Source organism: Hippichthys cyanospilos, chromosome 16, assembly GCF_059441005.1.
Source record: "Hippichthys cyanospilos isolate Australia breed blue-spotted pipefish chromosome 16, RoL_Hcya_1.0, whole genome shotgun sequence".
Lineage (NCBI taxonomy): Eukaryota > Metazoa > Chordata > Actinopteri > Syngnathiformes > Syngnathidae > Hippichthys > Hippichthys cyanospilos.
Genome location: NC_142384.1, coordinates 13493720 through 13548299, shown reverse-complemented (window position 1 = coordinate 13548299; position 54580 = coordinate 13493720). Strand labels below are relative to the sequence as shown.

The following is a 54580-nucleotide window of genomic DNA, read 5'->3' as shown; positions in this document are numbered from 1 at the left end:
GGCATAAATTAAAATGTATATATTTTTTTTCATTTAAAAAACGCTATGACTGGTCCGACTTAAAAAGGAAGATGGATTGTAAGAGTAATAGAAACGTAAACTTGCAATAGAAAACTTTATGATCATAAATGAAAATAAATAAATAAATAAATAAATAAATAAATAAATAAATAAATAAATAGCATTACCTGAGCCCCGAGCAACTGTGATATCAATATAATGTATCATAAAATATAAGTCAAAAGCAACTGGCAAAATGGCCACCTGAATGTTGTGTTTAGACTAGTGGGGGTGCATAGAACATATTATTGTCAAGAAAATGTTTGACATTATTTCCTTAATGAATTCAAAACATTTTCCAAATGTACAGAGTGATTTATTAGAGGGATACTCTACTTATTTATCCAGATGTAAAATGGTCATATTTTCTAACGTAAATTTGTTGACAAAATCTTTATTTTGTACAATTCGTACTTACAAAACAAATGTTGCCACTTGCTGTCAACTGAAAGTGGCATCACCTGTGCTGAAGACTCAGGTAAAAAACAATCATAGCTCAGCTTGTGAACGCCATACAACCAATCGGCGAGCTGTGATTGGTTGTTAAATTTGCACACAAATCATGTCATTCAAATGAAACCCTGCTCTGACTCAATGAATTGACTGAAGTAAAATGCTTTTATCATTGAGCAAAAGGAGTAAAGAGGCAAAACCAGAGCATCTTTAATGATAGTTTGGTCATATCTAGTAACTTACAATGCACATATCGTTCCAAAAATGAGCACGGAATGATCAAGCAAGCTCACACCTCACAATGTGTGTTACACAGTACCTTTAATTTTACAGTCGCACAGACAGAACGGGTCCAATGTTTAAAAATGTCTCTTCGCCGCACCTTGAGTCCAACAACAAGTATGTGTTACTGCGAAATCTTTTCTCCAAATTAACTGCACATTGAAAATTACATATGAAGGGAAAACAGGGGAAACAGCACGTACTGTAAATATCCTTTCTGTTTAAAAAAAAAAAAGAGAAAAAAATGCACAGCTGCTTAGTTGCTTTCTTTTGCTCTCAGACGGATTTCAGGGGATTGTCTGTGTTTATTGTATGATGAGCATTTCACAGATTATACTCAAGACTAGAGACTACAGTACACTCACTATAAATTTCACTTTGGCCAACTTCAAAATCAAACGAGGAAAAGAGGAGAACAGTCAACAAAAACACATATTTAATTGTAACAAGCAAGACGTTTTTAAAGGGGAAGTCAACCTTATTCTTCGCCATATGTGCTTTATGCCAGTGGTCCTCAAAGTGGGGTCCGCTGCAGGGGTTCCGTGAAATAATTCGGGTGTTTTGGAACTGATTTAGTTTATCTTTTAACAGTTACAGATGTGTGCCTTGTTTGGCTTAGTCTTTGTTTTTTGGCGCCGCCTCTGGCCACTATTGATAGTGCATTTTGTGGGAGTACTGTCTTCCTCGATGGACTCCAAAAAGTTTGAGAACCCCTGCTTTAAGCAATTAATCCATTAGTCTGAATGCAATATTATGATTAGAATTGTGTTTTTGTAAAATAAATTACGCAGCAAAAGCCACCAATTTTCATTGCACTCAGGAGGGTGGCCATTTTGCCAAGTGTTGTCATTTGTAAATGCCATCCCCATTGCTCAGGTAAAGATCAATCATGGCTCATCTTTCTATTGTCACATGACCAAACTCAGAAAAAGATGAGATGTGTTTGTTTGTCACCTAAGCCCTTGGCAACTGTGATGTGATTTTCAGGTGACAGCCAGTCACAAAATGGCCGCTCCCCTGAGATAGACAAAAACAAGCACATTTTGCAACTGAATTCATATTTTACAAAGGCAACATTGATCAAAATGCCATGTTATGACTAATGAAGGCTTTACCAAGACATTTTATCTTGTTATACAACATTCGCAATGGGAGCCCCAGATACCTGCATTGTTATATAATCATGTGACCCTGAAGACTGTAAAATAATGATAGCGTCTTCATTTGCGGCGCTTTTCGGCATCAAGGGGTTCGGGTGGTGACGTAAGCGTTCCCAGTGAGTACCTGGACGGGTATATATAGAATGTCACATGGTGACTCATTTCGCAGATTAGCCACTTGTCTTTTTTCTTCACAATCTGATGGAACTATGAAGCAGGGAAAAGCGCATTTAGGACGACTGGGTAGCGTGACGCTGTTTAAACGCAAGATATCACAGCTCTTCTTATTTTTTTAAATATTTCATACAGAATATTCCATTGGGAATATTAAGAATATAGTAAAATGTTTTGAAATAGTTTTCCCATTCAACTTCTATAAGAACCAACATCGTGCTGCAACTCATAGCATACTCATTACAATATTTTTGAAATGATCATATTTAAATTTGTGTGGGATAGAAACTTGGCACGCTTGGCGACACTAAAAGTTTTGTTATGCCGGTGGACTATATTACCGATGTTTTTAAAGCATATTTTCCCTTTTTGTGCTCCCACACTGGAGCAGTCAATTCCCCTCTCGCATTGTGGTTCTCATTGCTTCTTCCTCCCACTACACTGGCCCGAGGAGGGTGTAAACAACACGCGCTGTGCTCTTCTAGCAGCTCTGTTTCACCTGTGCAGGAGGAATTTTAGTCACACGATTGCTGTATGCATCCAAACAAGGTGGATTCGAACTCCAGTACCACTGATGCAGAGGCCTGTTCTCAACCTTTTTTCAATCATGTATGTACGGTACTGTGAAGAATGTTTTTTTGTCAAACTATTTTTTGGATGAAAAATTTTAAAAAGTATTTAAACTGAGTGCTGTCCCATCCCGGCCTGATTTATTACAGTAAACTTTGGAGCTTATTTTTTAGTGGTTTCTTTAGGTGTATTTTATCCAGGAACTCTTAAAAGACTGTTTGTATGAAATTGTCTGTTTTATTTCTGGCTTAACTGCTGGAAAATAACATTAGGCCATTCACAAGAATATGCATCTGTTTACAACTTAACAAAATAAAGGCATATGTTTTGCAAAAGAGTCACTAGAACACAATTTATCAATAAGTTGCTTGATGTTGCAATTAATTTGCTCCTAAATTAAAAAAAAAAGCCCTGTTTCTGGCACAGCAATAAATTAGTTTTGCTAATACCTGCAGAAACACTGTTAAAATGTGTGTTGTTAAAATGTGACCTCTGCGTCCCTTGTTTTGCTATTTAAACGTGTCTATACCTAACGTACTCTACTGAAGGCTCGAATACAACGAATGCAATGGCGCTATCTAGCGGCCATATTGCTCATCGCCGTCGATTGTTGTCAAAGCTTTTGTACATTTTCTGTACAATTGAATTACATAAATAAATAATGATATAGTACTGAAATATATTAAATGTCACAATTTTGTGCTAACCGATGTAGCAAAATCGGACAAAAGTCAGACATAATTAACCAGGGGTGATTCTAGTGTCAGAGGTTTATTACTGAAAAAAAAATGGTGTTGATTGGAATCCAATAAATTAACCTGACTGTAATATTAACATACTGTTACACAGGGCTGTCCCATTCCAATTCAAACATAAAACAGAAATTGTGTTGTTTGGCATCAGCTGATGATGAATATTTGAGGGTTGGGGGGCATTATTTAATTTTGTCGTTATAATTTTACATTCCAACAAAGTAATGTATGTGAACCCACTTCTCTCAAAAGAAATAAATAAAATAAAATAAAAATCTGTTTCAAGACAAAGCAAGTGAACCACAACACCATAAGTGAAATCTTTCAATTTGCATGCCAGGTTATCCAATTCACATCATTTTCTAGTCACTCCACTTCAAGTAAAAGAATGTGGTGGACGACCGAGGTTCCTCTGTTTCAATCATCCTTCTGTCAGCATATTTCACTATGCGGGGCCTTACTGTAAATGTTTTGCATAGATCCTGTTTGCTAGAAAAATAATTACAGAGAAGTGCTGCTTCCCTCTTTCACTGATGTCATACTTCGAAACAAACCCACTGGATTTTTATATATAATGCTTGATCGAAAAAAGTTACTGTGTTAAAGTTAAACAGACTTTCCAACAAGGAAATACCATCAGTGGTTTCGTTCCATGATGTAATATCTAGATGATTTCATTATGATTTTTATCAAAAGCCCCTTGGGCCTTGATATTATTTATATCTGTACTGCAATTGATTCCACCACTGTCATGTCAAAATTACAGAAAGCACCAATGCTATGAAAAAAACAAAACTGAATATAACCGCATGCATATCAGTTAATATGGATGTAATATGACAAAAGCAAATGAAAACTTCATACAAACCAGATGTTAAACTTGTTGTTTCCACATGTCTTTGCCTTTCAAAAGGGGGAGAATGTCTTCGAGAAAACCGCAGAATTAAAGCATTCTCATACAATACGAGTTGGTTTCTTCACATAATATTTTGATGGTCGGAATAGAAACTAATCAAAACAAATGATTAGAGAACTCATTAAGGGTGGAAATCTTTGACTGTCTCGTTCATTTTCAATTAAAAAAATGAAGATATTAAAGTGGCTTTAAAAAATCATAATAATACGTTTTGAATTGTAAAGAGACAGCCTTTACCCACAGCATGTTGTGGTCTCACCTGAGACTCTAACTCATCCACTAGAATGGAAGACGGAAGCCTTGTTATATGTACATATAAGTGACTTAATTGACCGTTTCTTGTAATTAAGCAAAATATCAAAGCATTTACCCCCATCATTTTTCTATAGTTCGTAGAAAGCCCATATTGTCGAGATATAAGCAATTATTAACATTTAATGCATAATGGACCTGTTTTCTGAATGAGTTGGAAATGTCGGATTGCACTTGAATGCACCACATTGTTAGCCGCTAGTGCTTACGCTGGAGAATCGTGATGTATTGTGCAACGGCTGCTGTTTCTTAGCATCCTCAATCAGCTCAAGAATATGATTTATGGAAGAGACTGTGATGGCAACAAAAATTGAATCGCAAGGAGGAGCAAAGCAGGCTGGTAGAAACCACGGCTGTGAAGGCCAAATTAAAAAATAAAGCGTAATCTTTGGTGTGGAAGTTGGCCTTCAAAGGTCGCCGTTGACGTACAACGTGATGGTTTTTTTTTTTTTTTTTTTGTACAACGTAATTCTTCCCTGACAGTACGTTATCATGACATCAAACAGGAAGCGGATGTATGTATTTATTTATTTAATGAAATCGATTTTGGAACATTTTACATTGATTCAGAATTGCAGTAAACTTTGATCGTGATTTTTCGAGACTCGAACTCAATTGTTGAAATTATCTTAAAGTTGTACTGCTTCCAGTCTGCGCTATCGTAATGCACTTTTGTATGTGTTCATCTCATTTACATTTGGATGCTCCTTTTCCTATTGAAACCTTATTGTTCTCATTCCTTGGAACTATTGTACTTTCATTGCAGTGACTCAGACCAGTAGCCAGACCAGAACCTTCCTACTCATTCATGAGTCCATCAATTATGTCCACTCATTACATTCAGAGGAAATGCATTCCATTCATTTCATATATATGACACATGTTGACATGGAAGAGCTCATCTGCTTCCTTGCACTTAAAGCTTTTCCAGTAAACAAGGAAGGGAGAACTGCGTGTAAACTAAAGCTTATGTTATTCCAGGGAACACTCGGGTAGTTTCTCTTTCACTTTGACTGTGGATTTTACTCTGAGCCAGCAGGGATCAACGAGTGGCGGGTTTGTTTGGCAAACTTGCGCGTGAGGAAAACATATGTTTGGCCTCAGTATCAACTCCGAAAGACTCACTTGGCAATGGGTAGAGAAACCTGTTATACTCATTTACATTTTTCTGCACAACTAGAAGAAAGTTGACCACTACGGTCTACTTTGGATTTTATGCAGCGGGTCACAAAGTTCCCGACTGTGCTTGTAACCGACTGCATCCTCGCTTGTCAATCACACTATTGTCAGACGAAGTTCAAAATGAAACTGAACTTGAGCCTTTCAGGCACAGAACATGTAACGTTCTAAAAACGTTCTCTTATTACACCCAAGAAGCATTTTAATTGGCTTGTTTGACCTGAACCGCTGTATTTTCTTCTCATAAGCCTTTGCGATTCAGAGAAGTAGCCCAGTTTGCTTTCACATTTGGAAGACTGCATCTACAGTATTAAGTCTACAGTATTACGCAACAGATTACAATCAGATCACAAAGCAGTTAAAAGTCATAAAATGCCACAGTAAATTCCTTGAACCTACTTCACATCATCGATAGAGATTCATTGAAATGCTGCTTCTCAATTTCCCGGCAGCGCTGCTTACACTTCCTTAACAATTCAAACAGTTGAAGTGGTTACACAGGCTGGATTTGTTTCATGGGTTAAAAAAAAGTTAACATAGCTAGACATGGCTATAAATATCTGATAAATGAAGATTTCCCTTAGTTTATTTTTTTTTAATCTTACTTTGTACGATAATTATTCTCACAAGCCTTGGTACTAACTGTACTAAACTTTTCCCTCGGGTATTATATTTCATGCCATGTGGAACTGAGTGCTGTTATGAGAAAAACAATTCTTGATCCTATGAAATGTGAGAGGACCTCAAAGCGAAAGTTAGGATGATAGTTTCTTGGTTTTTATGGTCACCATAATGAAAGTTTTGTATTCCATGTAACTGCAAAGATAAAAAAATAAAAACTGTATGAAGAAATGTGACCGAAAGAGGATGCTGAAACTGTGGCAAATACACATCGTTGCCCGTGGTAACAGCTTAGCTGAAGTGTGAAGGATGTAGTACTACACCAGGTACAGTACTGCACCTAAATGGTGCTGATCCAAAAGCAAAGAAAAAAAAAGTACATTTTAATCAATAAAGATCATATTGTCATCTGGCCGCAGTTTCTCTTTCATTTCCAAAAACACACAAACAAAGCTTCAAATTTGGCTTCAGACAAGGAAATGCGTGCAATCCTGAGGAGTCAATTATAATAAAAAGTACTACTTTGTTTTTTTTCGCGTGCCTGGCTGTCAATCATTCCATTGATCCACCAATTTTAATGAGTACTTAGTTAATAATATAGAACCGCAATTGAATGTGACGTGATCATACAGTAAATGCATTCTGGCTGCAAAAAAATCCCACAGGGGACTTTACTAGGTACACCTACGTACTATGGGAGAGAAAATATAGAAGACAATAATATTTTCATTATTAATGTGAAATATATCTGAGAAATATATATTCGTGTATATTAACTCATTCAATGCCAGGGACGTATTTTCACGTTTGTTAAGAGTCTGGACATTCAATCCCAGATATTTAGGTATTAAATTGATACTTCCAGATACTTCATTATTGAAATCGATAATTGAGTATCCGGGATTGAATGTCTGGACTCTTAAAAAAACGTGAAAATACGTCCCCGGCACTGAATGAGTTACTGTGGCACTGTGAGGCGCATCAAATATTTTTGTGTGGCTGTGTAAGAACAGTATGATGCAAAATAAATATGATGATGTCACTCCTGGCTCACTGAATGCAAAGATGAATCTTTATATTTTTGCAGTTAGAACACATGTATTAGACGTATTCTGTGCAGGAGTTACAACAAATAATCCACCACAACTAGTGTGTGCACATGCGGTGAAAATAGAACGAGCTCAAGCGCTCTCCGGTGTCCCTCCCCGTTTCACAGAAATGAAACTTAAGGAATAAACAAGTAACTAATTGTGTACATTGCACGTTTCCAATTAAGTTTTATAACATGGAAGTCAAACTTTCTTTTTCTCCCTTTGGATCCATAACTACAACACTGTCTCGTAAACTAGGAATTAGGTATTTAAAAAAATGGAAGACTGAGCTGGATTTTATGAAGTGGGAGCCCATTTACATGAAATGGCTGTTTCAAACCAATATGGCCGACTATAGTGTTCAATCTGAGGCATGGGGTTGCTTCACAAAAATGTCCACCCAAATTTGTGCCTTCAAGTGGGAACTAGTGTTGGGAAACTAATTTTTTCCCCTACTTTTGCTAACGCATAATTGTTGGGGAGGCGTGTTTGGCACCCTTAAAGGTACACGCATTTTTACCATAATAAAAACAATACGGGGGTTAAAGACCCCCCAGCTGCTTTAGCAACTGTAGTTTAGCAGAAGACAGTAATACATTAATATTCATACAGTTAAGCAGTGTTTCTCCTGTTTTTGTCATGTGAAGTGTAATTGCAATAAAATAAGAATTTCCATCATTTTTTTCAGGCACTTTGATGCACTTGATTTTCTTTTTTTTTCAGATTTAGACTAAGCTGTAACCCATATAAACACTGTAAAAAATAATCAACAGTTGTTGAAAGTTGATTTATTTTGCTTTTTTTTTTCTTTTGTGAATGTAAAAAGGATACAGTTTTAGGTATACGTATGCATTTTTTTTTTTATAAATAATAATCTTATTTAGGGTCTGCACATGGAGTTGGGGTCTTCGAATTTTTTTTCTCTTTCTTAGAAAGGGCTTGGCAAAATATAATTGCGAGGCACTGCAGTAAAGCAACACATGATGAACCTCCCATGCTAAGTCTTCCAATAAGCAGTGCGCTTGATATGAAACGAAAGAACAGTTTCAGTTTCGTTTATGAATGAAGGCGTTTGAATAGTGGGCGGGGCTAACAAAAGCAGTCTTATAAAACGGCAGGAAAGTCTCAGCTGCAGGCACCAGCGTTTTCTGTTTGAGTTAGTGGAGGCTCAATTAACTGTACCTACACCTTTAGGATTAAAGTGAAACGGTAAGTCTTGAATACAAATGTATGCAATTGCTGCGCTTTATTCTTTTTATTTTTGTTTTTGCGGAGGACGTCAAACTGGGAGAAAAACAGACTTTGCCTTTGTAACATTCCGGCTGTCACGATTTGGGAAAACCAACATAACGCTCGTCTTTTAAATATTTATCTTATCTTCTAAACTACTCTTGCAAACATACGAACAGTTTTAGGGAAAACACACTGCATGGACAAAGACAATGCAGTCTAAAGAAAAAGCAAACAGGCTTGTTTACGCGTAAAAATTTAGTATTTTTTATTGCTCTATGGAGAAAGAAAACTGTAGTTCTTTGTTGTTAAACGCACAACGTCGAATATGTTAGGAGTTTGCTCATTAGCTACAGATACGTTATCATTAATCATAACCAGATGTATTGAGAATTGTCCGTGTATGGCTTGTTTGACATCAAAGTGAGTGTGTTGAGGCACATGGGAGGAGGGTAACACATACATGAAAGTGAGCGTTTTGAAGCACATGACGGTAACTTTCTAATTACACTTCAGTATGCCATTTCAAACTACAAACAGTGTCTCGCTGCTGCAGCATTTTAAAATGTACCTTAATTCTAAGTGACAGGAAATATTGCAATTTTACCGCACTGTATTATGAGACCTAAACATAGGGGCTAAACTTGTATTAGAAATGGTTTTCTAGTATAATAATAATAATAACAATATTTTTGGTCTTTCAACATGGACAAAAACTCAACAATTTTTGGAAGTGTGTGCATCCAGGTTATAGTGTCTCAACATTAACACTCAAATTATGTTTTGTAGTTGTACCGTAGATAGTTGTTTTAAAAGATAGTGTTACTGGTTTGGGAATGCCCTCTAGTGGTACGAAAAAGGATAACTGAATTAAATGTTCAAATTAAATTATGGATATTACAGTGGCCTTAAGTTTTTCTTTAAATTAAATGCCGTACAGCGCAATTCTTAAGATCGACTCAGTTATGCTTAAGAGCAATACATTTGCGTTACATTTAATTAGGGTTGCAACTATTAATAATGTTTGATTTTAGTTTCAATGATTTGTGGATTTAATCTTTTAATTACATAAATAAAATGTATGGAGAATAAATAGCACAAACATAAAATATGATCAGTTTAGTTAGTTGGTAACAGGTCAGAAATTGCGAAACGTTTTAATTAGAGAGTAAATGCAGATGTTTGCAAACAGATGTTTGGTTAAATCGCTGCACTTTTACATTCAACTCATTCACTGTCAGCCCAGTAAAATGGACATTTGCCGTCTTTTGCCGTCAATGGCAGTTAATGGCTGTGATCTTGTACTGATCTCCTGGTGTCTTTCAGGTTGCCGCTGTGGTGGGTGAGATATGGGAGAAGGACTGGGGCCTCCTGGAGGATGGTAGCCAACAGCGCGACAGACGGCGGGCATCACTTGTCGGGCTCCCCTAGCTCAGGATCTGCCGGGTTGGAGCAGCTTCAGCACCGAGCCATTCCCAAACCCAAGCAGAGGTGTGCGGCCACGCCATGCAAGTACCTGACCCACTTCCCCACGTTCAACAGCAAGGAGGACTGTCGGATCATCACCGACACGGCGGCCCAACTGGAGTTGAGCGGCTTCTACTGGGGCCCGCTCGGAGTGGAGGAGGCCCACCGCATGCTGAAGGACGCCCCGACGGGCAGCTACCTCATCCGGGACAGCCGGCAGAAGGACGTTTTTTTCACGCTGTCCTACCACGCCAAGAGCGGGCCGGTCAGCGTGCGCATCGACTACAAGGGGCAGAAATTCTCCCTGGCCGGCAACGAGCGCACTTTCCCCACTCTTTTTGCCCTTTTGGAGCATTACACCGACTCCCCCAAGAAGAGCCTGAGGGTCCCGTACAGGAAATGGGAGCCCACGCTGCAGGAGCTTTGCAGGAGGCGCATCATGGAGCTCTGCGGCGGAGGGATGCAGGTTCCGGAGCTGCCTCTCACCAATGTCGCCCAAGGTTTCCTGTTGGAGTTCCCTTACAAGTTATGACGTTGGTCTGCTTGAGTTTGACGTTAACGCTTGCGTCGAGAGGCTGCCTCCTAGAGGTCACACCTGGTACTACTCCATCTTACATTGACTCCACTTTAACATGCACAAACTGTGTTCCTTTCCTAAGAACACATAAAGACATTACCTCCAAAGATGATGGGGTGGAAAAAGACTACTTGAAGCACAAACAATGCAGAAGGACCCTAATAATAATAGTAATAATAATATCGTATGCCTTCATTTGTACGTCTTCGAAAACAGTGGCATGGTGGAAGGAGCGCTTGAAAGCAAGCGACCATGTTTATATTTTGTATCGCACTGAAACACTCAGCTACCCTCTGTAGTTCACTTATGTCTGCCAGGCAGATACGTTTGTCAAACTGTTATTGTTTTATATAAATATTTGTATTTTTAATTAAACAAACTGAAAGTACATGCTTTGTCTTGTCTTGTTTTCTTTTCGGAGAGGGACATTTATATTGTAATAAGATTACAAACTGCCAAAGGACAGGGTGGGTCACCACAGAATCACCACAATGATTCATCTGTGGGCAAAATGACAGGTGGGTGTGGCTACTTTAGTTGTAATGAACTATGACACACACACACACACACACACACACACACACGTTTCCAAGAAACCCATGCAGCCGTGACACAATGTGCGTAAGTGTGAAAACTACAGTATTATGAATGAAGGCAAAGTCAGATTGAAATCTCAAAAGGAAGTGGGAAATCTTGGGGGCTTGTATCAACACTCAAATGTCAAGATTTGTTTTGATGAAGCACATTTTTACTGTAAAAGGCTAAATGGAATCCAATAAATCAGATTCAACTTTTGCAGATACGCAAGAGCTGTCATGCGACTTGTCGGTGGAGAGTTGAGCCGAGACTCGACTGGCAAAAATAACAGCATAGTTCACTGCTCGCCACAAAGGCCACAGAGAAAACCACCATGCATCGTTGGGCGAAGTTCAGCTGGGAATATTTTACTGGCGAGACTAAACACCCTCACAAAAACCACCCGTTAATAGTGGATGAGAAACCAGACAATGTGCCTACACAAATATGATTTTTTTCTATACCAGGGGCAAACTTATCACACCATGACAGAGTAGGAAAGGATCCCACGCTCTCAACCAGTTTGTCAGGCAGATGCATTACATGACGTCCCTATCGCTGATTGTTCAGAACATAGTCAAGGCCTGCATCATTCCACATCCACCTCATCAAAAAGCACCCTTGTAGAAAAGGCCAATCTGATAAACAAGAATTATAAAGTTCGTTTGATAGAGGAGCGAGCACATTCTTTCATTATGAGCTGTTTATCGGGAAGAAATGTCATTCAGTGTTTTTGATAACATTTCATCAGCCCCTTTGGTCGTACTTTATCAGCTTGGTTGATTTGATTACATTCCTATAATCGTCTGTGAATTTCACAAGGTTATGATGCTTAAGTCAACTTTATGAAATAGGCATCATTTTAATTTGGCAATAACTGTTTCTGTGCATACACTGCCAAGTAATATAGAAAATTATTGGATTATAGTTCAAAGTGAAACGACCAGTGTTTGGCAAGTTACTTCAAAACTGAAATCAGTTATTTCTTACTTATTACTGTCATTTTAAAGTAATTAGTTACATTAGAATATTACTGTATTTCAAACGTAAGGCATTACACCACTATTATATAATCTTTACATTACTCTCACCAACATGTCTGGAAATTTGGATCTGGCATTCTAAATATAGATCATCAGATGGAATGACCTTAAACTAAACTTAAGCAATCTTACATGCTCAAAATGATCCCAAAATAAATATTATTGATCCTTCTGACTTGTAAATGATGCCTAGATTGCTGGAAATGTAAAATAGAAACGTGCAAATAAAACGACCTAAATAAAGTTCTCTGCGTAACAACAATACACCAGCGCCATCTTGAGGCAACCAAATGAACTGCTTTTATGCAATCAATTGCTTCAGTTAATATCAATAAAGTTTTACGAGCATTTGGGGGGGGGGGGGTATATATTATTTTACGTTGTAACTTGTCATTTGTACAGAGTAAAACATTACTCATTTTTTGTGTGTGTGTAATGCATTACACTAATGGGTTACAGCAAAAAGTAATGTGTTAAAGTAATTACATTACTTTTGTAATGCATTACTCCCAACACTGACATCACAAGACATGAATAAAATGTTCTGAACTTGAAAAGTTCGGACGTTGTAGTGCTCTTTTGACTTAGCAATAATACAGGAAAGCACTTCAATAAAAGTGGTATACTGGGAGTTCTGTGTTATCTGAGGCCTAGTTTTAGGGTTTTTTTTTTTTTCTTATCTGTTCATGTTTGATGTGAACACAGTCAAATTTACAGTCTCATGGTGACACCATAGTAGCGCAGTAATGACACACGCACATGTCACCGGATTGCCCGGAACACATTCGCACGTGCACACAAAGACTTCCTTGAAGACAGGAAGAAAGATTTGATTAGGAAACACGCTTGTCAGTGTTCTTGCTGACAAGCATGTACAAAGCATACATGATGTCTGCTCACTGACATTAATTTTTGAGTCTTCATTTACAAACATCCTCAAGTGTTGTTAGGTAGAATAATTTATTGCAGCTCTTTATTTCTCTTTCAAAGTCATCAACAATACTTACATCTTTAAAAGGCAGAAGCATTTACAAGCGCGCACACACACACACACACACACACTACAATCAGATTCTTCAATAATGGCAGCTTGTCATGGCATTTTCAGGTAGATGTTGTCAAGGCGACACATCTTAAAGATGGAGAACGAACGTGCCTAGAGCATCCAGTGTTTAAATGCTCAATAATTTAAGTCCATCCTAACAATCACCGGCAGTATTTACAGATGAGAGAAGGGGAGAAAATATTGCTTTAAAATGCTCAATTTCAAATTCACCTGTGAGGATTTTGTGAAGTCGGATCATGGCACAGATGAAATGGAGGTGAAAAGTCCAAAATCGTTTATACAAATAAAGCCTTATAGAACACAAGTTAATAGCGCAACAGGAAGGGTAAAGTTATGATACATTCAATTTTGATCTTCAGAAAAACATCCGCTTATTGCAATTGTAAATATGATTCTCTGTAAAACTCAAGCTGTTATGTTAAATAATGGGACAAGTTAGCCACTATAAATAGTTCTGATGAGTATATCTTTTACTTAGTGGTAACGTGGAGTTTTGCGATTCACTTAAAATAGTCTTGCCATCTTTATTTGTTGGTTAAACAGAGCTCAGGTCACTCTGATGGAGAATCATATACATTCAATAAAAAAGATGGCTTCACGTGACACCAGGTTTGACCATAGAACTTGAAGGATTAAATCAGTTCTTCTTTCACCTTAATCGGGTTTGCGATGTATCTTCTTATAATGCCAACAGGCTTTCAAATAAAGCATTGGACAAGGAAGTAATAAAGTACTTTCACAGATATGAGTAGTAATCAACTGTCTGACACGATAAGAAAAAAACAAAAAACTTTTTGAAATGTGAAACATATTCCAGGAAGTTGGCTGGATTTTTTTTTTTAATTACTCTGAATTTGATTTTCTTGACTCACATGTGTACCCATTGGGCCTATTTGAAACAAAAGTGAAACATTAGCAGACTGCAGATTACTAATGCATTTCATATAAAAGCAACTAGTGTATTTCAGTGGGATATATTACAACTTGGCATTTGGACTAAATAAAATGTAAAAAAGATGAAACACGCATACGCCCATGATGATGAGCCTTGCACACATACATACATGGGGCATACAAGGCTTGCCCAGCATAGTGTATGAGTTCATCGCAAAAACTAGGCGGCTATATGAACATAAGACTTGAAAAATAGACCCGATCTTTTAAAAGCTCACCTCAGCACTAACGCGTGACAATCCCATCAGAAGTGAAAAAGAAAAAAAGCTGCTGGTTACACGCTTTGACACGTGCGAAAAACTCATGGATGTGAAAACGACCAACCCAAATGTGCTTTGAGCCTTCCACCAGTTCCATCAACGTGAGTCTTTCCCACAGGTTTTTTTTTTGAGTGCAAACAAAAAAAGGCTGAATTGGCCTTTTTTGAGGTCACGCACTACCTGCAGTTTTTGCATGAGGGTGAAACGTGCGCAAAGTGCACCGGTAAGAATGTGTGTTGTTAGTCCAGCTCAGGTGATTCAGATGTTTCCGTGTGCTTTTCCCCATCTTCCATTTCCTGTTCCTCCAGTTTAGGTGAGTCTCTCGCCGCAGAGTCTTCGCCCTCTGGCTCGGCTTCACGCAGCGGATCCTCGACCTGGTCACGGGCGGGTATGAGCGCCTCTGTATTAGTATCCTCTTTTAACGTCCCATCCGCCGCAGTGTGCTCTACCCGCGAGAGTTCCGCCTCTTGCTCTCCTTTCCTTGCTTCCCCCTCGTCTTCGTCGCTCTTCTCATCCAGTTTCGTGAGAAAGGTGGCTTGGGCGGCGAGGGGATTGGCGCAGGGGTGGAGGTGCGGCGAGTCGGCAGGGGGCAGTAACGTCAGCGATTCCACGCTCAGCGTGTCGGCGCTGCTGTCAGTCAGGAGGGAGATAGTGGGTTGGGAGGCCGGGGTGAGGCTGGGGGCCAGGGTCGGCTGCGGGGCGGGGGTCCAGGGGGCGCTCGTTAGGTCCCCGGCGCCTCCCTCGCCTTCTCCGCAGGACGAATATGGAGGGGTGTTCTCCAGGAATGTGCCATCATCTTTGGAAAGAGGGACCATTTTTAATATCTGAGATGATGGCTCGATTTTTCTTTCGGGCTTCCATCGGGATGAATCAGCAGGCACACAAATGCAGTATTTTTTTTCTGATGAGTTCAAATGGACGTTTGACCTCGAGCCGTAAATGGCGACGAATGAGTTATTATTGATGAAATCGTTCAGTCCCCAAGACATATTTTTACATTTCTGTAATAAATCCAGATGTTCAATCCCATGTACTTGTATACTTGAACATGCACATTTTATGTATATTTCGGCTATCTTTGTTTATCTTTCGTATTTTTGCACAGCACTGTACAGTATGTTGCATATTATCATACAGTAAACACAGTATGCCTTTGATGCGTTGATTCAATCCAGAGCATTATATTTTGCCAAGGCCCGCCTAAGAAAGAGAAAACATTTGGCGCCCCCTTCCCCTGCTAATTATGAATAAGATTATTATTATTATCATTATTATAAGATCTATAAACATTGAATAAGTATACCTAAACCTGTATCCTTTTTAACATTAACAAAAGAAAAAAGCAATATGAATCAACTTTCTCTGGGATCATCCGCAGCCCCCCCGGCATCACCTAACGCCCCGTTATTTATGAAGCACTGATATAATCTAAGAATGCAGAAGATAAAGGAACAGTGCTCTTACTTTGTAATAGGAATTAAGTCATTAATATTTTTAGGTGTGAGTTCCGCATGAATTCTAATCTAAGGTCTGGGCCTCCTTGTATACTCCTGTGTGTACTGTAAGCGCGTGTCGACATTTCTGAGGAATGTATATGCGTGACTGTTCTACCTGTGGGGCTCTGAGCTGAAATAGTGCTGGTCGTAACAGAGTCACATCTTCCTGTGCTTCCACTCCCACTGGAGGGAGTTGAAGGGGAGGATAGAGGAGAGGGGGTGTGTTGCGACACACAGTGAGCAACCGCAAATCCTGTGTATGACACACCGAAAAATATGAAATTGACACTATTTCAATGCCAGAGACGTATTTTCATATCTTTTATGGAGTTCGGACATTTTTTGCGTGTCTGAAAATGGCTGCCACCAAATGAGTTAAGATTTGATTTTTTTATTATCATAGAGGTTCGTAACATTACCTGGGACTTTATCAACTGAGGCGAAGACCGCTCTGCTGGCCGTGGGATCGTTGGGCGCTCGTCTTGACTGCTCATAAAAACGAAACGGGAGACCGCTGGGGGAGGCGTTGGCTGTCTGTCCAAAACCCAACACTTCCGTTGTACTCGGCTGCACAGGCAGGTCCAAAAGAGCTGCGTGATGAGATGTGAAAGAATGTCAAAGGTACAGAAAATAACATGTAGAAAGTAAAAGTGAACATAAAAAGAAAAAATGCTAGCTGACTTTTAAATACCACTGATAAATGCATCAGAATTGAAGAAAAGTATTCGCATTAAGTACTCTTGAATTTTCCATGTGTAAGGTTAATGTGCCGGAAAAAACATGGCCTGATTTTAGCACTTCATAATAAGTCATGGGGCCAAAAACATCCTCTTTGATGAGCCTGTTGCCAAGATTTTAAGACATCACATAACCAAAATAAGGAAGGGGATGTGACTAATAGAATTCTGTGCTGTTTATTGTTTCTGGTTGAGTACTGGTTTGGAACAAAATGTCCAGCGGTGGATGTTGGGCAATGTCGGCTTCGATCCAAAATTTCTTAACTGTCATTCAAGCAATGTAAAACAAGTTTAAAATAAACGCAACAGAAAATGATAAGAAGTAGGTTTGACCTAGAACTACAGGTGACCTGACAGTTAATGAAGATTACGTCTGATTGTTGCGGTGTGATTTAACAATTGGTAGTGGTTTGGCGCTTTCACTTTCTTTATGACCCATCTGATTTCCTGTAAAAAAAATACTGTGAATTGAAATGCTTGTCCTAACTAGTAGTAATGCTTGTGCATTCTAACCTGCTATTCTCTGCATTTTCATGCGCCGGGCTTGGATGCGACCTTTGGCGAGTCTTTGCTTGGCGATGATGCAGCGAATGTGGTCAGCAAAGATGAAGTTGGCCTGCAGAATTGGCAGCGGCTTGGCGTGGGGGTTGGAGCTGGGTTTATGTATGACGATGTTTAAAGCTCGGCTGTCGTCTTCAACACCAGATACCTGCATGTCCTGTAGGTGGGAGTAGGATAGAAAAGAACATTGTAAAGAAATTGGAATACCCTTTTCCAACCATGTTCATTGTTTGCACCTTTACTGCATTGCAGGTTTTGAATACAACTTACCAGATCTTGAGATGAACCTATTTGCTATGAGTATTTTCACTTAATTTTGTTGTTGGACGAAACCCACTTGAGAATTTAGGCACTTTCAAATGTAAATTAAATTATTTCAGCAGCTGTAGAATGAATGTGAAGAAACCTAAATAAGGAAAATAAGATCTCTTTCCTTTTGACGGGACCCGCCCATATAGAAACAAGGACAAACCTGCAATAGGCCGGCGAACTTGACGACACCCCATCCAAGGCGTTTGCTTTCTGGTTCGACCAAACTCATCTGATAAATATCCACGGCGAGGAACCTTTGAGCCTGGCCGCCATCTTTACTGACCACCATACATGCTATCAAGTCACTGTTATCTGAAAAACAGTCATGCAACATACAAATTATGGAATGGCTCAATTATCACCAACTTTGCATAAAATGCTAAATATCTTCCGATCAGGATCAAACCAATCAGATTGGTGTAAACCGTCTAGTTCTTTGAGACTCAGTCATCCACATCATGATAATGACGGGACTAAGGCTCGGATTAGTTGTGCTGTGGGCCAAGTCAGCCCTCATCCAAGAAAACCACTCCTTGAAGATTTACACCTCTTGGATGATATTTTGAAGAGGTACTTTTAGCTGGATACTCACGTGTGAGGCTTGCTGCAAGAGGTCGGCACAGCGACTCAGCAGTTTTGTACTACGATCGGACTTTTATGAACAAAAATGTTTCTACCACAATGACAAACGATGAGCTCACATCGAGAGTCTTATTTCCTTTTTCTAAAAAAAAAAAATAATAATAATAATTGCTACGTAAACAGGCCTATGTGATTACCTCACCTTTGGTTTACTCAACTTAGCTGTATAAAGTTTAGACTTGCATGCAGACTCAAACATGCCAATTCCTGTTAATGTTTCTTTTTTTGTAGCGCCCAAATAACATAGCAATTATAAACGTTGCTGTGGCTGCAGAGGTAGGGTTCATGTGCCACTGTGGAAAAAAAACCTTCAGCTGTACTTCCACATACAGTAAGGGCGTAGTGGTTCAGTTAGTCAGGCAGATCCTTGATAAAGCTTGAAAAGCTTTTACCACAAACAATTGAGGTGCTGTATAACCTAATTGTGACCAACAACCACAAAGCCACTTCATGAGAACTATTTTATTTATTCTGACACTTTTGACAAGTTGTGATAATTGAAATATTTTAGAAATTGATCATGGCAGGCTCTGACATTATAAGTGGCCCAGGGGCACCCACAGTTCACTGATGCTGGCCTAAATGGGCCAGTAAAATTTTAAGAAATAAATGTGATGTAGTCAAAATTTATACTTTCTAGTATCTCACTTTAAATGTTTGGGTTTTATCCAGATAAATTGATTGATGACCTTTCTGCTCATTTTTATTCAATCTGTACATTCTAACACCCACCATTCATGGCTACATTTACAGAGGGAACTTGCAACTTACTGAGGTCTAGTACATCATCAGTCTTAATAAGGTCTTCAGGTCTGGTCAGAGGGAGCTGTGTCTCCGGTTCTCCTTGAAGCTGTAGTGATAGTGACCGCAGCATAAAAAATACACGAATAGCCTGTGGGCAGTAAGAAGATCCACACAAACACAAAAGAGTTACCACTAGTTATCTTATTTGAGATGCACATGTGCAACAAAACTATGTGGAGATTTTATGTGACTCCACTTACTCTCCGTGTCTTCTCCACGTCCCCGCAAGGCAGCCTCTTGACGAAGTCGATACCAGTCAGTGGTGTGCCAGTGGGTGGCAACAGTATGGAGGCATCCATCATCAGATACTCCACATTCAGTGGTTTACTCTGAAAAGAGCAAGCATCACACCCGGGCGTGTTTGAACACAGAAAATGTAGATTTCAAATAGCAGATAATTTGTTGGCGAAGAGAGTAAAAGGCCAACACACCGTCATACTCCTGTATTCGTCTTCAAACATGTCCAGGAAGATCTCCTCACCCTGCATTTTAGTGGATGATACAAACTTTAAATCTCGAGCATTCTATAGTACATTATACATTCCTTTGTACAGTCTGGATGTGGGAAGACATAAACGTTAAAAATGAAACTGACCGCCTGCTGGATTGTTAGGGTATATAATAATGCGTAATAAAACCATTGTGACTAAGTCCAAAAGTGAAAGCAATCAGGGCAGAGAAAGTGAAGTCAATGAGTATATGAACTCACACTACCAATAAATTTTACTGCACTGTCAAGCTGCCAACATTAGATGATGGGAGGAGGGAAAGGGGTATGCTTCTGAGTGCACTTAATGCTGTAAACAGTGCTTTACTTTACTACAGCATGTGTATTTAGTTGAACATTTACCTTGTAAAATCGCCGCAGCAAGTGCAGACTTTCCTCTCTCGCCCCCTGTGTATGTAGCACACAGGAAATGTCACGCAGATGCAAATGACACTTAAAATCTTCAGTAAAACATAATGGACAATACAAGATATATGTACAGTATATACTATATAATGGTATAAAGTATTGTAAGGAAATAAAAAAAACCCCAATGTAATAGCAAGATAAAAGTATACTGATGATGATAAAACTAATAATACTAATAATAATTTTAGCAAAGTTGAATTGGTATGTACATATATATATATATACATATATATATACATATATATATACATATATATATATATATATATATATATATATATATATATATATATATATATACATACATGGGCAGGAGAGAAACAGGAGTGGGGAGCTAATTTAAAAACGGATATGAAAGAGAAAATGCTGAGAATAGAAGTTGTTGAAGGTTGATATCAAATGTAGAGGAGTAGTAATATATTTTTATACATTTATATAAAAATATGATCAATCTAAAATAGTGACCCATTTTTGCAAGTTTAGTCCAGTCTAGGTTTGTTCATGTGACACCTAGACAGGAACGCTGCATGTGTCATACCTCCAAGCAGGCCAGATGAACATCTTTGATTATACATGGACTTCCAGATAACACGGACTGCTTTAATAAAAGGCAGCTGAGCTCCAGGGTAGCCAGACGCACGCGACCTTCTAAAAAAGCAGCACAGAAATCAACCATCAGCCCATGTTAAGAAAGCATGTCACACATGCAAAAGCAGCATTGTGGATATTACCTGGCTGTGCTGCCTGACTCATTACTCTGATCAATCTCTCTGCAAGAACCAAACTGTAAGAGCTCCTTTCCTGGTCAGGGACTGGCAACTGCAGACGCTCCAAAAGGTCACGGTTTATCCCTAAAGAGATTAACATTTTAATTCTTCATTTTGAGACATTATGGTTTGTCAAGTCAACCTTTGAACATTTGGGGGAACAGATTTGCTGTGTGTGTGCCTGGAGTAAGTGAACCTTTGCTTTGTGAAACTGCATAGAGCAGGCAGAGGACAAACAGGGCATGGTAGTCATCATTAGTGCAGTCAAGGGCACTGTACACCATTTCTAAAAAAGGCCTGTGGAAAAAGACAGGATTAAATAAGGCACTCGTGGAGGGCATTTTGCATAATGTGTGAAAGTGTACCTGCTTCTCTGCGTGTGCGAGCGCGTGGCTGCTGCAGTCTTCTCCTCATCTGTGATATTCTGCTCAGTTAATTCTGACACCTTACAAGTCTCCATCACCACCATTTCTATTTCTGTGAGCGTAAATGTACACACTTTGTTTATCTACTCATAAATTGCATGAAGACAATTTAAATTACATATTAAATCAAAGGGAAATAAGTTGCAAGGCATTTTCCTCTTCAATTTGCTGATCGTTTCATTTACCATCTTATCATTTGGACTTTTTCTTTCTTTAAACTTAAAATTTTGACCTCCATATGGATATAAAAGACTATTTGATTTGAAGCTGCACGCAAGAAAGTTGAAAGTGCAGCTGCATTTTTATGATATATCATGTAAATATGAATGCAGAGTTCAGAAAGTCCACGTGCAAAGAATGGATTTCTCAGTCAAAGTGAAGAGGCCTCAGACTTAGATGAATAGTGAAACCTCTTTTTTTGGAGCACTCATCATGTTTTCGACTTGGCCTCAAACAAAAAATGGTATCGCATGCCCTCAAAAAGACCCCTCAAGGCTAAGGTATCAACCAGTCACAGTTCTTCTTGCGAAGGTCATATGATAAAATCCAGATAAGAGGTGGGCCATGACTGGTTCTTATGTGACCTTTGCAAGGTGAGCCATGATTGGTTGTTAATCAGGCCCGGAATAAATGCGATGTCATTTTTGGTCTATATCAAGTGGGAATTGTGTTTTTAATGGTTTAAATGATCTGGAAACATTTTTTTAATTTCAATTGAATTTATGCACTGCCATCTTGGTAAAAAAGGTTATTTGACATCTATAGCGTCAATGGCAGTAAATGAGTTAATAGTGGATACCGTATGTCTTCACTATGACCGTGACGAATATATCCTTTGTAAAGCTTCAGAGGTTCCATTGTTCAGGTATTAGAGTAAAAAACAAATGCACACAGAGCTTGAGTAAGAGACAGGCGGACAGGTGAGCACAGGATGGATGATGTCATTGTAGAAATGGGACTACTAACAAGGAGTTGATGTGTGATCACAGGTCACCATGGGGAAATTGAAATGCGCCAAACAGGGGAGGCAGGAAGGCTTCATCTCAAAACTAGGCAAAGAGAATCTATAAATGCAATGCATTTTTGGTCTGGAGTTTCTCCATTGGGTTGCCCTTATATAGATTTGCGCTACTGGTCACCCATTACTAAAAATTAAAAGGCAAAGGGAAAAAGTTTTTAAGCAGTGGTGGGCAACGTTGATGATATCGAAGCTTGTTTCTCTTTTCGTTTGGAGACGAGGACTGCCGCAGAAGTAGTTTTTGGATCAAGGGGTGCATCGTGGGAGACTTTTGATTGATGGGGGTAAACAAATGGAGACAATCCTGCACTGCAAAGACCAACAAGTCTCACACTCACCTTCCGCCGTTTCCCCACTCGCTCTGCTCCCCTTAGAACTCCCACCTGCTGCAACAACATCTGTACCTTTTCCCTTCTCCCTCTCTCGGCCTCCCTCGCCACCTCGGCCGCTATCGTCCCAGCTCTCATCTGCCCCTTCCCGGCTGCTGCTGCTTCCTCCTCCCCCGGCACTCCCGTCATCGTCCTCCTCGCCCAGATTCTTGTAGTTTGGCCTCTTCTGGGTTCTCTTGCGGCCACGGTGGCGGGAGAGCTCCAGCGAGCGCTCCAAAGTTTCTGGGGGCTTGATAAAGCGACGCAATCCTCCCGAACTAGCCTTTAAAACCGTACATGGGTATTAGTATAAGATGCCAAAAGCAGAAATTCCATTTACAATACAGAATAAAGCAATATACAATCATCTCCTTTGCTAGTAGACCGTTACCAAGATAACATCAACGCAAGACCACACACCACACTTACTCACGGACCTCTTACAGTAAATTGGTACTCATGTGTCAGGTTTATCCCAGTCAGTTTATGCTTTCATGGTACATCATTCAAGCCATGATACATGTACACGTACAAGACACAACCACAGATGCACACTTGCAGAGGAAACAGCTGTAGTCTAAGATAAAATCTGCAATGGGGTTTTAAAAAAAAAGGGCCTTACAGTAAAACAGAGTAATTATGCCATGACCTCAAACATTCTACATATACATATATATATACATATATATATATATGTATATATGTATATATATATATACACACACACACACACATACTGTATATATGACTGAAACTTGGGTTTCCTACTTCACGTGCACAAACCACCTTGCACACGCATGCACCACAGAATGTAGCACATACTGATGCATTTGTGTATGTGTGTTCGTGTGTGTCCACTCCATATATGTATATATATATATATATATATATATATATATATATATACATATATATATATATATATATATATATATATATATATATATATATATATATATATATATACATATATATATATATATATATATACATATATATTTATATATATATATATATATACATATACATATATATACATATACATATATATACATATACATATATATATATATACATATATACATATATACATATATACATATATATATATATATATATATATATATATATATATATATATATATATATATATACACACACACACACACATACTGTATATATGACTGAAACTTGGGTTTCCTACTTCACGTGCACAAACCACCTTGCACACGCATGCACCACAGAATGTAGCACATACTGATGCATTTGTGTATGTGTGTTCGTGTGTGTCCACTCCTCTCATGAAAATGCATATCAAGAATAGGCACAAGAATAGGCACAAATTACTGATCTATTATTTGGAAAGTCATATTCTACAGATTTAGCTAGTGGATCAAACTATACAAAAGAATGTCATATGGGTTTCTTTTTTTTAACGGGTGGGGGGGGGGGGGGGGGGGGCAAACAACATTACGAAGCAGATTGTGTTAGTTAAAGATTTAACATTTATTTTGGCATGTTCAGTGTTAGCATTCGATAAGAATTATGAGGAAAAGAAATTTAGGTGCATCTTTGCTGGAAGTAACTCCCTAGACAATAACAACAACTTATAATTGATACTTCCAGCAGCAAGTGAACAATTTAAAAACAGTGAAACCAGTGGGATTGCAGTCGTGGCTGCAGAGTGCACTTAAACCACAGACTAGTAGCTATGAGGGGGATGTGTGTGCTACACCTGTAAGATGACTATGTTCTGGTAAACTGCTCACGCTTTCAATATGCTGCTGAGAAATTAATGGAGGTCATGGTACATTAAAGCCACACTGACACACACACAAACTAAAATGTGCCACATACAGAATGGATGAATACTTTGTGACAAAACGGACTTCTGTAACATAAAATGACAGAAATGCATAGCAAGATAAACCTAACCCAGTCAAAGAGTTTTTTTTTTTTTTTAAACGTGTTACTTAACTTTAAGAACTTGAAAATCTATATATCATTGGTGTAGGTTTGAAATTACTGCATGCTATAAAAGACCACAAAAAAGTGTCTATTTATATTAAAAAAAAAATAGGAAGACATGTTTGGGTGCAGACGCTCTCTGTTGTGGTCGTTTCAACCAACATCGTTATTTATACAAGGTCACACCTCTGCTCACATTCACTGAAAAGGTAAGCTGCTTCTGAAAAACACAAAGCTAGCGAAGAGAACAACCACAGATGTTCTCAGAAACGCTCACTACTTTGCTCACGCCCACCCAACTACCAAAACAGATGGTCAAAAACCTAAGAAAATGGGGGTGGAGGGGTTCTAAATTTGAAAATAGAGAGAGGGGAGGAATTAGATTAAGCAGGTGGTAGAAACAAACGGATATGAAGGAAGTTACATTCTAATAAAAGGAAATACGTCCTTGACAATTTCGCATATTTTTTCTCTTGAGAATGCCAGCAGACATTTAATAGAATTTAGGTCTGAAGTTTAAACAATACCTAATAAATAGGCTACACCGCCTATTTCACATTATATTAACAAAAAATGAGAAAAAATATTTTCAAAAACTATGCGGTCAAGTTACTTTTGCTGGTTACAACATACACATTATTAATCAACTCATTCAGTGCATCTGACAACCATAGACTTTAAAGGTCTGTTTTTACAAGGCTCCGTTGACAGCTATTGACATCCAAAACATCTATTTTAACTTGGCTGTCAAAAAAATGAGTTCAAAACCCTCATCAGAACAGAGTACCCCCTCCAAAAAAAACTATATGAATATGGAGTATTTCATTTGCATATTCTTGCATTCATAATGGAACATGAATTAGGGAAAATGAAAAGAAAACCACACACCACACATTGCCTAACCCTTGTAAATACTTATTAGACAATGCTCCTGAGGGTGTGTCTATTAGTTGTTGGACGGCAGGCATTATGGCCATTAAAGTACCCAAGGCTTGAGCTATGGTTGCGATTTTATTACTCGATCTTTTCTGACCTTCTTACGGCTTATGTATTTTGCAATTTGGATTGTGTATTATGTATGTCTAAAAACGCATATGACTTACAGTGTTCTTTTGTGTGTTGTAAAGGCCCGTCTGAGGGATGAAGACAGACAGGTCTCCATTAAAAATCACGTCGGCCAGAGCATTGACAAGGGGTTGATAGTGGATGATCAGAAACACCTGGAAATACAAAGGAAAAACATCTCTTAAAGACACCATATTCATCAATAATCAAATCATCTAAATCAACAATAATATCAAGCACCGTGAGTACACTCTGAGCTTCTTCAATACAACAGAGGATCTGGAGAAGATCAGGCGAGAGTTGCAGGAATGTAGTGGTGAAACGAGTCCACAAGTAATTTAAGTACCTTTGTTCAAAAAATTTTCAGGGCATTTCTTCTTGCCTTACATACCTAAATATTAGCGTGCATGTCAGAAAAAAATGGCAAACCAATCGAAACAAGTTTTAATGCTCTGCAAGAATGCCTTGGTGACCCCCCCGTTTAGAATTATTTATAACAATACTTTTTTTTTTCATTTTTATCCAAATACAATGAATTGGATTTGAATTTCATGCTAGATATTCAAAAAAACAAAAATCCTCGATAGCTGCCACCCTACAGAAGTGCGCTGAAAAGATGCCTTTATGCTGAAAAACTAGCAGAGGATATGTTGAATGCATATTTATTCATATAATCATATTCTAATATGTGTGAAATGCCTACTTGTGACAGCAAGTAGAGGGACACTTGAGGGTTGATCTTTCGTTCTTCATGCTAAATAATAACAACATACCTCCAGGTCAAGGTCACAACAAGTCATAGAAACAGATTTTTTCCTATATGAGCCATCTTACCGTTTCTTGGCTAACCAATGAGAACACATAAAGGGGTAAGAACAATCGGTTGAGGAGGTGGTCAGTCAAAACATCGTTGAGGAATTCACAGTTTATGATGAGAATGTCGTTCAGGTAGTGGAGGTGATCAAGGTGCTCTGCTACCAGGTCGCTTAACTTCCCTCGGTTTTTATGCCTGGGACAACAAAGATTTTGGTGTGCTTACTTAAAAGACAAAGATTCCCAAATCGTAAATCTTTCAAATATCTTTCCGATTGTCATATATTAACGTGAAGACGTCAATACATGAATAAAAACAATTAAAGCAGCGTAAGCAGTTGAACTGCATCATACTATTGATTGAAACGCTCAGTTGTTACAAGCAAAGAACATGCCTGACCCCCACAGGCCATTAAGAGCAACACAGGCATTTGTAAAAGCTGAGCAGGAAGATAAGGAAGCAAAAGGCACTTACTCTTCATCTGTCTGCACACATTTGTCCAGTTCAATGACATGGCTGCCGATAAACCAGACCAAGTTGCTAAAATATGGCACCGCTGTTTTATCTCTGATGTAGTGGAGCATGTGCTGGTTGTCCACTACAGAAAGTATGAGAGTTAAGGTATAATACATGCACACATTGAAATTAACATCCAGGCAAACACACACTTGATATATTTAAAATTTCATTGAATAAACACAGCCAAAGCAAAAGAAATGTCAAAATTAGCCCTCGTCCAAAACACGAGATTTTCTTCTACCGGAAAAAATAAAGCACACAGGAGCAATCAAATTTATCAGCGAGACAAAATAAGTGTGTAAAGATCAGAAATAACGTCAATCATTAACCCCACAAAGCAAACAAAAACAAGGCATGCGATTTGTTTGTGTAAATGTATATGGGTGATAAAGAATGAGCAACCAGAGCACCGGAGCAGAGATTGAAAATGCAGTCCCATATTTATAACAAATCTTGTCAAACAGATTAGAATGAGCTGGATATCAATAAAACATACTGATGTGAGGTCTGATCATTAGATTTTCAAGTCTTTTTTTTTAGAATTTTTTTTTTGGCCATCCAATTGACTCCCATTAAAAATGGACTCACTTTTTTGAGGAAGCTATCAGCAGTTGCCTCTACAAACGCTACATCACTCAAGAGTTTCAGTAATACCCAGCACAATAATAAGACTGAATGAATGGAACCAACTTACATGAGACTGGAGTTAAGAAGATGGGGTACGCAGAGGGGAGAGGAGAGGGGACAAGGAGAGTTGAAGGAGGAGGTGTGGTTGTTGAGGAGGAAGGAGGGGAGAAACAAACAAGCACAGTGTTAATGTGAATATTGGGGTGGCTGTGAAGTGATCGAAATGGGAAGGAGCAACCAGATTTTTGTTTTGTTTTACATGAAAACTGCAAACAATGTCAATACTGCAAAAGGACTTTTATCGGTTTACATGTCAATAACGTATTGACACGTTTGATAAGTGTTTGAAATGTGTACATAGTGAAAGAATGATGCTGAAAAAAATCCTTTTCCGGGACGTATCATAGTGCTTATCACAAGGGAGCAACCAGAAGCATCAAATAGCACCAGGAAAAAATGTATGTAGTGGAAAAAAAAACAAAACAACAACAACAAAAAAACTCTTCCTAACTATGTCTTTACGCAAGCGTATTCCCTGTCAACCCAGCCATAACGTGTACAGTACTTTGCTTTTTATATTGCACAATCATTGATAACTGAAAATTCATCGTTGTTGGCAGTAGATGAAAGCAAATGGAAGTAGAATAAGATGAGCAAGCTTTCATGCGGGTCAAGACATGTTTAAAAACCAGCCGTTGCTAATATTTGGCACTGAAAACGAATATAAAACACAACACCATCTAAATAGTTTATTACAACTTCTCTAGGTTGTGTTAATCATTTGCTTATGCCATGCAGTAGTGAAGAAAGGATTATTTATTACGTAGTCACATAAAATGCAATGAACAGTAGGCTCTGTAGAATAGCCACAATGTATATTACAAAGTATATAAATCCACAGATCCCGAACCATGGTGTGTGATACGTACAAATCATGGTTCAAAGATGATCTGTTGCGCCACTAATATTTATAAAGCATATTTTAGTCTACAACAACTATTGCAGACATAATTCAGACTAGAATAAATATGAGCAAATCTTAGATAGCAAACCATCATTACAAAATGTTTGCAGAAGCACACAATTTTACCTAAGTCATGCTCATGCACTAATAGTATCAGCAAAAAAAAAAAAAAAAAAAAATCAGTACAAGAAAAATGGTGTCTTAAAAGCTTCCAATACACGTATGGGAATGCTGTATACATGTGTGTTGTGTGTCAATAATTGGCATACTGTGCATGCAGGCCATTGAAATTCACCTTTGTACACGTTGAGGGTGATGGTGCGAACTGCGATGCGAACCATGCTTTCAGGGTGGTTGAAGAACTTTATAGCCTCGGTGTATAGAGCAAAGTCATTTGTGTGCTGTATGGGAGAGAGAGAGGCACCAGTGAGCAAGGTACTGCTTTCCCCATATAGAAACAAACAATATAATAATGCCAGTAAATAAGCTGTTGGGCAGTGGTTAAAGGTCAAAATAAGGTGTATTTCTTAAAATCAGGCTAATACACAGAAATTAAGTTATTGGAGAATTTCATTTTAGCGCTAGACAAAAAAAAATGTCTTTGCCTGACGGCCAAGACAATTTAAGAATTTTTATAAGTTGCTCAGACCAATCGGACAACAAGTAATGATTAGGTCACTTGTGATTTTATTTAGTTTGATGTATGACCTCTTTTTAAGCAAAAATTCAACAGGTTAGTGCCACTTGTTGAACAGTGATGGCAAAACTGAAACACATCTCAAAAAGATCCATGGCCTCACCTCATTGTAAAAGAAGTGCACCGTGTGATTGTTGAGTTTGAGCGAGAGTGTCTTGAGGAAAGAGATATAGTAAGCCATGATCTCCTCATCTGAAAAGTCAAACTTGTGGACGATGATGGAGTTCACATGGTTGTTTGATAATAAATAATCTGCACAGAGGAGAAAAAAGAAAAACCCGAACATTCATTAGTATTGCTTTAACACAAACATTTATCATTCCTGCCTAAATCACTACAGTAACCACAGCATAGGTCTCATAAATACAATTTAGCTAAAAATATTACTCCTCCCACATTCCAAAAACATGCATTATAGGTGTAATGACACTCCAAACACTCCAAATTGCCCTTAGGTGTGGTTCTGAGTGCAAATGGTTGTTTGTCTCGATGTGCCCTGCAATTGGCTGCCAACTACTTCGGGGTGTCACCCGCCTAATGCCCAAAGGCAACTGGGAAAGGCACAAGCAAGCCAGTAAGCCACCTAGTGAGGATAAGCGGCTTTAGAAAATGGATGGATTGATAATATTGCAGCGGATGCTGGGTTAAGGCAGTTTTTGTGGTCCCTTCATTTGTGGAAACAAACCACAAAACTAAAATCAATTAATTGTTCTATTTTATGTCAAGCGTTTATTTAGTACCATTTTATATTGAAATAATTGATACATACCCGTAAATGTTTTTCATACATTAAATTATTGTTTAATATTACTTTTTAAACTGTATACAATAGCATAGGTTAGTAATACTACTACATTTTTCCACCATGTGCAATAAACTGGTATATGTGTGTGTCATATAAGGAGAACCCATCATAAACTGAGGAGCCCCTGTATTAAAATATTTTGTATGACAGGCAAAAATACTTACACAGAGATGTTTCGTGTCTGATGTTCTCAAACAGAATATTAAGTGTCTGGAGAAGCTGAACACACACATAGCGCCCTGACTTCTGCCGCAGGATGTTCAAGAAGAAGGCAAACATGTTCTTCTCTAGGAAGAAGCTGACCACAGGAAATTATGTTTGCATCTTAACAGCCGATAGGTTCAGTTTATAAGGTACAGAATGAATGGTACACAATAACAGCTGCCAAACAGATACTGACAAATAAATAGCTATTATTTAGGGAAAGAAATGTTAAATGCATTCATGTTTGTTCCCCTTTTATTGTCATCAAAAACGATTGTTTTCCCTATGTAATTTTCCAAGAGCATGTAAAAAAAAAACTTACTCAAATACAGAGCTGTCATTCTGGTCTCCCCAGATGAGGATCTCTGTGATGGAACGAATCGTCTCTACCAAGAGGTTGCGGTTGTGGTCTGTCACTGTTGTGTTTTTGGTTAAGACATGGTACATGTACCTGAAGGTGACATAATACAGACATTATGCAATACACTCCGTCTTATGAACCGAGCAAGAAAACAACACTTGTCATTTAAATTGGTACAAGGTCCACTTCCAGCATACACTGCGTGCGTTTGGCTCATTATTTACTCCTAAAAGTGCATTTAAGTCTAATTATAATATTAGTCTGGGGTGGCAAGCGGAACAAAATCAACCAGCGGCAGCTATCGAATATACTTCAGGAATAAAAGTTTGTTGTTTTACAGAGCGGTCGAACTCCAGAATAATTATGTTCGTACCTAAAAAGCTATTCGCGTACTGCATTACAATTCACGTATAGGCTAACGTTAGCAATTGTGCGTTCATGCTAGCTACTCACTTTAAATGATCCAGGGAATGGATATTTTTCGATTTTCCCTGCCCTCCAACCCAGCTCCGTGACCTGCCAAACATGGCTTTGGTTGTAAGGAGGTTGACGAGCTGACCCTCGAATTATTTCGTTGATGTTAACGGTCGCATCGGTCCATTACACCCACTTTTGGTGGAGCTAGCCACTTAGCAAACACTCGGTGATAGGTTGACACAAGAGGAGCGAGGATGCGTTACGTAACCGTGGTCTACTATGTGATGCTTGGGAAGTGTAGTTTTTTTGTCGGTTTTAAATGCGTGTACAGAAAAGACATTATGACTAAAGACCAAAAATAACACAAGTTGAGTTTGGGTTTTTTTTTTGCTTCGACCATATGTGATTCAACTGCATTGAAGAATCGTAAAGGGATATTATGAACTGAAAACAATGTCACGTTACTTCTCGATGTCGTCATTTTATGTCGACGTCAATTAAAGATGACGTCAAGTTAATGACGTGTTGTCACTCTGCGGTCCGCAATGTTTTGATGCAGTGGGTAACTGTTTGTGAAAGACGTACGGGCGTTAGAAGAAAACAGGGACGTGTATTTATGGATCGCACTTGTTACCGCGGTACGAATGTGCATTTAGAAATACTGCAGTACATGCATTCTGTCAGCTTGCGTGTTTTTGCCAACGTTGCGCTTGACTGCTTTTAGCTCTGGCCACTTGGCTTGAATTTCGCAAAGCAAGTATACTAACGTGAAGAATGCTACTAGTGAGCTACTGCGATATTTTAATACTGCTAGTGCCCTATTACGAGCTATGTACGCGAGTGTCTTGTGCGCAGGCTTTATTTTCTTTATGCTTCGTCAATGTACAGCTAAAATAGGGGACATCACCTTTTCTAGTCGGAACAGGCGAAATGTACGTCCGAAGGTCACTGGATTTGCAGTCTTCTAGTTGTGTCAACTTGTGTCCTTGTTCATCCATGACAGTCAAAAACTGGAGCGCCTAAACCGCGACTTTCTTCTCTATGATCCACACAATTTATGCCCACTTAGATTCAGTTGAATCGCTTTTGGACGAGCACCCCTATATGTTTTATCTGGGCTTATTCTTTGTGAACGTCCTCATCCTCTACTATGCCTTTCTGATGGAGTACATCGTTTTGAATGTGGGGATAGTATTTATGCCTGAGGATATGGACCGGGCTCTGGTGGACCTCGGGGTGCTTTCTGACCCAGCATCCCTCCCCTACGACTCGGACACAGACTTAGATGTGTTTGAGGGTTATCTTGAGTGACAATGCGGTGATGGATTTGATTTTGATGCTGATGACGACAATGGAAATCCCAGGGACAAACAAGGCCAGTCTGCTGGATGTTCTTTTTATTTTTTAAACATGAAAATGCAAGGTGAGTAAATTGAAGTTCTCTTTTGTTACAGTGGCTGATACGTTTGCACTAATTGTGGGTCAAACATTAAACATACATAAAACAACTTTAGAGTGAATTTTGGTTGGATGTGACCACAATGTAATCCTAAAAAAATAACCTTGTTCCATTTACTGTGACCCAACGTAACTAACCCCTGGTGTTCGATGTGTTTGCAGGTTATCTTAAGTGTTAAGATGACCTTCACCACCAAAGGCCAAATGTTTAGCCATGATCCCTTGGGAAGACTCACTCTAACCCTGCACCGCCACCTGGATGTCCACACAAGCATCTGTGCCCTTCACTTGGGACACAATGACTGGAAAATGTAGTACAATGTGCTGCAAGTGTATTCCAAGTACAGTATTTACGTATACAGAGAGAAGGAGTTTGGTGCAAATGGCATGGACTATCAACATCACATCAGTTGGTTGCACCAAAGACTGGCCATTTGTATCTTGAAAAGTGCTCAATTTCTGTTGGCTTGTAGTAGAGTTTGATTTAAGCAGAATGTATTTTTCCTTTGCAGGCACCTCTGATTTAAAATATGTGTGAAACATGATGTGAGATTATTCACATTTACTTCATCATTTTGGTGCCTTGGACAAATCAAATAGAAGCTGAGCAACTGTTTTCAGTTTTTCCATAATTTTGCTCCCATATTAAACTTTTTTTTTTTTCAGTTGATGTACCCAGCATAAATTATTTCTACCATAGTGCTTCTCCTAGACTGGGATCACATGGAAAACGAAAAGTAATTATGAGTTGGTGAAAACGTTAAAAGAAATCTTAAAGCAGCTTCATGTTGAACTCACAATTTTATCATGTAGTTTTTATTTTCCCATTGCAAGAAGCTTGAAACAGCCTCACAATGCTGGTTGAATATTTTTATTGTATCTCTCTATTTCAGGATCTTTTTTGATCTTTCATGTTTATCCTGTAATGGATGGAGGAATTTCCTTTAAGAAAAGTGTGTACATTACCGGGAAGCAATAATGAACGGAATTAAATTGGCTTTAAAATAATGAGTGCAGTCCCTCAGTGTTATGGTTTATCGGCATGGGTAACGTTTGTGTGTGAATGGACTAAAACACTAAACAAAAGAGTAATTGAAATGTATACCAGCAACACATTCAAGGGTGGTATTTTCTGCCTAGTTTAGACTACTACACCAAGCAAAAGTGACAATTTTATTTAGCTACGCCTTCACAAAGCATTTACTCAATCCCGAGTAGGCAACGCCTGCCTATACACTGCTTGTATAGTGTTTTCTACACTAATTCTCTCTCATTTCAAAGCCAAGGTGGTGGATAAACATACAAGGACAAAAAAAAAGACAGGGTATCTACATTTGCAGGCATGCAAAGAAATGGTTTCGTGAGACAATGGGGAATGTTGACAATTTGCATAACAATTTAGAAATGGAATGAAAGTGTGGTTTGGGGAAAAGGGTGCAGCTACCGCTCCTACTCGGCTGGAGTAAATCTAGTTTTCTTGAAACCACGTGCTTTTCACATCTCGTGCTTGTGTCCTGAGGTGTCAGAGTTACAAATGTTGCCTATAAAAATCTTGTAAACCAAACGAGCAGGATCAGAAAAAGGGTTTTCTTTGTAGCATATCTCTACCAAACAATAATTACAAAATACAATGTACAGTAACTGCTAATTGCAATGATTGCTTATTGCAAAGCTACTTGTTCATGACACTCAGATTGACTCATAATACCTAATTTATTTGGCTACATTGAACTATGAATAGTTATATTCAATATAGTTGAATGCACATTGTGAAGGAAATATGAAATCTCTCAAAAATTTTTAAAGGAAAATGACAATTGTATACTTTCTTTTGGGTCCAAAGAATCAGGAGTTAGTGCAGCCACTGTTGTTAAGAACACATAGTTTTATGTACAGATTAGGAAATTGATTCTGAACTGCTCGAACCTATCTATGTAGCTACGTACATTGACCGTCAGTATAAACATTTTCATCAATGTAGATTTATCTAAATATGAATCATATCAAATATGACTTAGTCAAACATCAGTTGGTCATCGTTTTTTTTTTTTTTTTTAACTTGTAACATGACAAAAGTTAACGTGTAAATGTTAACAATATGAAAAAACAGGACCTAAAGCATGTGCCACAAAAAAAAAAAAAAACAACCTATAAAATTCAATATTTGATTTGTTGACGATCTTCACGGCATGGCATTTCTCCAGCCTTTAACAAAAGTGCAACTGTACCGGGCATTACCACGTAAAGTAAACACACCATTTTTTGACTAACGTCCAATATAATTTAAGAAATTAGTGGAATATTCAAACAAACTTTCCCTTGCGCTTATGCTATTCTATACGGCCTGTACATAAAGTGCCCATGATGAATTGTCCTAGGGAGCGTTACCAATGTCAAAGTATTCTGGGATCCTGCTGTTGTAGCCTCTCAAATACGCCGTACGGAATACATGGGTTCCACATCCTGGAATGGGAGAAAAAAAAGCAACGTGATGAAAAGTGTGCAGTTTATTTTTGTTTTAGGTTTCTGCAATGATAGTTTGACACTTTCTTACCTTAAAGTCTTCATTTTCTTACATTCCCTAAGACTGGCTCCCAAGCATTGTGCCCCGACATCCGATAGCTTATTATATGTCACGCTGTCGGGAAAACCAACTATTTGGTCACTTCACTAATATAGTACTATATATAAAATACTTGTGATATTTTTTGAGTTTTACAATAATGTAATATAGAGAGATATGTTTATTCAAGCGACTTCTGCAGAACATTTTAAAGATGCATAACATAAAGTCTTACTCTAAGTTAGTCAATGATGCCATGTGAGGGAGGACAGCAGCTAAAGTGGAGGCGCCTTCATCAGAAATCACATTGCTGTAGAGGCTGGAAACAGGCACAGAAAGGGAAGTACATATGCCAACTGTACCAATGTGTGTTTGGTTTTGTGTGAATTTGTAAGGAGGACATACATTAAACAGTGCAGACTGGGGAGATCCTTTAATTGAGTTGCCATTTTTTGGATCCCATGGTCTCCTATATAATTCTGTGACAAACTGGAAACCAAAAAACAGGACACTTTAGCCACAATAGCTCAGCAATGTGGGTACATGATGGTACTTCAGGCGGTTTTCGAAGGGTTTCTGCAGGCATTGTCATATATAATTCAGTGGTACTGGTTTTTAATGCAGTTTTTAAATGGAACTTAAATTCATAATAACATGAAGGAACTCATTGCTATAGCATTTACACATGTCCTCCACCACAATGTTTTCAAGCCTTGCTCTTAAATACTGCATTTAAAAATATTGTATTGTACATGAAGTGTTTAATTTCCAGGAAGCCAGCTCAAGATAGCAGGATAACCTTAAGCATGAATAGCATTAGCTTTCTTCTAAAACCAATGTTCTGCTGTTTGTAGCCCACTAAAGAGTGAAAAGACTTTATTTTGTGATTGTAATTAACCTACATGGTTATACTCACTTGAGAATCTGCAGAAAACATAGGGAGGCGAACGTGTTAGCCAATTGCTCAGCTCCATTGTCTCCAATTGTGTTGCCCTCCAAACTGAAAGACCGAAAAATCAATTCAGTAAAATACATGGAGTGACTGACATGCCCATAAAAAAAATCATAAAAATGCTTTGGATTACTCTAGGTGCTGGAGGTCATGTAAACTTGGTAGAAATTTCCAAAGCTTGGGGAGAGCCTGGGGCCCATGCTCTGGACCAATCCTGGAAAAAAAAAAGACCCCAAAGTGACACCATCAGGTTGAATGAAAGAGGATAAATACATTATTTACTGATTTGAAATCCAGTAGCGGCACTTGCATTTAAATAACATTTCAAATGTTACTATTGCTGGTCACCAATTAGATGCGATGGTTAAAGTATGTGGATGTCATACTGCAATGCTAATGCAGATGTACTCACTCGAGCTCTAGTTTGTGTAGCTCCTTGACTGCTGGAACTCCCTTCTCCAAGATGGCATTAGGTTCGCTGAGACGAAAGATAATACGCGTTAATGACGTTTGTATGTGTGACAGTGTATTGCTTACGCCAATGTACAGTATATGTCAGTTACCAGTCTGATAGCCTCCTGTGCATGTGAATGTTCACAAGCTTGGCTAGATGTTCGATCTGACACACTTTCATGACTTTCAGAGGGTGGATCTTGAATTTGGTCACAAATTGTTGAAGGGAATTCCGTTCACCACTCTGCTCTAACTGCTCCCACAGGGCAATCACATCCGCTATGCAGGCCCTAAAGGTAAACACCAAACTGTTATCATCTCTTTTTAAAGAAAAACTTACTTGGCTATTTCTGGAGTGAAAGAGGATAGTACCTATATGTACTGCAGCTGCTAAGAGCCACCATGGATCTAAGTGCTGTAATTGGTATCCCAGTATTCTCAAGATCCAGAGAAAAAGTTCTGCCTCTGTTTTCAGCTTTTTTAAGAATCTTCCGCAAAACATATGCATCTGGTGGGCCAAATGGAACTCCATGAAATGTGAGGACCTCTGGGAAGTTTGCTGCCAGGTGAGTGACCAATGGTGCTTCTCCGCTGTCATCTGAGAAACTTGCTTCAAAAACATAGTGGCACACCTCCAGGAACTGATCAGGGCTCAGGTCAGCAAGGGAAAGACCCTCAATACGTTTAGCAAATAAGGCTCGCTTGCTAGCGTTTACATCTAGATGAAGCTTGTGTAGCTCAGTTTTGTTAAGGAATGGGATTCCGAAAGCAAAACGCTGAGTTAGCTCTTGGGCTTCTCCTTGGGGGCGTCGACGACCCTTTTGGCCAGACTGACAGTGGAGGTTCTGGGCAAAGTTCTGATAGCAAACATTCCTGGGGAAAGAGGTGAACTCAGCATGAGTCATGGGAGACCGATAAAACGGGGTATACAGTATATTTGCAGCACACTTTATGTTTAACATCTAATTAGTGCTGTCAAGAGATTAACACATGATTTTAATTAAAATCTGCAGTTAATGGATCAAACTAATCTCTTCACTCTCACCTAAAAATTCAAAGAAAAATCCACAACAAGGGTTTTTTTTTAGCATTAAACTAAAACATTTTTTATCCTGACGTTCACAGATTTGATCAACAGCAGGTATTCTTAATTTTAATTTTGCAACGAGTTATGGCTTGTGACATTGGTGCCTTTAATGATATTGTCAGCTGTGGCTGCATTCACAGAAGGTGCTTTGCATTGATGTGGTAGGCTAAACTAGAGCTCTACATTTGTCGAAGGTGTCGTCAGGGCATTTTTTAAAGATACATTTACCAATCATTGGACTGTCAACTCTCACATGTTCTTCCATTTTCACATCTTCCTTCTGCCCCTGAACTAACCCTCTCACTCCTAACAGCCTATCAGGTTATGCCAAACACAATTACAGCCAATCAGTGTCTACCTCATGGTCTGATTGACCTTTGTTTTCCAAAACTTAACAATGCAATCACAAGAAGCATGCTGCATGAAAATGGATCAAATCAGCATAGAAAGGAGCAACAATTTTGAGATGACAAATTAGATTAAAAGGGCTAAAATACAAGAACGCTTTAATTGTGACTGTAAATAATTGATGAAATAATAATTGAATTGAATGATTTTTAGGGTTTTAGTTTACTAAATGATGACAATTCATTCAAAACATTCTTATAAAGAGAAAAGAACTCACTTTGCAGTGGATAAATGAAGCCCTGCCAGGTAACTCTGAAGGAACGGATCTGTCCACATTAGGGTGTTGTCACCGCTTATATTATCTTTGAAGTCCTTGCTTTGTTGACTTTGCCTTTGTTCTGTATTTTCACTTTCAAATACCCTTTCTTCTTCCCTCTCACAACGGGAACAGACCTGTTTTGCAGTCCCTTGGTAAGCAAGAAAAATTCCCTTGCTAAGTCCGAATGTCTTGAGATTTGAGCATAAATTTACTTCTTGTCGAAGAATGGACGTGTTGGCCTTTACTCCTTGCCAGGCCAAAGAGCTCAAAAGGGACATCATTATTTTCTCACTAATTTCCCCGTGACATGCTTTTATCTCATTTGTTTTTATTTGACCTTTCTCCCTTATTGACTGTCTTGTTATTTTCTTCACCACAGCTCTTCTTGCACCTTGTGCTTCAGCCTGAGTGCAACAGCCCCGGTTGTCATTTTTCATTTTTATGCAAAGCACTTGATGGCAGAGCTCAGTTAAAGTTCTTGGAAGGCGCTCTGAACCGTTGGCGTGTTCCAAAACCAAGCACACCAGTCGACAGAGTCCAGGATTCCAACAAAGGTGACGCAGGTAGCGGGACTTTTCTAAGCATTTTAAAGCAGAATCCCTGAGGTCCGGGTCAGCAAAATATCTTGAAAAATATGTTTCAACATATGGAGGGGTGAAGCCATTAGCTTCCAAAAGACAGTCCATTCGTCGCACAAGTTGGCAGGCGGTGCCTCTTGGTCTGGCAGAAATCAGAAGAAAGCATCCTGGAAGGACCACTCTTTGGAGTATGGCGGAGTAGAGCTGTCTAACTGTCGAGGACTGTACTTTTGTGTCTTTCTCTAACAAGTTTGTGAAGTCTTTTTCTTGAAACAGAATTTCATAGTCCCGATCATCAAATCCGTCGAAAATGATGAGCACACGTTCGGGGGCTGCAAGGACTTGAGCGTACACTTCCTCGGTGTTAATGACAGAAGTTTGAAGGTTTGGAAGATGGAGTAGTAGGGTCTCAAGGCTGAAGCGTGACTCTCTTGAAGAGATGAGATCTTTGCCATTCAACAAGAATACAAACTCAAATTGCGGGAGTCCACCTCTGGTCCAGTCCTGGCACAGCTTCCTGATCAGGGTGGTTTTCCCCATGCCTGCTTTGCCAAGTAGTAGTATATATTGTTTTGGTTTATCTTTAGTGGAGTTCTCAAATATCTTGCAAAAAAGAATGGAAACATTGAAAAAAAAAGCACAAAATATCCAGCAATATTATACATATAATATAAATAGGTAGTCTTCATAATCATGAAAGGACAAATCATTTTTAAACTTTTTCCAATCTGAAGGAAAACACATACCTGATTCAACTTAATCAATCTTTTTTGTCTTTCCATATCTCCCATGGGAACCAGGTATTTGTCCAGGCACTTGTTCTTTTTTTTCCCAGAGTAAAACATCTCTCTCTGGATCACTTGTACGTCCACGTAATGAGAGCTCAAATTTAGCCTTAGTTCCATGTCCTCGCAGATGTGGTGCATATGGGCTTTGGCCATTCGAATATATTTTTTTACACTCTCTGAAGATGAAACAAAACTGGTTTATTCCACTTTTTCAACATAAATGTCCAATGAAACTTTTGACCTATCCAGTGCTTTAAGTGGAGAAAAAAAAATCTGGTCCTACACTTATTCGCCGATTGACAGGTAAACTAGGCATTTGGTAACAAAAGAACAATTAGTTTTAGCAATAATACATAATATAAATGAATTGAAAAGTTTGCGTGCATCTCATGTGTTCATGTGCATTTCAAAACGTCAACTCTGACTTTTGCTGCATCCTATAATGGTGGTGAAATTAAGTTCTTTTTTTTGTTTGTTTTGCCTAATTATATATATTTTTTTTGCACAAAGTGCAAGAAAAAGAGAAAGAAATGTAACAAGTATGTATGCGAAATCTTTTCAAGTCCTAGTAGGTCATGAAAAAAGTCTTGGTGCTGTCTTCCATCCCATTTAAGCACAAGCTCAATTCCAAAACTCTTACCAGTATGATGTACATCAAACGTAGAAGAGGACATTTGAATCGTAGTTGGCTCGATACTTTGAGTCATCTCTGAAATATACGCATGGTATTAGTAAATGACATTAAATTACCTATACTTTACCAAATGTATAGCCACTTCAGACAAATGCAGGTCTATTTTCATAGAATGCGCATTTGCAAACAAGCTTAAAAACTGGTGCATCTTGATTTCCATGCATGTGGAAGCCTCTTTTAGCATGTTTGGGAATTTGGCAGATGATGCTGTTAATAGTAAATAACACAAAAAAAAAAATCTAATGAATTAAATCAGTGCTCTTATAATAGAGAAACATTTTCAGCAGTGAGTTCTATTGTCATAATTTCCATTTTCCTATTTGGTTTATCATCAATGCTACCCTTGAAATATACAGCAAAAAAAAAAAAAAACATATTTGAGGGTCAACTATACTGACCATATACACAAGGTGAAGACGTGACTTTGCTAGAAGTGTCTGACAACGTTCCAGATGGGGCTGAGCTCATCTGGGCGGGCACTACTGCACTATTCTCTATAGAAACAAAGAGAAAGATTAGGAACACTATTTCCATAGATACACACAATACCAAAATGGCTATCAAGTTGAAGCATAAGCTTAGACCCAAGTATCCTAACTCCTAAAACACAACATTTTAGTTGTACAATATGCTGTCATGAAAATGAAGACTGATGTTGCATAAAATAAACGTTATGTGATGGAGCAATCCCACCCACCTGGAGAAAGGGGTGGCGCCTGGCATTTGGAATCTGATGCAGAAGGAGGTTCTTGTACTGCAGCCATGGGACACGACAAGACAGAAAATGCATTGCAGGAATCAGATTTACCATGTTTTCAATATGTTGTCTAGGAAGTACCTCCAATCTAAATGACCCACAATGAATTGTTTAGAATGTGTCGTGTGCTCTCGTGAAGTGGTTCTCAAATGGCGGTAAGTGTACCCCTGTAAGACTTTAAAATATATTTAAAAAGTAGCATCAATGCAAAAATCATTTGAATACAATCATTTAATTATGTTTTTTTCTGGAAAATGTAAGTTCATGAAATGATTTTTTTTAACTCAACAATAAGCCATTCAATTTCAAGTGATCCGTTGTAATACAAGTACATGCAACTGTTAACTGACTGCTTGACTCACCCAATATGTATTTTGGTGCAGTTGCAGTGGGGAATGGGAGGTGAATAACTGGAGGGTGTATCGTTTGACTCTTAACCTCAGGATATGTAGTGTTTGCGAAAGTGAAAAACTGGATGGTGGGATGGACATGAAGGATTTTTTGTGGAGGTGTGGAGAACGATGTAAGCTCTCCTTGACACTGAATCGACTCTGTGTCACAACCTGGGGAAAAAAGTCCAAAGAACAAGACAAACAAACTCTTATTTTTAATTACAAATCCATACATCAACTCATTTAATTTCAATGATCGATTTTTATGTCTTAGGAATGTAGACATTCAATACTAGGCCCATACTAGATGTATAATTCTTTTTTTCACATGGTAAAGGAGGTTGTGAAAATGGCTGCCACTGAATGAGTTATTATATATGTTCAAAAAATAAATTCTATCTGTACAACAGAACAACAGGGGTCAATCATTTGACGCGCAGTTCCTCAAAACCTTGCCCTGACATGTTACCTGACTCCATGAGGTTTGTTTAAACTTTCATATAAAATACACCTCCAGATTAGATTAAGGAAAAATCATGAATTCTTGGTGCAATTCATTTTTTGAGTTTTTTTTGGGGTGAAATGCTTACCTCTGGTTCTTTTTTGAAGAATACTCCCTTTTCTTTGTGGTGTAATCATATCTACATTCTGGTTTCTGTGTTGGTTGGGCAGCTCCTTTGCCAAGTAAGTGTTAACTGCAAATCATAGAGAATCTTGTAAAAAGAATGAGTGGTGATTGTCCAATTTTTTTTAGGATGACAATAATAACCATGTTATTGAATTAATACAAGTGAGAATTACGAACATTGCCAATACGCCATTGTAACTAGTTCTTTTATTGGATCCCACTAGGCTGCAAGTGGACATAATTTTGAGGAGTGCTACAAAAATGAGCCCGCAATGTGATGCTTCATTGCTCATTAGAAAGTTCCTCTTTCGTTTTCACTACCCTTCTGAAAATGGTATCAGATCATGTTTTTGCTTTTTGATGACACTGTGCAATAACATTTGATATATATGGCAATATATATTATTTGTTTTTCTTTGCGCTTGACTGCATTTTCTTGCAAACGCACATACAGGAAAAGGAGATTCTTACTTAAGTCCTGATCATCAAAATTCAACATGGGATCATCACTGAAGAGACCACCCGTGTCTAGATGAAAGGTAGAAATGAGTAAAACCGTAAAACACATTGTACCTGTGAGCATTTTTCAACATTTGATGGCATGCATTCATTTTTGGTAGCAACATACCAATCATCTTCACTAGGTAACTGTCATTCATATATTCTGATATATCATCTGAAAAACAGAATTATCACATAATGATACATCTTGATTTCATCGATTTGACCTATTTACAGGAATGCTACATAAATAACTAACATCCAGCAGTCATGGCACAATGTACTGAACAAAAAAAGATTAAATTAAGAAAAAATGTATCAGTAACTCACTTGGTAGATGGTGAATTAAAAATTTTAAATCTCATATTTTTAGACAGACAATATATTTAGGCATTCGTTCGTATCATTTCAAAAATCTACTATATTATCAACATTTTAGACTCGGCACAAGGGGATGAGGCAGAGGCTGTTGTCACCGTCATAATTCAGACAATATGCCAATATTTACCATGTGCAAAATACTTACCCGGTAAAGCGCCATAGTCAGAACATATAAGTGGGTCTTGACCTGTTTCCTGCATCATGCAATCTGTCACAGACCCACACAAAGAGAACAGTTACCAATAGTTCACCATATAGTATAGGTAATCAAAATACTAGGATGGCATTACCTATTATTGAGATGGAATTCCTAACTCGGGTTGAATACATTTGAAAAAACATGTACTATCCACATGGGCATGCTGTGGCAATTATTTGCACTATTAATATGAATTCAGACGGCTCAAATGAAAATGCCCCCATAGTCTGCTTGCTCGGCAAAGTCACCAAGTTTTTTGTGAGGCAAAAGAAAATGCTTTTCAAGTGAATTGACTGCCATTTTTTAATGCATAAATGTGTTGATCGTGACATGTTTAAAAATGAAAAAAAACAAACCGAAAGTGTAAACACCCACACACAATACTCCTTTGTTGACATGACCTTTGTATTTATTTTATTGACTTTTTGCAGCATTGATTAAATAATCATATGACACAAAGATGCCATTATCTTCGTAAGATCACTAGGTTTTGGTATTTTGTAAATTATAGCCACTCATAAATGTAAATATGACACCAAGATTCAATGTGTGATTTTTGGGAACTTGGTTTGGTTACACACTCATACTTTAAACATTCAAGAATAGAAAATATGGCATGCCATGGGCAGCAGCGGAGAAATGGCTCGCACGTCATCCTCAGTTGTGAGGTTCTAGGTCCATACACTTCTGGTCTTCCAGTCTTTGGATGTTCTACTTGTGCTTGTGTGAGTTCTCTCTGCTACTGTATAGTTCCTCAAGCTTACTTTCACTGAACATTTCTAAAGATGTACATTGAATTCATTGACGATTAAATTGTTCATGGAATGGGAATGATTGTTTTGTCCTCTACAATGTGCATTTGTGTGTAATTTGCTTCTTGCCTACAATCAGATATGGCTCCATCTCATGATTACCCTAATTAGGACAGTTTTGAAACATGGAATTGATAATATGCAATAAGAGCAAAAAAGAATCACTTGGCTACAAAATAAATCATTTTATTTTGTTCAACGCCTTAACGACATAATTTTGAGTACATTTTTTTCCAGAGTATAAAACACCAATCACACAACCTCTAATTATGGCCAGGTTTAATTGGACAATACTTTTTCACTATACAATAGAGTACTGTACTTTAATGAGTTTATTGTTCTAAAAGGTTTAACTGTTTCGATCCTTTTTAAAGAAACACTACAAGGTCGTCTCTCGCAATAACGCCCCTCTGGGAATAAAATATTACACTTAAATGCAAGATTATTATGCTGCGCACGTCAGCAACAAGCTATAACACCATTTAAATAAATTTATGAAATGTTATAATGTCCGTTAATAATTGACATTTCTTGAATTCTCGCGGAAGAGATAACCGATAAAAACTATTTAATATAACACCACAAGACCAAAACCAAACGTGTCCATACAAATCAAGACGAGATTTAAATGCAGATTAATTTTTTTTACTACTTCGAAATTTAATGCAATAATTCAAAAAAGGAGACAATCAAGGAGACAAAAACAAAACAAATACAGGTATGTTAAAAAAAATGTGCACGCGCTCCTTCTGAACCAGCATTACAATAAAACTTACCTGGCTTCGGCTCGGTAGATGCTGCGCAAACTTAATTTTTACCGGCGTACCTCAAAAAGTTTGTCAAGTCTTTTCAAATGTGCTTTATGCTGCTATGTCCTTAGCTGACCGACGCCTCCACGAGTTCGTACAGTAATTTACTTTCACTTTCTTTATGAGGATTACAACTGGCATGAGCCCCAAACATTTTTTGAAGGTGCTTTTGAGCCGACCAATGTGAAACTAAAAGTATACCAACTTGGTACCTCTTATTTCATTCATCAAAATGTCATTTAATAATTAAATGATCCATTAATTAATTAAAAGTGTAATAAGTATTCAAGAAAAGACTTTTGATTCATCAAACATTTAATTATTGAATGGTGCATTTATTTATTGATTATTAATGCATTTTATACCAAAAGTTTTTTTTTTTTTTTTAACTTACCACGACTAAGAACTTTTGAGTGTGTGCGTCTGGAAGGGCGGGACAGAAATGGATGTGGAAAGTACCTGCTGTTCCATTCAGGGATTTAGTCACGCATTTTTTTTTTTTTAACCACCTGAAACACCTTTGAATGCGCTCCATCGGCAGTAGGCTATATAGGCAAGCATAAGACATTTTCGAGGAAAAGTGTGCATTTCTTTTATCTTTTCTTGAAATGATTTGGATACATTTGCATTTAATACCAATATGATAATGTTTAACCCCCAGAATTATATTGACACCTTCCATCTATTCCCCATACTCCATTAACAAACAAGTAGCCTGCTAACTAACAAATAAACAGGAGGACAAATACAAATGCAAAGCCTCCTCATCTATATATTTCGCTGTTAGAAAGTGCATTATTAAAAGGCTTGGTTTGACTAATATGATTTTCAGACCCCAGAATGTCGTTGTGAGTGAAAACCCATGCACAAAAACCACTTGAAAGCTCTGAGAGTCTTCCTTAAGTATGTTTCTTAATAGGATAATATCGTCACTTTGGTCCTACAGGATTGCCATAAAGGAAGCTTCAGACAATGTTCTGCTCATCTGTGGCATGGTTGGAACAGTAGTTCTTGATGCCTGTTAAGAGGAAATAAAAGAAACATTTTTCCACATTTTGTGACTTTACAATCACAAACTTATATGACAGACCAGCAGAAAGTATCACCTAAATGTGAAGTAAGAATTATAGTCTTCAATTTTTGCATTTTGCAACTACCGATCTGAAAAGTGTGCTGTACCCTTGTGAGCTCCCTGTACCCATAAATGCACTGCACCTAAACCCAGTGCATTCAGTTGCCTCAAGAAGTTATAAAATAATCATTCCTAATAACACTTTTTTTCTACTTTCCTTCATGTGACTTCTCTCACTGTCTGGCAAATGGAATAAGTCATAAAAATGTGAACATTTTCATACACAAGAATGAAATCATTTAGATTCCAACCCACTCTGAACAATTTTCTTGTAGGCTTCAGCAGCAGGAGAGTCCGGTATTGTATTGAAGAAAGAGCGGCCCTCATCGCAGCTTTTTGCTATCCTTGGATCCAGAGGCACTTTGCCCAGCAGGGGCAGATTAAGGTTTTCGCACATTGTCTCAGCACCTCCGCTGGTTGGAGGGAATATCTGCGACGTGTTCTAAAAGACAAAACAAAATCCTGTGGTGAGTACATTTGTAAAGATCTTCAATGATAGAATGATGAGAATTAAAAGTGCTAAATGTAATTTCCCCACTTTTTGCTTCATCATCTAAATATGTTTTTGCGACAAGGTGAGTCATTAGATTCTCTCTGGTTTTAGATAAAGAGGAAAACATCATTGTGATCAAATGTGCACAGTGTGAATATAAACATACGATTTTGCTCACTGAATGATCATTGTTTGTAGAAGACATGTTTGTCACATTTGCTTGCAGTCATATCACTGACCTTACAATTTGGACACACAAAGCCACTCATGTTTTCCACCACGCCGATGATTGGCAGTTTGACCTTCTGGCAGAAGCGGATCTCTTTTCGAACATCTTGCAAGGACACCTCCTACAGTAAGGAAGAATGTGAACGAGAAATGTCACGTGGAAAAAATGTGCACCAACAAGCTTTGTTAGGGAAACGCCCACCTCCGTGTGGTTAATTTTGGTTCAGTGATAGCCAAAGATTTTTTTTTATGGCTGTGTATACTAATTTTTACTGAAGCATTTGAATATTACCAGCCTCACGTCAAAGTTAATGACATAAAAATGGGGGCAGATATGATAGGATGGTATTACAATGGCATAATCCTCTTTCTGCTCATAAATGCTGTGGCAATTGTTTTTGCTGGCTGTACAGTCTACATAGTTTGATATAATAATTAGGATCTGTGTAGGGTAGCGGATGATTTTGCTGTGACGTATTAACTTTTCAATATAACTAACGAGTGTAGTGTACTACTTATGTCCTTGCGGGTACCTGTGGTGTGGTGATGATGACAGCTCCATCTACATGAGTGGAACTTAAGTACTGCACAATTGACAGGTGCTCATCGGAGGTGCCAGGGGGCGTGTCAATAATAAGATAATCCAGTTCCCCCCAATCCACATCCCTCAGGAACTGCTTGATCATCCCTGAAATGGCAAATGAAAAAGTAGACATTAAGTTTCACGTCCAATTATTACCTTAAAAGACACATTTTCCACTGTTGACTAAAAATGACAAGTGACATTATCAGTATCTTTGACGTATTTTTCTTTGACATATTTGACAGAAAACCAGCATTTTTAGTCCTGATGTTGCAACACTTGCCTAGCTAGATTGTATCGATTAGATCGATTGACAGACAGACAGACAATGCTCTATACCATTTTTCTTGGGGCCTCTCCAGATTACAGCATCATCGGGACTACCGAGCAGGAAGCCAATAGACATGACAGCAAGGTTATCTTCCACGTACTGGAACGGAAGCACAAGGCCGACGCATAAATGATCATTTATTAAGAACACCTGCACAATCTAATCAAAACGTAGGTTGATGCTGCCTAAGAGGTATGAATTTAATAAGAAACCGAGAAACTGATTTACTGTCAATAACTAATTTTTGTCAATAATGTAATTGTACGGAATGAAATAGTCAAGATATTTACTGTAAAATATTATTGTACGTTACTGCTAAGACACTCAAGCATTGCCTTAAGTTACTCACCACAGGGGACCAGCCTGATCCACTTTGATGTACCTTGAGACAGGGAAATATATAATTCTGTTTATTTATTTTTGGCTTATACCCGTATACCACAAAATAATTCAAATAATTACATTATGGAATTAAATATCCGCATTCTTGTTAAAACCACCGGAAGTCATAACCTACTTGCTCTCCTTCCAGCCCCATGATCCTAGGAATTGACGGACCACAGATGTCAACATCCAGAAGGGCTACCTAAAATTGAAGAAGGCAGAAAACACTGCTATGGCTTTTCAAATGTTTTTTTTTTTTTTTAAATGTAATATTAGAGTTAGAGGAAGTAGTGAATACAGTACAGAAATGAGATTGAAATGTGACCATGTGTTTACTGTGCCCCCGTTAAAAAGAATCATGATGTTACCTCCTTGGTATCATCGCTTGCCAAAGCGTGGGCCAGGTGAGCACTGAAAGTACTTTTTCCCACACCACCTTTCCCGGATAGTACAAGGATCTTGTGTTTGACTGTGGACAGCTTTGAACCTATTTCTTTAATGGCTGCAGAGACCAAAGGATATATGAAAACAGGAGATGTTTGGTTAATTTGGTTAAGCAATATTTTCTATCAAGCTCCAAATTTAATGTGCGTGAATGATTCTTGTAACACTTTCATAATGAGTTAAAGCTAAAGCTGATTTGTACTGGTTAGTTACTACCAATAAACTACTAAAAGAAAAGGTGATCATCCTAATTTGGATTAAGTGCTGAACAAAGACTGGCACCAACTTAGTTTAAAAGGGCTAAAACTGTACCAGGGTCTGGCGTCTTTGCTGCTCCTGAAGCACACAGTTTTTGGTTAGGACAGCCCTGACATGATGAAGTCTTCCCTGCCTGCTCACTCTTTGTACCTGGACAGTCTGAGAAAAGAAATAAAAAAAAAAATAAAAACATAATTTGACTCCTGTTACCAACACAGAACTGACACTGCGAACTAAGCCAAAACTCAGGCTAGAATTTAATAACTTCACGAATCTTTGTATAACATTGAACGTTCAATGCAGCACGTGGAAACACAGGTCTCACATTCTAGAGTCGGATCTAAATTATATGTGTTTTGAAATGTTTTGTAACGAGTGTTTATCTATTCATGCTGTTTAAAATGGGAGTCCGCTGGCTGTGCTTCAAGGCTCCTTATCAAACAACAGGAGCCAGAAGCTACGTCATTATGACCAACCACATTTTCTATCCGTTCAACGTAAATACTCACGTTTAAGGTTAATAGTCTGCAAATATGTCATTTAAACAATACCGAAATAAGTACGTTAAGTCAAGTGACATTGACAGTTTCTTGCATCTTATAGGGAAAATAGGACTCGGAAAATAGGACTCGTCAAATACTGTGATGCAGGAATTCAACAACATATTGACATGCACCGTTTGATTGGAGTTCGGCAGAGAAACAAAGTTTAGCAGTTCGTGTTTTATTCGTGAAAGTTTAAATCATTCGATAAAATTATGGATCTATGTAAACCGTTCATTTCAAAACTTACGCTCGTTCGCGTTTGCTGGTACGTCATCCATCTTTGTGTCCGACCATTTAAACACCCCCTCGTCAAAGGTTCCGGATGTGACATCAAGTTTAAAAATGTCCCAGAAAAAGTGTTCTTGTCTTTGACTGAATAAAATCATTGGAAAAAAAAATATTTATATAAAAGCAAGCAATCCATCGTTGTATTGGAATAATTTACTGTGAAGAACGTCGACAAGATAATATTGTGCACGTCTTTGTCGGTAAATAATTTCAACTGTATGTCCGCTAGATGGTGCATCTGACACATTTATGCCACGAAAAGCACAACGTGCACGAATTTAATTTCTTTCCATTGAATATGAAATTTACAGCTGCAAACAAGTTATTGTTGGCATTTTTAGACATTTTCTAAACGCACACACGAAAAAAAAAAAAAACAACACAAATGAGAAAACACAAGAAATACGGGTGTGTAAATTAATGACTGAAAAATAAAAACAATAAAATATGAATGAATATAAATGAAAATAGAAATAAAAATGTATAGATATGTGAATGCAGCGCGGCTAAGTGGAAGAGTAGTTAGCACGTCCGCCTCACAGTTAAGAGTACAAAGTTAAATTCCAGCTCGCTTCGGCCTTTCTGTGTGGAGTTTGTATGTTCTCTCCAGGCAGTCAGGCTTCCTCCCACACTCGAAAATTTTGAGGTTTAATTTGTCCGGGTCAATGTAGGCCCTGATGTTAATGATGCAATTTGACACTACTGAAAAGGTTTGGTACTATCCATGTGACTAAAGTCTGACCAGCATTGTTATCCAAAGAGCCATATCGTTATCATGGATAGATTCTCTAAATATTTAGTGTCCCATGGTTTAGTTGAGCAGATGACCTCTCATGAAGTCAATGAAGACACATTCTGTCAATTCAGCAAGCTGGTCACACTCACACATCCTATTGGACTCAGGACAGACTTTGGTCACAGGGTTACTCAGCAAAAAAGTTAAGCCTTGGCTGCACGAGCAGTCATCACACTAGGAACAATACTGCACACACATGAATGCATACACACATTGTCCATTTTCAATCTGTATAGCTGAACAGGGAGACCTTGTTGGTGTATTTTCTAGGGGAAAGAGTGACTGGTTAGAGATGTTCTCCTGTGTTGAGGAAAAAAGAGGAAGTTGGGGAAAAAAAGGAACAGGGGCACGATCAGGGTGTGTTACATTGATACGCTGTCATGAAAGTGTTGTCCATCTTATCCATCTTATTTTAATTTCTGACTGAATATAATTAGTCGCCGTATCTGTCTCACAAAGCCATTTAATCAATTAGAGGATGTCACTATAGTTGATATAAGTTATATAATTATTCAAATAGTTTTGTGCGCTTTGCTTTAATGGTCTTGAGAGCATTATTTTTATACCCATCCTGTTTAAGTTTGAAAATAAAACATTCTATGTAGAGACTTGGTATGTCCATCCTTCTCCATCTGCTTTTTAAAGCTACTCTCCATTCATTCCACTTTCACTCACATGAAATTCTCAGCTGTGGGGTCGTACCCTTTGTGATAATTTTAACTGTTTTAACTGCAACTTGTTGCCACACACTCCAGTGTCTTACCAAACTATTTGTGAGTCTGTGTGTGTAAAAGTAGCAAAGATATTCACACATATTTTCCCTAGATGGAAGATATTTTGTTTCTCAACATGTTCAAGGCTGATTGTTATAATTCACTTTAAACAAAATGTGCAACAGCATCAAACAAAGCTGAGAATTGAAAATGTTCAGGTGAAATGGGCAATAAAAACTTTTTTTTTTTTTTTTCAATGGGATTGATGCAGAGAATGTGAGAGTCATGATCCCAACTACCCGTCAAACACCTTTGAGATGAATTGGCACAATTGTGATCCAGGTCCTTTTTGATGGCCAACTACAATGACCTTTGACCTTTATGGGCAGCTACAGACAAGTGTTTACTGCGATCATGACCTGCCACACTTGGAGATCATGGTTTATTCCCACGGTTGTGTGGTGTGCTGGGGGGTGCGGGAGGGAATATTATTCCATCTTTTGACATCGGTTGCTCATGTGCCTAATAAAGCTGGGCGAAGAACCTCAAAATAAAATCTCTGTGACTGCAAATTTGTCATTTGAAGTGCTGGACAAAAAAAAAACTTGCATGCTGACTGTAAAAAAAAAACAAAAAAAAAACTGAGTTCTCTGAAAACAAAAGCATCCACTTGGTGCTCACAAAACTGGTGCTAGATGAGCACCAACTATTTGCTGGAACGGAGCAACTGCTCCTATTTTGTGAGCGCCAAGGGCGTTGGCAACAGGTTCCTGGTGAGAACATTCAGCTGCTATTTTACAACAAGGAGGCAATAAATTCTAGTGGTGCACCGCTTTGTAAACAAATGCTGACCAATGGACGTTCTCTTCGTGATGTAGTGATATAGCTTTCGCTTGGCTCTATACCAGAATGACAACAAACCCATGTTGGGAGGTTTGCAAGTTGAGCAAAGATGGACATTTTTATCAACACTCGTGCCAAAATAACACTGATTAGATGCTTCGGGTCAAGATTCATTCCTGCTGCTGTCTTTCATGGTTCATTCCATTCGTTCTTTCCCCTATGTGATGAGTGCCAATCTTTGGCAGAACTCACTGTATTGTTGCTGTCAAGATGTTTGTTTGCAATATATACTCATCACACTCTTCATTCATCACATTCTTCATTCATCAGACTTGGGTAATCCAATCCAAGCCTTTAATTCATTTAAAAACACTGGCTTCGACGGTGCAGAGGTGTGTAACCTTTTCAGTAGCAAAATCTAGAATTTTTCAATCAAATAATAATAAAAACTGAACAAAGATGTATTTTTCTCTCAATTTTAGTATGTCATGTTTTCTACTGTATTGTTGTTGAAGCTTAAACATTTGTAATATTGCATGCACTCCTGATCATTTTGCAATCGTATCTCGTTGTACATTTTAGTCAGCAACTCCAGAATATAGATCACATAACATCATGTTTTATTTCTGGCCCATCTGCCCAAAAAATAGTGTCATTAGTGAAAATGCACATTCATATAAAACATAACAAAATAAAGGCACAAATCATTTACCAAGAAGCACAATGCATGTCTTGGTGTTCAAATTAATTTGCTCTTACTTTGAAAAGAAAATGTACTGTTCCTTTAACGGCATTACATAGCATTTCATTTGATTTGCGGATAACTGCCAGTCAGAATCTCACATACCTCCTGGTGTCTTCACATAGCCCCAGCAGTATGCATACCATCATTTGAGAACAACTGTTCTTGTCAATGAGCCTGTGCATGGAATGTATAACGACAGCCTGTCGCTTCTTGTTGGACACTATATTTTAAAACAGTTGTCCTAAATGATCACTGAGTGCCTGCAACTGTTTATGAGTGCAAAAGTGAGACTGAACAGCCAACTTGAAACGACCTCTGACCATCTGAAACCTTCACACTTCAAGTAGCCAGCATCACAACTTTGAGGCTTGAAGAGCCTCATGTACTGTGTGTTAACTGTTATGCGTTAGTTGGTGGGAGGCCATCTCCCTCCTTTTATGTGTGTGTGTGTGTGTCTGTCTGTGAGTATTTGTGTGGTGCCAGTAGGATGATGATCTCGGTTTTAAGGAAGGGAAGCCTTTTGTCTGTGCGTTGTCTTGTGTGTGACTGTTTGTGTGAAGGAAGGAAGATTAGCTGGGCTTTCAAACTATTTCTGGTCACTCAGTGGCAGTTAGGAGTGCACAAACACACACACGCACACACACCTGCACACGCAGCCACACACACACACACATTTGCACACACAGGTCTGAGGCTAAGGCTTGTTTAAACAACAAAGCAGCTCCATCATTCTTAGCCATGCAGGCAACAGAACCCCTTACTATCACTCTTACTAACAGGTTCAACCTCTCTGACATATATCAGGTGTCACACACTATACGTCACTATAATAGTTTACTACTATCATTTACCTGCTATTGTTATGGATGAACAGGTGAACACAATGAAGTGTACACGCCTACAGCCAATCTTAAGGTGCTTGTGAGCAGGACATTTTTAAAACTTGGTTAACAAAATAAACAATATGAGTAAAAAATAGGCATCAACCCAATTTTTCATGTTCTTTTATTTAAAAACAAATACATTGGGATTGTTGTGTGCTTAACAACCAAAACATTGGGTTTATTTGTGCGTTATTCACTTGACCCCGCTTTTTGGGTTGAAATAATAAATATCCAAAATTTGGGTTGACCCACTTTCAAAAAGTTACCTCAAACTGCCTTAAGAAGTGGGTTGGACCCATTTTCACCCTAATTAGGTTATTTCTGACCCAACAGTTTAAGACTGCAAATTGGTTTACTTTTCACTCAATTTTATAATAATAATAATCATAATAGTTTTTCCTCAATCTATTCAACATCCTTAGAAAATTAATGTCCTGATGAAACTTCCTACCTGGATAATTGGTGCTTTGTGTTACGTTTCAGTTATTTTCATGTACCGTTCATCCAGTGGGCCTCCATTAAACCACAATTCCCAACAGCTTTAACATCTGGAACCATGCCAGATAAGCACACTCGAAAGCATATTTATCTACTGGCAAACAGGAAGCAGCCCCCACCTCCCATGTTCCTGTTTCTCTCTGAGTGTGTGTTTACGTGCATTTGCATGCATGCGCTTGTGTAGAGGACTGCTACTATTGGCAATCAACAGGAGGCACCTTAAACAGCATCGCAGAAAAACAACAAAGAAATACTTGACTGAAGAGAAATGCCACAATAATGTGGGAGATTGAGAAAATTGAGATAACTACGATAAAGAGGGAGTTAAAAAGTGAAAGATATGTGATTGTGGAACAACGCTGGCAGGGAAACTACTTCCTAGAACTTTTCCTCTCACCCTTCCTCTGACTCTTGTCAAGAGGGGCACAGAGATAAATCTAAAAATACTGTCCATATTTACGAGACG

The 54580-nt window shown here is 38.3% G+C and overlaps 5 protein-coding genes across 6 annotated transcripts; 2 read left to right on the top strand and 3 right to left on the bottom strand.

Annotated features, from left to right (window-relative positions):
• Nucleotides 1–8674: 8674 nt before the first annotated feature.
• Nucleotides 8675–11232, top strand: socs1a (suppressor of cytokine signaling 1a). Its single transcript, XM_088438142.1, has 2 exons — nt 8675–8779; nt 10127–11232. The coding sequence occupies exon 2, from the start codon at nt 10179–10181 to the stop codon at nt 10797–10799; it is 621 nt and encodes a 206-aa protein (XP_088294268.1). The 5' UTR covers nt 8675–8779; nt 10127–10178; the 3' UTR covers nt 10800–11232.
• Nucleotides 11233–13404: 2172 nt separating this feature from the next.
• clec16a (C-type lectin domain containing 16A) lies at nt 13405–31457 on the bottom strand. 2 transcript variants are annotated; one of them, XM_088437541.1, is made up of 23 exons: nt 31267–31457; nt 30775–30903; nt 30413–30546; nt 29547–29695; nt 29042–29147; nt 27111–27234; nt 26657–26831; nt 26526–26576; nt 25861–25977; nt 22760–23072; nt 21344–21455; nt 21175–21275; nt 20943–21062; nt 20750–20859; nt 20146–20190; nt 19727–19777; nt 19496–19624; nt 19263–19383; nt 18010–18161; nt 17490–17694; nt 16659–16829; nt 16355–16492; nt 13405–15539 (listed from the first exon to the last, which is right to left on the bottom strand). In XM_088437541.1, the coding sequence occupies exons 1-23, from the start codon at nt 31338–31340 to the stop codon at nt 14983–14985; spliced, it is 3384 nt and encodes a 1127-aa protein (XP_088293667.1). In that variant the 5' UTR covers nt 31341–31457; the 3' UTR covers nt 13405–14982. The 2 variants fall into 2 exon arrangements, with proteins under 2 accessions (XP_088293667.1, XP_088293668.1); XM_088437542.1 differs by having other exon boundaries at nt 22826–23072.
• A 287-nt stretch (nt 31458–31744) lies between these two features.
• Nucleotides 31745–33704, top strand: dexi (Dexi homolog (mouse)). The gene is made up of 2 exons (XM_088437963.1): nt 31745–32653; nt 32851–33704. The coding sequence occupies exon 1, from the start codon at nt 32272–32274 to the stop codon at nt 32539–32541; it is 270 nt and encodes an 89-aa protein (XP_088294089.1). The 5' UTR covers nt 31745–32271; the 3' UTR covers nt 32542–32653; nt 32851–33704.
• ciita (class II, major histocompatibility complex, transactivator) lies at nt 32638–43329 on the bottom strand. The gene is made up of 18 exons (XM_088436876.1): nt 43275–43329; nt 42876–42923; nt 42719–42775; nt 42210–42314; nt 41590–41790; nt 41168–41224; nt 40894–40964; nt 39735–39953; nt 38369–39591; nt 37029–37529; nt 36767–36946; nt 36616–36681; nt 36337–36417; nt 36168–36251; nt 35657–35740; nt 35487–35570; nt 35243–35326; nt 32638–35151 (listed from the first exon to the last, which is right to left on the bottom strand). The coding sequence occupies exons 1-18, from the start codon at nt 43327–43329 to the stop codon at nt 35082–35084; spliced, it is 3270 nt and encodes a 1089-aa protein (XP_088293002.1). The 3' UTR covers nt 32638–35081.
• A 2187-nt stretch (nt 43330–45516) lies between these two features.
• Nucleotides 45517–49714, bottom strand: nubp1 (nucleotide binding protein 1 (MinD homolog, E. coli)). Its single transcript, XM_088436994.1, has 10 exons — nt 49595–49714; nt 48857–48961; nt 48469–48602; nt 48234–48302; nt 48066–48098; nt 47725–47815; nt 47336–47490; nt 46814–46924; nt 46337–46523; nt 45517–45967 (listed from the first exon to the last, which is right to left on the bottom strand). The coding sequence occupies exons 1-10, from the start codon at nt 49623–49625 to the stop codon at nt 45915–45917; spliced, it is 969 nt and encodes a 322-aa protein (XP_088293120.1). The 5' UTR covers nt 49626–49714; the 3' UTR covers nt 45517–45914.
• Between the last annotated feature and the right edge of the window lie 4866 nt (nt 49715–54580).

Excerpts from the sequence above, each read along its gene's own strand:
- clec16a (XM_088437541.1), bottom strand. The coding sequence starts at position 31,340 with ATGTTTGGCAGGTCACGGAGCTGGGTTGGAGGGCAGGGAAAATCGAAA. Across the intron at positions 19,625-19,726 it reads ACGAATACAGGAGTATGACG|AGTAAACCACTGAATGTGGA; the intron begins GTGTGTTGGCCT and ends TGCTCTTTTCAG. Across the intron at positions 17,695-18,009 it reads AGTTCGCCGGCCTATTGCAG|GACATGCAGGTATCTGGTGT; the intron begins GTTTGTCCTTGT and ends TCCCACCTACAG.
- nubp1 (XM_088436994.1), bottom strand. The coding sequence starts at position 49,625 with ATGGATGACGTACCAGCAAACGCGAACGAGC. Across the intron at positions 48,603-48,856 it reads AGCAAAGACGCCAGACCCTG|CCATTAAAGAAATAGGTTCA; the intron begins GTACAGTTTTAG and ends TGGTCTCTGCAG. Across the intron at positions 47,816-48,065 it reads GATCAGGCTGGTCCCCTGTG|TACGTGGAAGATAACCTTGC; the intron begins GTGAGTAACTTA and ends CTTCCGTTCCAG.
- ciita (XM_088436876.1), bottom strand. The coding sequence starts at position 43,329 with ATGCAGGAAACAGGTCAAGACCCACTTATATGTTCTGACTATGGCGCT. Across the intron at positions 36,947-37,028 it reads AGCAGCTGCAGTACATATAG|GGCCTGCATAGCGGATGTGA; the intron begins GTACTATCCTCT and ends GTTTACCTTTAG. Across the intron at positions 36,418-36,615 it reads CTACACAAACTAGAGCTCGA|GATTGGTCCAGAGCATGGGC; the intron begins GTGAGTACATCT and ends TTTTTTTTCCAG.
- dexi (XM_088437963.1), top strand. The coding sequence starts at position 32,272 with ATGATCCACACAATTTATGCCCACTTAGATTCAGTTGAATCGCTTTTG.
- socs1a (XM_088438142.1), top strand. The coding sequence starts at position 10,179 with ATGGTAGCCAACAGCGCGACAGACGGCGGGCATCACTTGTCGGGCTCC.